Here is a 66,664-nt window from a genome sequence, read left to right on the forward strand (position 1 = left end):
TTAATTATTGTATCTTGAGAGACAAACGTCGGTAACTGTTTGGTACTATACAGGGCGTCAATTTTCTTAAGGAAAGAGGAATACCTCGATTAAAAATTTTCTTCTTCTTATCCTCCGTTTTTTTTTTCTTTTTAGTCTATCTGATTTCTTAGTCAAAGACATTCTGATTTCTTAAAATCAGAAGTGTGTTGATTTTTAAGTAATAAATCAGTAAACACAGAAGGACAACAATTCTTCTTTCCGATCTTAAATCGATAGAGAGATTCGACTACGAATCATCTGTTTTGGATAACAGACATTATCGGTTAGAAATACGAAAGATATTGAGTTGTTCTATTCCTTAGTTTTTCTCCATTAATTTGGAAAGAAGGTGTTTTTGATAAATTTACAAATAAAATCAAAGTAGTAACCAGTTTCACCAGTGATCCGGTTAGAGACTCGTTGAGTCAACTCGTTGAATCGGTACACCGAAAACAACACTTTCCACATGAAGGAATTTGATCTTTAGGTTAGCAACCCACCTGATTTCCAAGAGAATAGATATAATTTCGCTTTCTTCAGCATTCCTCGAAGTGATGGTAGAAGTCTTTGCATTTATAAATGTTAGGGTTAATCCCACACACACCCCCTGCCGCTTCCACAACGAATGTGGGATTAACCTAACAATAAATTGAGCTCTGTGATTATTAATGATATACAACTAATTCCCGCAGGTTTATTGATATCAATAGACGAAGCATCAGTATGAATTTTTACATACCGATTAGTAGGCGGAGAGCATTCACTCTCTCTCTTCCTCTTTCTCTCTATAGAAAAAATATTGTTTACCTTGTTGTGCCTCTGTTCATAAATCTTCAAATCTCAAATCATCAAGGGAACCAGAAGAATAAGATGGTGGGGAATGACTTATTCATCACCGTTCCGAGTATCTTGAAATGTCCGATCTCTTTAGGCGTGATGATATCTTCTGTTAGTCTCTGTAATGGAGTTTCTTATGATCAATCTAGTATTCAAAAATGGCTTGAGCCTTGATGGTGGTAATAATATAATACATTTTTTGTTTTCCAGCAACCATGGAAGTTTGACAGAGCAAAGATTTTGATTTTGATCTAAAATTCATAGTTTTAGGGGCAAACAATTAGGATTTTAGATACTCCATGATTTTTACCAAATTTCCTTCAGATGTATTGTCTTGATTTTGAATAGAGGGAGCTTAGAATGGAAAATCCCGTCCAGCAGATTTTAGAAACTCTAGCTTTTCAACTTCAGATGTCACATAAATTACTAGAGGTGATTTTAAGTTGTATAGAAGGAAGAACATCACTAAAAGTAAGATGATATGGTGAAGGACCGAACAGTAAGCGCCCGACTTTGACCCTGGCCTGTGCAAATGTGGACACCCAGCGACAGGTGTCAGAACACAATTGGTTAGGTTTACTGTAGGTCTAAAAGTTTGCCCTCTTATATCATTTTTTCTTTTTTTTTTGCATTAGTAAGCGTCTTAAAGGGCCCGACCCGTGAACAAGGGCAGCTACCTAAAAAGCAACAAAAAAACAACTAAGAAACAAAAACACTATACAATTCAACTTCAACTCTTTCTTAGTCTAACAACAACATTTTTGTCGTCTCCGACTATAGCAATCAGCTCAGCTGGTAGCCTTTGTAAATCAATTTCCTGCTCATCAGGCGGCCCACTCTTAGCAAGGAAGTCAGCTGCCATGTTCACCTCTCGAACCACATGCTTAATAGTGCATTCTTGAAAACATGTCCAAAGTGCTTTAATCTTCAGCCACATATATCACACTAGCCAAGGGGGCTGACTATCAAAATTAGAGAGGAGAGAGCAAACTGCTTTCGAGTTACTAGCAATCAGCACTCGACCATAGTTTGCCTTGGCTGCTAACCTAAGGCCTAACAACTCCTTGGAGTTCATGAAGCAAAATAGAACTTCTAGACGCTGGAATCAGCCAAACTATGGTATAGGATTGTGATATAGGATTGCCCTCCTATATCATTTCTCTTATTTCACTTTATCTGTCCAATTATCACCCAATTGTGATTTTTTTTTTTCTTCTGAGAACCCAATTGTGATGTTAGCAGAGTGAGAAATTAGTTGAACATTAGGAGGTGTATAGTTCTATCATGTAAAATCTATTTTATCATTATTTTAGTTCAACCACACACTGGAAATTTGTCTTCCACGAGGAGACCGATCAATCTCTTACGTGAGTTTCACGTGTTCATAACTGCTCAAATTATAACAACAACTAAATTAAGAAACAAATTTATTCTATTACAAAGCACAAACGATGTTCTAATTTCCTCAACTAAAAAAAAAAAACCAGTTCTAATAACGATTCAAAGATTAAACACTAGCTTAAAATAAATTTAACATCAACTTAAAATGATAAGTAGTGCAATTTAAGCGACCCATTAATGCTATTTTTGGGTTTTCCTATATTAACGGATCAATATCATTGCAGATCGAGAAGCTCTTTCAACCATCAGTAACTTATCAGCACTCTTTCTTGTATGAATTCCATTAACTGTTGATGTATGTATGGTCATGATCTCCAAGCATGTGCATTGTTGTAGCAAGTGCTCAAGCATCCCAAATTCATTTTCTTCCCCTCTGTATTGCTCTACTATAACCTCTTTCAGACTTGTCTTCAAGCATCGAATGGGAAATATACTACTATTCCTCCATAATGCTTTTGGCCTTAAAGGAGTTTCTAAATCACACTAAATAACAAAAAGGAAATTTCGGTACTCCATTAGAAAATATCACACGAAATAAGAGAAGAAACGACAAATATAACCAAACATTTACGATATCTATATATGTATATTACTAACAAGACTAGAGAGATTTGATAAAAGTTTCTTATCCATGCATTAATACCCGCCGATTTTTTTTCATCCTCAAACGACATCAGAATATCCATGCATTAATACCAGCCCCTTTTGTAATACTAGGGCAACATGACTTAAAAATGCGGAATCAAACATTCTCAAAAAGCAATTAACTCTAGGTTAGAGATCAACCCGTAGCCTGGCCAAAAACCTTTTCGACATAATTAGCTAAAAGTTTCATTACCGTTTAAAACGCGTGAAACAAACATATACAAATAAATTAATAGAACAATGTAGTGGTAGTGGTAGGAGTAGTACTCACATATAAGGTTTGGATACGTTCGGTTTGAATTGAAAGTTTCTCCAAAGACGGACAACTCCTGAGAAGAAACACGATACCTTCGACTTCATGTGTATGTAGGTCTGTTTTTAAGATCAGATGCTTAACTCCGGAAAGGGGAGGTTTGAGACTGATTGGTTCCTCCCCATTTGGTACAACCTATAGAAAGTTCAGAGATTAAAAACATCGATCGAGTACTCATTCATATAAGGGTATTGGTTACTTCTACGAAAATTAATTATTTGAAACATAAGATAAAAAAAGGATACTCCATAGCTAGGCATTCAGAAGGTAATATATACCTGAGTGACGAAATTGCATACTGTTAAAACCTTAGTAGACTCAAGTGCTCGGAGAGTATTGCACACCTCTTCTCCTCCAAAGCCAAAGTCTTCGTCTGTAAGGTGTCCGAATTGAAGTTCGGCTTTCTCCAAATTAGTGAACTTTTCCAACCCAAATGGTGAATAGTATCCACGGAACGTAAAGTATTTCAGAGATTCAACAAACACATTCATTCCATATTCAAGTGGAGTACAATCATCTATCTCCAAACTTGTTAAATTTTGACAATTATTATACCCAATATTCAATTCATTAATATTCCTACATTTCTTGAGTACAAGAATCTCAAGAAATGGGCAACTTGAAATCAACTTTTGAAATGATGAAGATGGTAATGAAATCCAACCCAAGTAAAGTTTCTTGATAGTAGAAAGATTTTGAAACGACGAGATTACGACATTACAAGCAAACAGTTTGAGTGATTCAAAATGTTCGTATTGATAAACAAAATTCGGAAGATCGAACTTCGAAAACTTAGGATCATTTGGTTCAGGAGAATCCCATGTTTCTTTAGAAAAATCTAAAGATAACTCTTTCACCTTAGAATCAATAGCATATTTTATCCATTTTTCAACTTCTAACTCAAAGTCTTGAGGATCTGAAAATGAGAGATGAAATTTTTGTAAATCTTTTTTGTTTCTTTGCAAGAGTAAATTATTGATGGAATCAACAAAACATTGTCTCTGGGTTTTCTTGTTTTGGGTTGTTGGTATTGATGAAGATGAAGATCCATCAGTACTTTGATCAGTAATTGTTTCAGAGGAACAATTAACAACCAGAGAAAATTCATCAACTTCAATACGATTTTCATAAGAAGCCATGGTTGATTTCAAGAAACTAGTGAGAAAATGAGAGAAAATGTGTATATATTTATAGAAGAGAAAGAAACCCTAGAAATATGATCAGTACTGATTCCAAGAGACGTTTGTAATGGTTACAACTCATGAGGGGGGGAATAAAAAGGGAAAAACAAAGGAATCGTTGTGTCTTTTTGAAGGTATCGGTTAGATTCTGGTGCCTATGTAAGGATCTGACAAGATAAGTGAGTGTAAGAGTCAACTGGGTGCCAAGTCATTTTCTCTTAAAATCAGCCATAAAAAAATAGCTACATTTGTAATGGTTAAAGAATAACTCATGCAATAATAAATTGGGTGCTTCTAAAGGCACCAAGCCAAAAGGGTGTTAGCATCCATCTCTAAAGGCACCAGGCCCAACTGCTCATTTCTCTGTTAGCACCGTTCAACTATGTAGGCACCAGTCAAAGCCAGCTTAACCCTAACACCTCCATCCGTTTATCACAAAATCAAACAAAATCTATCGGACGGACTGAACCAGTCCGAGCCTTAAGAGAACCAAACAGATCCGTTGATCCGGGACTTAAGAGGACCAAACGGATCAGCTGATCCGGGACTTAAGAGGACCAAACGGATCAGCTGATCCGGGACCTAGGAGGACCAAACGGATCAGCTGATCCGGGACCTAGGAGTACCAAACGGATCAGCTGATCCGGGACATAAGAGGGCCAAACGGATCAGCTGATCCGGGGCTTAAAAAACATCCCAATCCTCACTCTCTTTCTCGTGAACTCGACCATGGCCAACTCCTATGCTACTTCTCGCAAGGTTTTCTTCATCTTTCTATCTCTAAAAACCCTTATTCTCATCTCTCTCTCTACCTTTCTGAATCTTGCAATCTTTCTTCTACATTTACAAAGGGGATATAGAAGGAATGAAGATGAACATGAGAAGGAAGCGGAGAGAAGATGAGTTTATTTTGTGGATGAAATTTGGTGAAGAAGGAAGAGAGAGTGGACCCATTCTTTTCAATTTTGTGTATTTACTAACAGGAATATAAAGTAAATAAGAAAAAATGAATTTTTTTTACTTACACTATCTAGATGAGCACACATGATTTTTGTTTTGGAAAAAAAATGAATTGGTATTCTTTTTATTTTGGAAGAAGAAGATGGAAGAAGCAAATGAAGGTGAATGTCACCCACATTAAAAACCGGTGCTTATAGAGAACTCGGGTCAATGGCTATTGACCCGAGTCAATAAAATTTCCGGATGCTAACAGCCTTTCGGCCGGTGCCTTTAGAAGCACCCTAATAAATTATAAGATCTTTTGAAGTGCCTTTGTATGGATTTGACAAGATCTTAGTAATCAAGAGCCAAGTCATTTTCTCTTAAAGTGAGATTTATTTTCTAAGATTCCCTTTTCAATACCCAATTTTCATATATTCAGAATCAGTGGCATTTTATTTAAGCCTGTCAACTTTAAGAAATGATTGTTTCATTTCCCTTTTTGAATTAGGAAAATAGTAGACTTCCCGACCACTCTCCCGGGTGAATCCCGGCCGGGTGAGGTGGCAGATCCGGATTTAGAGAGAAAGTTTTCACTTTCTCTCTCTAAATCTGGACCGGCCACCTCAGCCGGCCGGGATTCACCCGGGAAAGTGGCCGAGAAGTCTATCATGACTGTTTGAATTAACCTTTCATGCCTATTTTCAAAGGGTGGTGAGGTCTCATTCGTTCAGGCAAACAATTTCATACTTGTTGAAGATGATGAAAGAGAATGCTTCTCGTTTGTCATATTTAACAAATCCCAATGATAAAAAAGAAACGAGAATGTGACTTTTGTCATTCCTGATTAATAAGAGGTCAAAGGCAACCAATTCTTGTGAATTAGAAAAGTGACGACTTTTAGTGAGAACAGATATATTTTTTTCAATGCCTTGTTCTAACGTGTCATATTAATTCCTTTTTTTAGGACCTCCACAAATCATGCTTCTACTTCTTTTCACGGATTTAATCAATTTGGTAACCTAAAATTGTGCCTTATTGAGAACCCTTTGAGCATATGATAGGTTTAGATTTGTCTTAATTACAAAATCCATGTATATATTTTGTTAATTCTTCAAATCTATTTCTGAGTGGAGTTTCCTTTTCTGTGTATTGTGATAATCTCTACCATATTTTTGGAGGGAACACCGAGTTTTTGTTACGCAAGATTAGTAATTAGTAGTTGTCTTAATTGTGTACTGCAAAATAAATGTCGGCTCTGCTAAATACGTAAATATAGTACACACTTTATAGTCTTTTTATAACGTTGAGATAAAGATAATTGAAGAGTCTTCTTTGATTCTGGACAAGTCATCATTGCTTGATTTATCTTACACGAGTCATACCATATAGTTTATCACTTAAGAAAAAGAATGGCTAAGGGCGACCCTTTAGAAAAACAAAATATAAAACTTGGAGTACAACTTTTTAAATGGAAGCAGTGACTTTTACAAAAAAAAAAATTAGGGAATTTTTTTTTTAATCTTCCTCATTTCTTCCCATCTCCGACCACCACCTCCATTTTTTTCCCGCTCTCTCTCCATCTCTCAGACTGAACCCCTGGGCTTCAACTAGAGGGAGGGAGATCCAAGAGAAATAGAGAGATCCGAGTGCCAGAGGTGGTCGGAGGTGCCAAGATGAGGTGGTCAGAAGAGATGAGAGAGAAATCTGAAAAAAAATATACATATAAAGGTTGGTAATGGGTAGTTTATTGACGTCTCTTACGACGCCAAAAATATGGTGGTGGGAGATTTGAGGAGAACAAATCAAAAGGTTTATAAAGAAAAATTCATCAAAAAATTTGTCCCACATAAACTATTTTTGTTTCTCCATAGTGGTGGCCGATCGTAATCTACACTTGACATCTAAAATATTTTAAACTTTCTTTAATGTCTCGTTGAAGGTATGCTTTAGATTATTCTTTTTTAAATGATAAGCGGTGTACGGGCAGACTAGTTACAATAAGTCAAAATACCAAAAAATAAACAAGCAAAAACAAATTCACTCAGTAGTAACTACATTAGCCACACCCTTTCCTCATTCTCATTGTCTCTCGAGTATCCATAAGAACTATATTCTTCAATTCTTCTGGCAAGTTACAAACGTCCAGATGGGTTTCACCAACTCCTAACTTCAATTTTGAAAGATAGTCGGCTGCTTGGTTCGCTTCTCTGTATACATGTATTACTCGAAAGCTTCTGAATCTTTCCTTCAATTTCTTACCTTTCGTCCACAATCTCCTTGCTTTCCACGGTAATACATGGCCGGCCTTCGTAAGCAAGGTCACGGTGTTTATTAAATCAAGTCTAATGTCAATACGGAGAACTTCTAAGTTGGCTATAATTCGTAACCCCAATTCGACTCCCTGTAGTTCGTGAATGAATATGGTTTGTGGCTCTACTTGTGTCGAGGTTGATCCTAGGATGTCTCCTCTCGAATTGCGAAGTATAGGACCAAAACCCGCACCATCAGCATTAAGAGCCCCATCAGAGTTAAGTTCCATCGGTTCAGTACCGACACTTACTTTCATGTACACCATCAACATTTATTCTCAATTGTATCTTTAATTAGGACGATTACTCCTTCACGCTTTAGATCTTTCTTTGCACTTGGCACTCAAAAATTTAGTATCTCATTGTCCAATTGAAAAATGTTGTTAATCACTAAATCAAGGTATTCAATCATTTATATCAGTTGAATGAATAAATGAGCTCTCATGTAGTGGTGGCCAACGGGTCGTATCGGCACAAAAACGGAACGACACAACCCGTTTATAAGGCAACACGCACGGCACGGAACGTCGCGTGCCGTGTCGTGTCGACCCGTCACGGGTCAAGCGGGCCGTGGCGAGTCTAGGATTTTAAGCTCCCGGGCCCGTCAACCATGGCTTGTTAGGAATGAAAACACGACACGCCACGGCCCGTGACGTTCCTAACCCGCCACGGCACGCTAACCCGTTAGAAACGGGTACTTAATTTACAAAATATTATTGTTATTTTGTTGAAAGTAGTTGTTAATTGATCAAATTTAATAGTTAATTAAGTAATAAAATAAACATAGATTCTAAAGTTTAAACAAAGATCACGACGTTTGACTTGAAAATTATTTAGTGCTTTCGTTTGTTACGTTTGGCAACAACTGGCCCATTAACTACGACCTGGCACGGAAACGGATGGGACCGCCACGGAAACGACATGGCAACGGTTGGGTCGTTGCCATGGGCGTTTCTGTGTCAAGACCTTGTAGTCTACGCACGGCACGACACGGCTCAAAGTTGTGCCTGTCGTGGTCGTGGCGTGTCTAACACACCACGACTGTCAAACGGGTTGTGCCGCCACGACACGGCCCGTTGGCCACCACTACTCTCATGTCTCATAAGATGTCCTTAAGGGTCAAATAGAAACTCTTCCCAGATATCTGCCGGATATAATTATTAGAGGGTTTAACTAAATGTCAAAATAATATTAAAAATGAGTAGAAATAAACAAAACATTTCATAATTATTATTCATGTCAAAAAATATACAAATACTAAAAAAGTCTTTTGTCATTTTTGTTACTAAATTTTTTTTAAATTTAAATCTAACTTTTTCTTGTGACGTCGGATTTTTATGGAATTAATGTTAAATAATTTGATTTACGATGGATAACCACCACAGTTTGTAACTCTCACCGCCATAAGTTCTCATCATTACTTTGTATTCAAGCACTATTATTGGGTGACTCTCTATTGGTTATGTAACTCATCAAGAGGCCTATATAAAGAGGTTCTTTGCTAGTGAGTAAGATGTATCTAAGTACCAAAGTAGAGAAACTCTCTACAAACATAAGAATACAAATCTAGTTTCACTATGACTTGGTTTATATTTCCATTATCTTACTTCTTCTCTCTTTTATTTTTGACAACACGTTATCAACACGAATTGCTCTATGATTAAAGGAAAGAAGAAATTATCCACCTCCTTGAGCAAAATATAAACAAATAAAATATTTCTTATTATTCATATTTGTCTTTAACTATTGATTTTGTTGTATATTCAAATTTTCTTATTATTTCTATTTGTCTTTAACCATTGATTTTATGTTTGTTGAGACATAATATACTATATCAAAATGATATAAGAATTAATTAGATGATAATGATGAAAGGTTAGTATTGCAAAAGGTATTTGGATATTTCTTTGTTGTATATACAAATTTTTCTTATTTTTCCTATTTGGCTTTGACCATTGATTTTATGTTTGTTGAGACATGATATACAATATCAAAATGATATAAGAATTCACTAGATGATAATGATGAAAGGATTTGTATTGCAAACTAATATGAATATCAATGCAATCTATTCAATAGTAAAGCCAAGGTAAGTTATGCCTCAAAAATAAATTGGTATTACTCTCAATAATAAGGATTTGTTAATGAAGATTTTTCCTAAGAGGGAATTTAACCATCAGAGTTTGGTTAAGATCAAATTAAAGAATCTATTTGTATATGACACTACTAAACCTGAATTTGATGTATATACTTCTTAAAATCTAGACAATCTAAAATAATCACTAGAGTAAACAATCTCCAAGGATGAAGTAGTTAGTTCTTGAATTTTCAGTAGGAGCTACAATTTCAGTTTATAATGTCTCTCTCTCTCTCTCTCTCTCTCTCTCTCTCTCTCTCTCTCTCTCTCTCTCTCTCTCTCTTCCTCTCTAAAAGAGCAACAATAATGACTCAGTGTATCAATCTTTACCTACTCCAAATTCAAGAATCCGAAAACTAGTCTTTTTTCCTCAGCCATTGAATTCGGGTATAGAGTAAAACCCTATTTAAATTAGAATATTTATAAGTAAAACCTTAATCAAATTCAAGAATCATATCATGATCATCCGACAATCTTCCTGATAAATCACTATTCCTCCCTATTGATGAAAAACTACAAGAATCAAATCTTTCCTTTCTTCAACTCTTACTCCCACCATTCTGTAATTACCGTTTCGTTGATTTCCCAGAGATGATGATAAATCCTAACAACAAGCCCTAAGTCATCCTTCTTCAATCCGTTTTCTCTCTCTGGCCAGTTTTTCTCATTTTCTTCTCTCTCAATCGAGCTTCAACCTTGCAAAGGTTTGCCCTTACCCGACTTTCTCTCCCTGCTTTACTCTGAGATGGGAGACAAAAAAAGGGCTGAAGTTGAACATTCAAGGACATAAATTGAATAAACCATATTTTATTGTCTCTTTCCAAGGGATAACGGAGATGATTTTTGGTCTGAGCTGGCGTGTCACGTTAGAATCGGGATCGAGTCGGGCGTTAGGTCGGGCCAAGAAGCAACTCTCTTTTAGTGAAGACATTCAATTTTTTTCAATTATTTATTCTAATATGTCATTGATTTAATTTTTTCTAACTTTCTCAAATCATATTATGACTTTTTATCACAGAAACAATCCATTTCGAAATCCTTAACTTATAAAAAATAGTTGTCTTAAGTGTCGTTAGGGTATATGATATGTTTAGATTTGCATTTATTTACAAAATCATTGTATATGTTTTGGTAATTATATTGGTAGTCGGATCTATTTCCAAATGACTTTCCTTTTTGTGTATAGTTTGATACTTAAATTTACACCATATGTTCGGAGGAAGGTACTAGTTTTTGTTGCGTATAGTTAATAATTTTCTTTAATTGTGTAAACCAAATTGTTAGAGATTTGATAAATACTTAAACATAGTAAAGTTCTTTGTAGTCGTTATATAGAGTTGATCGAGATAAAGAGAACTGAAGAGTCAACATCGAATTCGGGATAAGTCGTCATAATCTTTCTTTCATCATTGCATGTTTTATTTTGAATGGCATATCATATTTCTGACCAGTTGGGACAAATAAACTTGGCCGCGACTTTGGAACATAAATAAAAATCTTTGGGACATAAAGACTTCGGTCAACTATATTTGACTTAGGGTGCATATTCGGTTTGAGTCAAAAAAAATTAATTTTAATATTTTTGTCCCTAATATTCATCTCCTTTATCTCTTCCCCTCTCTCTTGCTTATTCTCTCATAATCGTTCTCTCATCCTCTTCCTTGAGAAAACGATTCTTAGGCCTCATTAAACCACATGATTATGACTGAAACTCTTTTAAATGGGATGAGAGTGTCATGATTTGGTCTTCTTCTTCAAATCAAGATTTCTCCTCCAACTACCCAAATATTTCATCTGATACCCACCACCTCCAACCATCCCCACCCCCTCCTTCCTCCTTGTTATCGAACACCTAGTGACCACAACAACAACTATTAATACTGAAAGAGGTGTGGGGGACACCATCGTAGACCCCTTGTGGATTGGAAGTATTGTTTCTCGTTGATTATAATATTGAAATTCTGAAAGATGGAGAAGTCACACGACATAGTTAGGAGATAAAATTCTCCCTGTAATGCGAAAGGAGGATATAGCCTGTTGTAAAAAACCTCAATTGATCTTGTCATAAGCCTTTTACATGTCAATTTTTAAAGCAAATGAACTTTTTCTAACTCTGGAGAGTTTTATTGAGTGTAAACATTCTTATACATTGGTCAGACCCGTGTCTGAGGGGGGGGGGGGGGGGGGGGCAGGGCGTCCGCCCTGGGCCCCCACCTCAGAGAGGCCAACTTATGAAAATCAGGCTCAAGTTATGTATAATTTGCATTGTACATATTAACATGATTAGTTAGCTAGCTATGCTGGTAGAGTTTATATGTTTTCAAACTATAGACCCAGACTCGAATTTCACTGCCTTATTTTCATTTTTTTCCCTTTTTTATTTACAGTTTTGTGAGGACTGAGGATGATAGGATTGTTGTTAAATCAAATCCTTATTATGCTCTATTACACATTCTATTTTAACCATTTTGATGTTTAGGTGCATTTCTTCGTTTGATCAACCCGTGATCATGTTTTGATAAGTCGCAAATTGATTATTAAATATAATTTCAAAATCCAAACATTCCATAAAAATTTAAACAGATCCACTTGTTCACAATTGATTTTTGTTTCTTAATTTCTATTTCCTACATTTAGAATCATCTAATGTAAATCATTTCGCATTTGGTTCAATTTTTTGTTCGTAAATTTTTATTTTGTGCGAAAAGCCCATAATCAAATGTGGTCCAGGGCCCTCAAATTCTCTGCCACAACTCTGACAATGGTAATGTTGTTTATGATTTGTCGACCCGGAATAAACGCACTTTGATTCAAGTCTATGCTGGGTTACCTATTTTAAGTATACATATTCGTGGAAAACGACTATGTTGGGTAGGGTTGGTATTTGGTTAACTATTAACACTACACGTTAGAAGAATGAAATATTAGAAAGAACAAAGTAATAGATTTCCACGATAATACTAGAACAACATAAACTTAAAAAAGATTATTTTTCAAATGACCCCTAGTTTATGACCAGTTTACGCTCTGTCGTTACCGTTACAGTGTTGTTAAAGTCCATTTTTATATTTCAAAGTTACTTTTCTTTTAATTTTTTTCACATCAGATTTTTTTTCTCTCTCTCTCATCATCTCTTTCACTTTTTGGTCGTAGGTAAAGGGACATGGTTAAATAATATTGAGACCTTCTCAAAAATCAACTTTTTCATATTTTAGGTCCCTTTACTAATTTGGTAAAGGGACATTGCTTTTAAAGATTAAAATAAATAAATATTTATAGGGATTCAAAATTAAATATAAAAATAGCAATAAAAAATATATCAAAATTTTTTTGTCTCCTTGTTCATCTTTCTTAAACCTTACAAACTCCACCATAAAACCCTACTGTTACCTTTTTAACAACATACAATCACCACTAATAACCACTATAACCTTGTTTATTCGTATTTAAGGCGTTTAATATGTCTCAAGACATAAACGATCCTTTATTAACGAAATATGATGTTTCATGGATGGAAGATAATGCTTCATTAATGGACAATGGTGTCTCATTAATACAAGATGGTTTTTTTCAGTCTAACAAATTAATACAATCAATAAGTGACAATGTTGGTGAACACGTAAGAAAAATACTTATTTGATATTTAATTAAAGAAAATTGAGTTCTTAGGTTATCTCTTCGTTGACATAGTTTCGAGCACCTTTTTAATTGGTGAAGATGATAAATTTCGGCCATAATGGTCAAAATTAATGACAAATTTCATTACCAGAAAAGTGTCAAAATTACGATACCAAAATATCTAACAAATTTCAACCACTGTGGTCGAAATTCTGTTAGTTGGTCGATTGTTTTTCTTTTGCAAAGATTGTAATTATTCGTTTGTTTTGTTTTATATAGCCAAATATCTATGATGACGGTAAAGTTTCGAAAATGTGAAAGAAGACTAGGAAAGATTCGTTTTGAGGAACTCAGCTTCTCACCTGTTTTGGAGGAAGAGGGAACTCGGTCTTCACAGAAGATGAAGAAAGAGATTTAAGGTTTTAGATATTGTTGGTTCTAAAACTTTTGATTAAAGACTTATTTTTATTTAAAAAGGTTTTTTAAATAAATATGAAATATTTTGTAGACTTGTTTGTAAGTTAATGTCTACTTACTAAAAGTGTCAATATCTCTTTACAATTCATGTCGCAATACACCTCAGTAAGGTCCCTTTACCAAAAACCCACTTTTAACCCGTAGATCTTGCACACTTGCATCTCTCTAAAAAGTTTCATATATTTTTCTTTTTTTCTCTCTCTCTAAATATTACAATTGAAGTATTAGACAACCCCTTGCTTTATATCTCCACATTAAAAAATAAGTAGTTTTCAATACAAAAAAAATCTAAGTAGCTTTTATGCTTGTTACTAACCTCTAATCAAATTAACTTCTCTCGTATTATCACTCTACCATTATCACCACTCAAATACTTTTCAGTTATTTTAACTCTCAAAGGTGATATTTTTTTTACTCCCTCCGTCCCAAAATGATTTACCTATTTTGAAAATCCAACTTTTTATGAGAACATAATTAATTATAGTTTGACTTTCAAAAATAACATAATTTTTTCAATTCTACCCTCATTAACATTTTCATCATCCAATGAAAAAGTTTAATTTATTTTTAAATGAAGTTGTCATTAAATTTAAAGTAATGGGTATTGTCGGAAAGAGCCAAAGGTTGTATTGTTTATTTTTAGAAATGGGACACTAAAATGGAACAACCCAGAAAAAAGAAATTATGATGTGTTTAGATGACGGAATCATGAATCCGCAGATTCATGAGTCATAGGAATTCATGAATCCAAGTAATATTTTTTGGTTTGTTTGGCAACCAAAATGATTTTCGGGAAAAAAATGATTTCCGGAAAACAAAATGATTTTTGAAAAAATAATGATTTCTGAAAAATGTAATATTTTTAAAATAACTATTTCGTAGAAAGAATTTTTTTTATTTTTAGTTTGAAATTTAGATTTATTAATCCAAAATCCTAACAAATCCTAGGGGATAGGGTGGAATTTTGGTCTAATACAAATTTTGGAATTAGCAATCCTTAGGATTGAAGAGTCCTAGGATTCTTGGTAGCCAAACAGACCAAGGATTCATGATTCCTACCAAATCCCACTTTTGATAGGAATCCTACTTAGGAATCCTGCAACCAAACACACCATTAGGTCATTCAGTTTGGGGCAGAGGGTGTATCATTTACCACTTTTCAGCTATTTTAACTCTCATGCGGTAATAAATTATAGTAACTCTTGATATAACAACGAATCCTTGTGCTTTTGTAAGGCATGGGTTAGATTCTTGTGCTTAAATATGAATTTAACAAAATGAGTGTAATTGGCTAAAAGAAGAAAGACAAAATGAGTGTAATAGTCAACTCCCACACCGTTTTCTTTCTTTTAAACGAGCCATCAAAATTTATTTTCAAATAAAAAATAATTAACTTTTTATATAGGTTGAGAGTCAATTTTAACGAATGAATTTCTCATTTCGCTTACCACTCTTTTGAAAATTATCCTTTCTAGCACGCTCCATTCTAAAGGGAAATTGGTGTGAGGACATGTATCCCTTTCAATGCTTCTTCTACAGAATTCAATTAATTTTGAGCTCTATATCCTATACAAGGAAATAATTGTGTCTTAACATGTACCTTTAGAGCAAATGATAGGTCTAGATTTCTCTTTAATTACAAAATTTGTGTATAGATTCTGGTGATTATATTGTCGAGTTTATTTCCGAGGATTTTCTTTTTGTGTTTTGTTTGATACTTAATCTTTGCCGTACCTTTTTTAAGAAAGTACTAGTTTTTGTTGCTTAACAATGGTAATTAGTAAATTTTTTAATGAATTTTTAAGCTTATAGCCCAAAAAACGGACCCTAATAGGACTTTTAGTCCTCTCTAATCCAATAAAGGGTTTGAAAACCAAAATAATATCTTAAATGGATATCCAGTCCATTTGTATTCATCTAGAGAGAAAACACAAATCTCTATAATACATATTATTTCATAATCCCGTATCTAACCTTCTTTATATAATGTAACTGATTTGCATCAAAATCGTAACATATCTCTTTTCCTTTTTTATCTCCCTCATTCTCTCTCCAATCACGTTTCTATTCAAAGTAAGGTTAGCTTCATTATATTCAGTAACGAAAATTCTTTATTTTCTCTCTCTTAAACCCGCTTCAGTTGTTAAACCTCCATTAATCTCTGAAATCTTCCTTCATCTTCATTAGATTGATGTGCAAACATTCATATCATATATATCAGGTTTTACACTGAAATTCTTTATTAACACCATTGTTAAAATCTAATAATGCTTGTCATGTTAAAGTATCAGCTAACGTTGATCTATTATTGAAATCATTGTATCATTTGATTTTGTTTATAAATGGTTGTAATCACTGTATTATCGAATCATCATATCATATTTCATTAGATTTAGTTTTCCTATTGATTATAAATCGTTTTAATTATTTACAAACCAGATTTTGATATCTTTCTAAAATCGAAACATCATTCATTCTCTTTTTCATACAGAAGATTTCAGATCTGTAATTTAGGCTTTTTATTTTCTGATATTAGGTTTTTGACTTTCTGACATTTCTTCATATCAGAACTTTGCATCCGTATAATTTTTTATCCAGATATTATTCCGTACGGTTTCTCTTAACAGAATGTACATTATACGTAATTCGTATTAAATTTTTCATACTTTAAAGTACATTACGCCAATTTCGGCCGTACATACTTTAACAGCCTTATTTAAAAAGAATGTTTAATTATTCATAAAGTACGTATAATTGCGTAATTTCTGAAACAGTACATGTTATTTATAGCAAATTACACATATTTGTGTTATATTACAGTGTCAATGTGATTCAAATTAAAATACTGTTTATCTCCAACACATGTTAAAGTTTATCAAACATTATGGATAATTTATTCATTGTTTAATGTCGTTTATGATAAATTATAAATTTTTCTAATTACTAATGTATATGTTTTTTTTCTTGTAGTAAACCAGCACTGATGGAATTTCCTACAGAATCATCACATAAACTATAGAAGTATAAATTACGATGAAGAACGATGAAGAAGATTGTTTTTGTGATCCTGTTTGGACAACGGAGTCTTATGTGAAGACTTACAAGGAACATATAAGCCCTGCCCCTAATTTTGATGGACCACGTACATTTAATGAAGAGTAAAAAACACTACCATGTTTGATTCGCCGTAGACCTCGAAGACCAAAGACAGTAAGGATCGAGAGCTCGGGCAACATTCCAACGAAGTTTGTTTTTAAGTTACCTATTCTACTATGTTTTTTTCATTTACAATAAAACACAGATTATTGTTTAATAAAATTTCATCTTAGTCGTACAAAGGTTGTGTTATTTACTATCCACTATACATAATTTATGATAAATCACATACTTTATAACAAAAAACATGATTTCAGATTTACATTTCCTAACATGTTACCATAATTTATGGTACATAATGGACATGTACGCGTAAAAAATAAGTAATTTATGTCAGAAAATAATTTAAGTATTCAATGGTACATAATGGACATGACACAAATACATATGATAAATTACGTTGTATACATGACAAATGATGATTTCTTCGTCATAAACAACACATAATTTACGAACTTGTTTCATAATTTGTATTCGATGTGTGTTTATGTATGAGTAAAAACGAAAGTTAAGTGAGAGAAAGGTTGATATATATGTTTTGAATATTAACCCCCAAATCACGCTAATTGATCTCAGAAAATATACTTTTTCCAAATCTGAAAGTTAAGTGAGAGAAAGTGATATATAGATTTGGTTTCAAAATCTAAAAGGATGAGAAAGAAAATCTGTTTTGGAAAATATCCGTTTTCCAGATCTGTTTTGGAAAATTTGTTTTGGAAAATATCCTTGATCTGTTACTTCCTATTAAAACCTCCAAATCACGTTCAAATCTTGCCTTTCCAGATTCTTTCCGCCCCCAAATTAAAAATCCGTGAAATATGAAGGTGGGACATTGACGGGACTCTGTTTTAGAAAGTGAGAGTTTTTATGTCCATATGGTAAAAGGACTAAAAATCCATTATTTTGGGAAGATCGGGTCCTAAACCCTTTTTGAACATTATTTTGGACTATATACCCATTGATCTTTTTTTAATTGTGTACTACAAAATAAATGTATTTTGATAAGTACTTAAACATAGTAAAGCGTTATACAACGTTGGGATGAAGATAATTAAGAAGTGATCATCATCGAATTCGGGATAAGTTATAATCTTTCAGTCATCATTGCATTATTTATTTCGAATAATATACCCTATTTTGATCAATTGGAAAAGAGAATCTACATTGACACTTAAAACCTAGAATTTTTAGAGTTTTTTCTTTAGGGTCCCATTCAAGATACGTCGAAGAGTTGTTTTCTTGACGCTTTAAGATTTAGAGTTTGAAGGTCCCATTGAAAATGGTGTTAATGGTTAAATTTATAAAGGTATTCAATCATTAATAATTCAACCGAAATTTTTAAATGGCTTTTATTTAGCCCATAGGTACATATGAACGTAATTTCTTTTTTTTTTTGTTCATAATAAACCACGTAATACAAATTGATGATTAAAAAATAGTCACCAGTTAACTGAGGTCAATAACTCAAGAAAAGTCTGAAATCCTAATGGATCAACCTATATTAAGTCAATAGGGAAATTGAATCTGTGAGATATTTGAAACTCAATCCTAAAACTGAGGGGTTGGTACGATTGTCTAGGCGCCTTAAGCCCTGCCTCAGCTCAAACACAACCAGCAGGTCTGCCCTACGATTTGAGAGAAGATTAGAGAGTCCGTGTAAGTGGGGCCGATATCTTAATCCTGAAACATAGGAAGTAGAAGCATGTCTGATGCTTGCCGACCTAATTTCAAATCCTATCAAAGATCCCAATTGATGAGGATCTTAAGTATTTATTAATATTAAACTTGAGCTTTAAAAGTTCCCCTAGGAGGAAACTTCTCCTAAAGGATCTACAAACTCGAAAACAAAATCTATCCTAAACACTAAGTATTCTTGAACAAGGTAACTTCTAAATATCAAATATACGGGATAATAATAAAGAGGAATTCTAATATCTTAAAGACTACGAAATAGTAGTTTCAATTCAGCACGATGGGTTTCAACCGCCTCATTAACACCGCTTATCTACAGTCGGTCAAAACACTATAAAAGGTAATCAAATCGCCTTAAACAAAGTACGAACTCAACAATACAACAACTCTAAAAACTCGGGTTCATTCAATATTGAATTACTTAAATGCAAGGACAACTTGACTCTCTTGAAAGTCAGAGATATTTTTGAATCCCTAGCAGGTTTCGCCTCGTAGATCGTTAATAGTAAAGCGGAATCCAATGTAACAGTCTCAATTTCTTAACTGATTTTAGAGAGACAAATTCTGACAGTGGCAAAAATTCTAACCTGCGTTAGTTACAAAAATGCTATTTAGTTTGAAAAATAGAACCGGCAATAGGCCAATGTGGCTAGCTTCAATTGGTTAGGCTCCGCCGGAAAGAAATGACTTGACCAAGTGAAACGATCCGCGTTACCATCCAGCCCATGATCATGGCTAGTTTTCGGGCCATTTGATTTCGCCAGTTTGAGTGGCCTCGGACCGACAAGATGTACTGACCGAACCCAATCGATGGTGACAAGGACAAACCGAGTGTGTGTATTTAGTCAAATCTCCACGTCATCTGATGTTTTGATTAGTATGGAATTCCTCATCATTTCTACGAGATTTTCTACCAAAAACTCAAAACCCCAAATCTTCTCCCTAACTCCATTAAACCAGAGTCTTTCTCTCTCTAGCTTTCTCTCTCTAAGAAGAAAACCGAAGACCTCCCTCTCTCTCTCTCTCTTCAAATTTGTATTCTCAGATGGCATTATCGGCTGGTATTACTTGCAGAAACCCTACTTCTAATTCTCAAAAACCATACTTATCCTCATTCAATCGCATCAGAGTACCTTCAAATCTCGACCTATTGCCTATGAATTCTTCTGGAATTAGAGATTCTTCAATTTCATGTGCTATAACTAAAGATTCAGTACTTGAAGCAGAGAAGAAAGAGAAAATGTCGACTATTTTGCAGAGACCCGATTCGTTTGGTCGGTTTGGTAAATTTGGGGGAAAATACGTTCCAGAAACCCTAATGTATGCTCTTACTGAGCTTGAATCAGCTTTCAGGGTTCTCTCCAAGGACGATGATTTTCAGGTTTGTTCAAATATATGTAGGAATTTCATTTTGATTGACGTATTTAATTGTTTTTTAAGAACTTATGTTCCTCAAAATTGAAGAAGATATCAGATTTGGGTGAAAAATTGAAAATCATATTCACAAGTTTTTGATCAATTTATTGGTAAATGCTTATGGGAGTCCAGTTAGCCACCAAATAAATCTTTTAGCTGTTTATTTAGGTTAGTTAGTTAATGATGAATTTTAACAAAATTGGGGTCTAAATCCTTCATTGTGTAACTATCTTAGTCTGGGTTAGTCTCAAAAGGCCCTAAAACTTACACCTTTAGAAAAGGGTGAATTTTGCCTGATGTATAACCAATTTGGTTTCTCTTTGGGGATAAATATATTTTTTTATTTCTTGTTTTTCATCTCTGTTGTGAATTTGTATATTTGCAGAGAGAATTAGCTGGAATATTGAAAGACTATGTTGGTAGGGAGAGCCCTCTCTACTATGCGGAGCGCCTGACAGAGCACTATAAGTCTGCAAATGGGGAAGGCCCAGATATATACCTAAAAAGAGAGGATCTTAATCATACTGGTGCTCACAAGATAAATAATGCAGTAGCTCAAGCTTTGCTTGCAAAGCGTTTGGGGAAAAAGCGGATTATAGCTGAGACTGGAGCTGGTCAACATGGAGTTGCTACTGCTACTGTTTGTGCTAGGTTTGGTTTAGAATGCATTATTTACATGGGTGCTCAAGATATGGAGAGACAGTCCCTTAACGTTTTCAGAATGCGACTACTTGGAGCAGAGGTATTTTTCTTTTCTTCCGATGATCCATCGATATTGTCCTCTCTTGTCACTTGGGGCTGAGCCCAATGAGGGACGAGGTTTATTTTGGCAAATGCTCCAAGATGCCACTTAAATGGCGTTGACACTTACTAAGCTTGCGCTTGCACCAACAGCCCAGTCTAGGGTCGCACTCGCAGTATCTTCAACGCTTACTTTTATAGTATCTAATCAAGTACAGCACACTTTGTATGATGAAATATATATGATGGGTTTTTCTCTTTCAGGTCAGAGCAGTACATTCCGGCACAGCCACACTGAAGGATGCAACATCAGAAGCTATAAGAGACTGGGTGACTAATGTGGAGTCAACCCACTATATTTTGGGATCAGTTGCAGGACCACATCCATATCCTATGATGGTAAGGGATTTCCATGCAGTTATAGGCAAAGAAACAAGAAAACAGGCACTAGAGAAATGGGGTGGGAAACCTGATGTACTAGTTGCTTGTGTTGGTGGAGGTTCAAATGCAATGGGACTCTTCCATGAATTTGTTGATGACAAAGAAGTAAGATTGATTGGTGTTGAGGCTGCTGGTTTTGGGGTAGATAGTGGTAAGCATGCTGCTACTTTAACCAAAGGCGAGGTAGGGGTGTTGCATGGAGCTATGAGCTATTTATTGCAGGATGACGATGGACAAATTATTGAGCCTCATTCTATAAGCGCTGGGTAAGAACAGAAACACTATATATATATATATATATATATATATATATATATATATATATATATATATATATATATATATTACCTTCTAACCGAAGATGTGTTCTCCTCGGTATATCATGGCTCTGCTTTATAAGTACGTAAGATTAACATCTTTCTTTTTCTCCTTTGTGTTACATATAGCTTGGATTATCCTGGTGTTGGACCTGAACACAGCTTTCTGAAAGATCTAGGGCGAGCAGAGTACTATAGCATCACGGACGAAGAAGCACTGGAAGGTATACATGCTGTTAACATAAACTCTTTTTTTTTTTTCAAATTGCCAACATTTCTTTCTTATGGTTTGTATAAATGGTGATTGATGATAATGAGAATATCAAATAACTTCTGTCTTGTCTGTATTAATATTTGAATACTTCGTCTCGGTTGATTTAACTTATCATGGGATGTTGATTTTGTGTATATGCAGCGTTTAAGAGAGTATCTAGACTTGAGGGCATAATCCCGGCTCTTGAGACATCTCATGCTCTAGCTTACTTGGATAAACTCTGTCCAACTCTTCCAAATGGAACTAAAGTCGTCCTCAATTTTAGCGGCAGAGGTGACAAGGACGTCCATACTGCCATTAAATACTTGCAGGTTTGAAAGTGTTTTTGATTCTAACCGTATCAGTTGGTTAGGACTAATACGTGTAAGGGGTTTTTATTTGATGGAAAATTGGTGTTGTATGCTTTTTGAGTCATTGACCCCCTTGTTCTGAATAAAATGCTGTAAGATTACTTGAATTTTTTATCACATAAACCCCTTATAGAGAGCTAGTTTGGGCTTCAATTTCTGCTTCTTATAGTTAGTTCTTCTGTATTATCTCACAACATACAAATCTAAAAGAACTAATTGTTTTATGCCGAAACCAGTGCGATCAAATACTAATGAAACTCTGTATAAAAAACCTTAGGTCTTCATTTATCTCCAACAATAATAAAAACATTTGCTTCTAATCTTTCAACTGACCAACATTTGGTGCACCGTTCAGGCTATGTAACAAATGGAAACTCTCTCTAGTTTCTCCCTCTACCCTTGGCAACCTTACTTCGGCCAGTCCTCCTGTCAAGTCTGCATTCTTTTATTGAGTTTTTTTTTTACTGCTTTGCCTGCAAAACCCATTTACAGAAATTTGTTGAGCTCCTCTTTGAAATGCCATACTGATATAGAGTTAGAAGATAGGCTGAGTCGAAAGAACAAGGATGAGATCCTTTGATGGATCCTGCATGTTTACTTATTATCGTTAATGAGAAGTTTACCTGTGAGTAGAAAAAGGTTCCAAGAACTGCAATAGCGGCTCCTACAGCGTTTACAGGTTGAACAGGAGTTTGGAAGATTATGATGGAAGAGACGATGACAGATATCCTCTTCATCGTGTTTCCAATACTAAATGTCAAGGGTGATATCTCATCCAAAGACATGTATGAGAACTGATTGTATAGATGGTAAAACACACTCTGGGCTGCTACCCACCTGATGATTCATAACACACGTAAAATACACAGATATAAATTTCCAAAAGAATCAACTAACCAAACAAACAACATTCTGAAAATTGATCTAAACTCGAACGGAGAGTTCCAATGTACGGAAATCATAAGATTAAGACTCATAAATTCATGAACTTTCGGTTTAAAAGGAGCAAAGCCGACATGTTGTATGAGTATAACATTGCTTGTGGGAGAGTCTGCAGACTGAACTATATGTGGTTAAAAGGGTTTTTCGAAAAGAAAACAATAATTATGCTGGGGAATTGTTATCAAACAGGGTTGGATGGTAAAAGCAAACAAACACCAATTGCAAGAAAACAAGACAAAAAGAAGAGTAGAGAGTTCTTGTGGTTATGAGATTACCATATGAAATTAGGTCCAATCTGAGAGACAGCTTGTTCCCAACCAGCTGCCCACATCTGAGGACCCTCAACAGCAATAGCAAAAGGTGTGAGAATAAGGAGGGATAACATGGAAAGACAAGCATAGTAGTTCATCCCACCAACTGATCCTTTCATCCCTTTCTTTGAGAATATGTTTCGGAATACAAACGCCATGTTTGATATCATAGCACCCATAAACCCTAGCATCGAAAAAATAAACTCATTCAGAAAACAATCCCCACAAGAACAAATAATGTCATAACAATAATCTAAGGTGGTCGTTGTTTTTTTATTTTCAAGTTCTGGATCTGAATTTGCAACTCAAACGAGTCAGACATCGTAGGTGAGCGACAAAAACTGATTTTGGGTATCATGAAAAAAGAGCAACCGGGTTCAAATGCAAACTCTGTTTATTTGCAAGGGAAGAAGAAACAAAACCATTATTCTTACCAATCATATTGAAATTGAGCTCAGTAACAGCAGCAAGACCACAACCTCCAATAATGGGGAGAAGTGAAAGATAAACAGGAATAGGAAACATTTCTCCTAACAAAAACCTCGAAACCAAAACACTAAAAGCTGGTTCTCCACTTTTGATTATATGTGTAAAAGAAACTGCAACTTTTGACATACTCACTGTTGCCGCTACATGCCCTATTGTATGAGCAATAGCAACCTAAAAAAAAATCAAAACCCAAATCGCATAATCAAGCAATTACTAACTCAGAAACCAAATATTCAACAAAAATCATAAAAGAACCGGAAGTTTTCTCACCGGAAAGAGGGTTTTCCAGAATTGAAGATCAGTTTTTGGTGCTTCGGCAATTCGAGTAGCCCAAGAAACCAACATCATCAAAGACCCAGTTGCGAGCGAAAGAGTAGATGTCAACCATGGATAAGGAAAAGCATTAAGAACTTTCTTATTATAGATATTGAAGACGACATTCAAAATCCACCAAGTAGCAAAATAGATACTAATCTTAATCTTCTGAGTTGCTTCTGTTCTTGTTTTTTGATCTATAAGAAGAGTATCAATTGGTTGAGATCGATCCGCTTCATAAGCATTACACACAACATTTGGTACATTTTTACGTTTCGATTCTACAGTTTCAGACACATGAAGAGGTTTTCGCGATGAAAGAACAGAGTTAGTAGAGATTTTTGCAGTGGGCATGGCTTGAAGCAATAATGATAGTTGAGGTCTTGAAACCCTAGATGAGTTTTTGTGTTGCCGAACAAGATTGGTAGCTGAAAGTGCCGAAGGTGAATTTTTTACTGAAGAAATCATCTTCTTTTATTGCACAAGAACACAAAAAAGTGAACAGGGGAACTAATTGAGAAAAGATGTTCTTCGACAAGTGGCTAAATTTTTGAACGTTACACTAGAAGATCTGAAATCAAACAAACATCTGAAGGGAGAATTATCAATGAAGGTGATTTAAACGTGAATCAGTGAAGAATTTCAAAAATTAAAGACAAAATGAAATGATTGAGAACTACCCAGAAGTCAGAAAGATGATGTTATTCGATTGATTTAATCAACCAGTAAAAAACCCTAGAAACCTCACAATCTACTGGTTTTCTTTTGGGGTAGTAATCTAGAAAGTAAAGATAAAATTCAGAAACAATGAAATTTGGGATTTGAAGAGAAATATTGAGTGAGGGTAAGATGAGATTCCTCTGTTTTTTTACTTGGTTAATGAGAAATGGAGATTTTTAAATGGGAGAAAAATGTGGAATAAAGAAATAATTGAGAGAATTATTAGAGAGTACTTTTTCTTCTATGTATGTGAAGAGGAAACTGATCTTCATCTCTTGTTGTTGTTCTTGCTCCATTTTATAAGCCAAATACTCTGTTTAAAGAGCTGCCAGCTGAACTAACTCTGGGTTTCTGTAACGTTTGTTATTATTTTATACCCTTTCTACCCTTTAGCCTAATTATGACATATGTTGAAATAAACTATTCATTAAGAGATCATAACGTTATTACAATATTTATCTATTAAAATACAAGGAATATTGATCCACTTCTTATTTCTATTCTTCTTTCTGGCCCATTTGGCTAGCTCGTCTGCATGAGTTATTTCCCATTTGGTGTTCTAACTTTTGACCGAAAATGCATGAAAAGCCCACAAAATGGACCCAAATAGGAAATTAAACCCGTCCAAAAATTATAATGTAAAAAATCGATTTTTAACACTTTTAAACTGTTGACAACATATATAACTATATTGTTAGCAAGACAGTCATATTTTTGTCTACTTCCCTTTGTACCCTTCTATGTTGACACATATAAATATGTTGTTATAAAATGTTGACAACATATACAATTGTGTTGTTATAAACTGTTGACAACATTTGAAATAATGTCCTGATTTGTTATAAAATGTTGAAAACATATATAGTTGTACTGACTTGTTATAAAATGTCGACAACGTACATAATTATGTTGTTAACAACATATACAATGCACTAGACAAAATATTATTTTTCAGTTAATAAGTTTGTCCAATACAAACGATAGTAAGCATAACATTTTAATTTTTGCAAAAGACAAATTAAAAAATGCATTAGCTCAATGTTTCTGTCAAAAACAAAAAAAAATGCAGAAATTATTTTTTTCTTTTGATGACAAATCGAAAAATGCTTTAACCAAAATGTGAAACATTTTTGCAATTTTGAGCAAATGTAAAAGACAAAATGTGAAACATTTTTGCAATTTTGAGCAAAGACGAATTCGTTCTGAAATTAACAAAATTGTTGAGAGCAAACTAAGATTTGTTCAGAAATGTTTTTCACAGATTTCGTGAGTAAAATTGTACTTTCACAAAATGAATTTTTTGTAAATACTATTTAGACTTGGGCCTTGTTTTCCATCGAGATTTTGGGTTTTTAAATTATCCTCCCATTTTGGCGTGACCTCGTAGTTTGGGTTAAATATCCATATGACTCTTGTTTTGTAATTTCAATGTATTGAGTCACTTCGATTTGTTAAAGTACCCTTATTTAAAAAAAATTTGTTTTCTTTCTATCTTTTCGGTTCTTGCTCTCACCTCTTCATCTTCTTCCTTTCTCCCTTCTTCATCCTCTACAACCAGGTGATCACTATTGACTGGTTATTCTTTATTCCATCTTCTCTCACTCCTCTCTCCATCTCCCCCTTTCATTCCTTTTTTTCCTCTCTATCTCGTTCTATCTCCTCTCTCTAGGTCGCTCTTCCTTTACTTTTTCTTTTTTCTCTCTCTCACCCTCTCTTTTTTGTTTGACAGAGGAGGGAGAACCCCTTCGTCGAAATTTTATTCTGGTTTAGCCAGATGATGAAGGTCTAGTAAAACAAGACGAACTTCGTACAATTAGACTTTAGCGACTATATAAACTAAAATCCTAGGGATATCTATCCGTAGAATTTTGACGAATCTCTTGTGTAACTTGTTTTTTTTATCATAATGGAAATCATCGCACCGTTGTTCGCCGTGGATTAGGTCTCACCAACCGAACCGCGTAAATCTCTTTATGGTCTGTGTGATTGTTTATTTCCTACTGTCTTGGTTTCATTGATTTCGTCGCAACAATATTTCCAAAAATCTACTCAGTAACTCAAATGATCTTTTGATCGTACCGTCACAAGTTGCATTTTCTCCATGCGACTCTAACTCGGACGTCTCGTTTGGCAGAGGTGTTCCGTTGTCGTCATTCCAACGGATCCCTGATTTTCTATAAATAGTTTTCGTTTTCGCTCTTTAAGCCTATGTTACACCTTCAAGCTAACCCTTAGACACTTTGTTCTCTTCTCTGAATCTTTTAAATTCTTGACTCCGATCTTAACTCTCGGACACTTTGTGCATCCACCGTTATGTATTTTTCACTGTACACAATTCTTTTGTTTACTGATAGAAATGTGATTGACATGTTTTACTTTTGATTTTCAAAATGTGACACTTTGCATAAAAGTGGATGTAGTCATTATACCAAACACAAATACCCTTGTATACCACATTTTTCTAATCGTGTCGGGTCATGTGATAGTGTGTGTCTGACCTTGACTCATGTGTGCATGACGTTAACACATCAGTAACACGATGTATTTTACATTTGCCCGTGTGAGGTGTGACATTTTCACGCTTGAAGATAACTCAACCACTTGAATCTGACTTTTTGGTCTCCAACCTGAATTTTTTGCACCACTTTCACAATATGGTAGTCCTTTATAACTTAATCTTCATTTTCGCTTGTTTTTAGGTCCCTTTGTATGTTTTTTGGCCAATGCTATAATGAAATTCTTTTTATTTCTCTTTTTTTTCCAGTTTTTTGTGTTTCATTGACTGCTACGGACTACTTTTGTACCTTTCAAGAACGAATGACCTTAAATCGAAAATGAGTTGATAGTGCACAAGGGTTTCGTGGGAATAAGCCATTCAATTAAGAGCAAATCATTTTGAGTCTGACTTGTCTTAGTAATAGGTAAAATAGTCATTTCAGAGTATTTCACATATTGATCTCTTAATTCAAATTTATTTTATTATATTTGGCTCAACTAGACCTACAATCAATTCAAGTTAACCACTCATAGAAGTCATTCTAAAATCTAAATCAATTTAGTACGTTGAATTCAGTTTTGACTTAGACAACACCAGTGAATAATAATAGAGGTAGTAGGAAGAAGTTAAAAATGTAAACTTGATGGGTTTAGGGAAAATTGAGATAGTTCTTGAATTCAATTATTCAAAGAAGGCTCCAAAAGCGTACTAGAATTTCATACGTACAAATTTCATACGTACAAATTTACATTCACAGTGATTGGTGGCCGTCCAATGGTCCAATGCTCCACCAGCTGTGTCCAAGCATCTTTTTCTCATATAACCAATTCATGGTTTTCTAGTTCCATTACTCTCATTAGGATTGTCTTTTCCTAATGTCTAATTAATGTCTAATTAGAGATGTTTCTTTTGGACACGTGTGAACTGGGGACAAAAAAAATTAACATACCTTTGTTGGAAATGCGCCGATATTAAATTGCTGAAGGCGGAATGTGTCGACTGTCGACGTTGGAGTTCAGTCGTTGGAGCCGGAATTTTCATCATCTTCATCTTCTTCCACCATTTCATATCTCGCTTCATCTTACTGTTTTAATTTTCTCTCTTACTCTCCCTCTTCCTTTAAGACTGTTTGAAACCTAATTTCGTGGAAATAAAAGATCTTTCACGGAAAGTTTCCATGAAACCTATTTGGTGAAATTAAGAATTAGCGAAATAATAACTCGGTAAGACCGAGGTCCATCCACATGTATTGTATATGTAAACCAAGAAACCGAAACATAAATGAGAGGTGGCTGATGATTAAAAGTAAACTAGTAAAGTGCAACAGGAAAAGTAAATTAAGAGAGGTGTCCAGGGTTCTGAGTTCCATCAAATGCAAATCGATATTTTTTTCCCTACCGCTTTGTTTTGGATCAAGGCCAGCGTTGCTTATAGAACCAAAACATCAATTGGTTGTTTGGCTTAGTTCCCCCCCTTCTCGAAACGGACGAAAAAAAAGAACGGACATCTGAATTTATGAACAAGAGAATCCGTGATAAATATACCTTCATTAGTACAAGCAAAGAACAAAAACATGTCAGCTCGAAGTACCAGAACATCAACCATCCATTTAATGGCAAAAACATGAAAACTCGTCCTGATGATCCTGATTATATTGAAACCCATGACATTGACAGGACAAAAGCTTTCCTCTCCGCCAACTTAATTCCGTATATTTTCCTCAGTTTCATATCTTTACTGCACTTTTTATCAATATGAACCGATACAAGTTTGCAGAAGCCATCTTACACTTCAGAATCTTCGAACTTATCTCCATTCTTTTGTCAGAATCTTCTGCTTCAATAATTACTCTCTCCAAATTCTTGCCATTTCCTAACAGAAGCTTCACGAACTTGAACTCATTTCCACTGCCTCGAAAGCACCTAAAATGAACTACCTTGAGGCGATCAAGAAGATGCTCTGAAGATAATTTCTTTAACGCTTTATTTGCTTCTTCCTTGTCTACGCCATATTGGTACTTCAAAGATGGCTACAAAATAATCAGTTAATAACTATGAATGCACAGGATGGTTCATAAATGAAGTAACAGATTCAAGAGAGGTAATTGTAAGTATTGTTTCATTACCTTAACATGAATGACGAGGGATTCTAGATTAGGCGATCTCAGAATTAAGCAGGCTATAACTATGAAATGCTTTTCTTTGCTACCAGAAGTGACACTCAATTTGGTGAGATTATACAAAATCGGAATTTGCGCATTCCAAATTGGTCCATTCGAAAGTTGCTACGGTAACAAACAAGACAAAACAATCCAATGAGTAATCAAACACAAACCCATGTTAACCAAATGAATGAAAAAGTAAAAGATCATTTGAAAGCCGATATGACGATATCCCTACACTTCAACAGGAAATATAAAAAAAGAAGTGCATACCTCAAGAGTAGTGTCGGATAATGTTAGAGATCTTGCAGTAGAAACCCCTTTTAGAAGCTTACCAACACGATAAAAACAATCTTTGTAGTCCATACAAGAATATCTATTTCCTATTTTGACATGAATATATGCAGCAATCATAGAGGAAAGATTCTCAAGAAAGCAGTCTACTGTAGAGTTGTTTTCATACTTCAATGAAATGAGATTTGGGATGGAGATATTGAGGTTGAATTGGTAAGGAATAACACAGTCGTACATAGTCAAGTTTCTAAGTGTGGGATGAGAAATGCAACAGACTTTAGGTTGAAAAACTTGACAGTTTTCAATAATCAAGTTTTCAAGGACTGGACAACCAGAAAGAAGTTTCAGAAATGGATCATCTTTATTTTCAGGGAACATAACTGAATGAAGATGGAGGGTTTTCAAACTAGTAAAGCAAATGGAAGCAGGGAGCTCAAGCTGAGAAGAGTGTAAATTTAATCGAAAGGAAACAAGTGAATTACAAAAGAAAAGGTAATCAGCTAACACCATGTAATACGGTCCCCTGATATCAAGATATATTTCTTGCACATTCTTCTCCATGGCAACACTGATCCATGTATTAATATGATAAAAATCACAATCGAAACAAGCAAGGCGAAATCTCTCTATATTCGACAAGTCATGAAATTCAAGTACTTTGTTTACAAAATTCACAAATCCAATCTTCCCTTCTGAGTATGTATTTTGCGCTTTAAGTTGCATGAAAAGAGTATAATCGAAGTCTAGAGAAAGCATTGAGGTATGTAGGGATCTCCATCTTCTTGATAAAACTCTTGTCTGCATAACTTGTTGCATCGGAAGGAAGGATAAGATGTGCGAAAGAATTTCATCCGGTAAATCATTAATTGGACCCGGAGAAATCTCACTAAAATTAGATACCTTTTGGCGTTTAACCATTGATTCAATTGCTTTGGTGTTATTCCTTAAAGAGTAGTATCTGAAAAAGAAGGTATAAGCGATTAGAAAAAAGTAACGATGATGCTCAACTATTATGTAGCGCCCCGAGTCTTGATCTCAAGCATTCCACCTTGAAATAAAAATATTTCAGACCTTCCAAGCGAAACTACAAGCAAGATTGCCGCCAAAACATATGCTTCCCACTAGTTCAGCTCCTGAAAAAATTAACTAGTTGATTAAAACCCAAGGACAGATTTCCACAACCCTAAGACCTTAAAAGGTAAATCTAAATTGAGTCACATGAGGATGATATGCAAGAAAATACCATACATAGACAAAAGAAAACCTCCTCAAATATGTTATTGAACAACTAAACTTGTTATTAGAAATATCAGCGATGAACGATCCCTATGGTTATTGACAACTTACAAGATAAGGTTCCTTGTATTGTGATTTATGAGTTTGATCAAGTAAGGTTCAGGTGGTAAAATAAGATCAAGGTATTCTCCTGTAGTGTCTATTAGACTACTACATGTGTTCTTAGAAGATTTTGGACATACCCATGGCCCTATTAAACCACATGAAAATTTTTTTTTTTGAGAATATTCATTACAAACACAAGTATGATTACAATTTTAGTCCGAAAATAATAAACAGAAAAATGTGGACCAAATAGTAATTGAAATTAACTTCAAGGGGCAACTTCAAAATCCAACTTCATAGGTTTGAGTTGTCGTGAGCAAGGTTATGCGCTTCCCAATTGCATTGACGAGGACAGTGGACGAGCTCCACGTGTTTCAATCTAAGTCTTCCACGGACGTTTAGGATTGTGTTTTGTAGCCGCCAAGGGATGTCATCCGGACCGTCCATCACCAGATTAATAGAAACCCTAGAATCGGTTTCAAGTATAAAGCTATCTAGACACAGCTTCTCTCCTAAGTCCAACCCTAGATTAACACCCATCAGTTCACTATGGAGGGGCGAAATAGGATGATACTCTGCTACTAATGAATCAATGGTGAAACCTTCGTGGTTTCTTGCTATAGCTGCTGCCGCTTCTCTCGAATCCTGGTAAGACCCGTCGACATTGATCTTGATGACTCCACTAGGTGGAGGAAACCAGAGAGGAGGCTGCAAATCAGAGTTAGTAGAGATAGTAGAAGGAAGAGGGAAGACAAACCTGAGATTATTTTGAAGATTCCACCAGATCCGGTCTACATCAATAGGTTTACCATTAAAGATAAACTGATTCCTAGCATTCCACCATCCCCACAAAAGATATGTATACATCCACCAATCTTTTTGTGTGTAAACCTTATCAGTTAATAGTTTATTCAGGTTAGTGATTGGATCTACTCCCATATTTTGCAGGAAAGGGACTCTTGTATGTTGAAGGAGTTGTAGAAGTTTTGGACAGTAGCCGAATAAGTGTTCAATAGTCTCGATTTGAAGACCATCACATAGGCGACATTCCTGAGGTACATCATTTCTTCTTATCCCTATATTAGATAAAGTAGCAAGACCATTGTGTAGAAGTTTCCAAATGAATAATGTAACCTTAGGTTCGATTAATTTTTGGTTCCATAGCTTCTTCCATGGAAAAGCTACAATAGTGGCTGTTAGGTCAGGAAGAGGACTAATAACCTTATAATAGGATTTGGTGGTAAATCGACCATGTTTAGATGGTTTCCAGATAAGCTTATCACTTGGGTTCTCATATTGGTTCAGTTCTATCTTCATAATGGCATTCACTGTGTTCAAGTCAAAGTGTTGGTTTAGGAGATTCTGATTCCAGGTTCTAGAATCATTGTTAAATAAATGTGATACTTTAGAGATATGATCAGGAAGGTTGAGTATCAAATTAGGTTTGTGACCTGGTATATCTGGAATCCAAGGGTCATTGGTAATTTGAATTGAGTTTCCATTCCCAATTGACCAAATGATGTTGGCTTGGATAGTGGCTTTAGTGGACTGAATTGATTTCCAAATGGTGGATGAGGACTTTGGAGTAGGACAAGTCCAAAAATCTGAGTTTTTAAAATACTTACCCTTAAGTAGTTGGACCCATACCTCATTTGGATTATTGATCAACCTCCATAACACCTTTGCGAGTAATGACTCATTCACCTGTTCAAGACTTCGAATACCAAGTCCACCATGTTGTTTGGGACTTTTAAGAATTTCCCACTTTATAAAGTGCATTCTTCTTGACTCATGATCTTTACCCCACCAAAAATCACGTTCCTGGCGTTCAAGAGAATTGATAACCTGTTTAGGCATTTTTTGAAAACTCATAGGATATGTACAATATGAACTTAGTATTGATTTAATGAGGACTGTCTTCCCTGCTTGAGTAATCAATTTGTCTTTCCATCCTGTCATGGCAGTAGAGAACTTGTCAATTAGCCACTGATGACTGTTAATTCTGTTTCCAGGTTTTAAAATCAGAGCACCGAGGTATTTTGCTTTATCCGACATTAGAGGGGCATTTAAAGTATGGACAATATTACTCAGGACACAGCTTCAATATTACTCAGGACACAGCTTCAATAAGGTCTTAAATTTTCATGTGGTATGAAACCACATGAAAATTTAAGACCTTATTGAAGCTGTGTCCTGAGTAATATCTTAGCCCTGAACCCAAGCTATGGAAATAAGGCATAAACAATCGCGCCAATGCTACTAAACCTTAAAAGGATTAGTTTTACTTTTGCACCATCATGGAGACACATGAAGTTATTAACAACTACGAATTACCGATACATAATAACACCTATTGTTTGGTTATTGAGTTACCATACTTAAGACCAAACTCAATGAATATATTGTCAGACAAAAATCAATTATATAATCAAGAAAAAGGTTCATTCTGCCTCGAACACGAGGCTGTCTAGAGTTGATCCACATCTAACTATCAACCAAATTTTTATTTAACGGCTGGTTTGGACTATAATCTTATACTCAGCTAAAATCATCACTAAACATCCCCAGATCATCACTACCAAACATTTATGAAAATGTTTGATCTATAACCGTAAAAATCGGAAATGGGAACTAGTCAGCCAACCAGGGCCAGGCGGGATGTCAATGGAACAGGTCGGATGTTATCGGGTCTGTTTCGGGCCTAGGAGGCTAATGGTGTCGATTTACTCGGTCTTTGGAGTGGATGCAGTGCGCGAAGCCTAGGCGCTGATTTTTAAAACATAATGTTTGATCGATCTAAACATTTATTCCAATCTGATTGAGGATTAGTGGTTCAGCGGAGTAAAAAATTAGATAACTTCTTAAATCAATATCAGAACTATACAAATTTTTAGGATTGAAACTTAAACGACCCATTCCAAAAATATGCACAAATCATGTCTATACTAACATTATTAGTATATCAAAAGAAATACAGAAGTAATTGGGAGAAAAAGAAACTACCTTATAGCACAAATCTGCATCCCGTTGTTTCTCTTTCTATAATCTAAGCCCTTATCTCACAAAATCCCTGTGTGTTTCTTTTTTCTTTCTCCGAAACCCCAACGACAACAAATACACAATTTTATTTCTTCTTCTTGTCATAAACCCTTTCTCTGCCACAATTTCTCTCACAGTTTCTCTCTACAGCAAGATACGGCACTGGACTGGTTAGGGTTTGCAGATCAGGGATTCTTACCACGGCTCGCTGTAAATGCAGTTGGATCGATATGGGGACGAACGATTTAGGAGAATGTGATCGAAGATAAGTGGGAGGAAAAGAAATATAATCAGCGGAGCGAAGGATCAGTTGCGCCAAACTAGCCCTTCAAGGCTTCAATCAATTTTGGTCCTGAGAAACAAAGAAAAAGCGCTGCCAAGAAGGGAAAAGAAGCGCCTATAAAGGCACCCCAAATTAATAGTATTTGAAGACGGTTTGATGCGACATGATCATGTCGCATCAAACCGTCTTCAAATACTATTAATTTGGGGTGCCTTTATAGGCGCTTCTTTTCCCTTCTTGGCAGCGCTTTTTCTTTGTTTCTCAGGACCAAAATTGATTGAAGCCTTGAAGGGCTAGTTTGGCGCAACTGATCCTTCGCTCCGCTGATTATATTTCTTTTCCTCCCACTTATCTTCGATCACATTCTCCTAAATCGTTCGTCCCCATATCGATCCAACTGCATTTACAGCGAGCCGTGGTAAGAATCCCTGATCTGCAAACCCTAACCAGTCCAGTGCCGTATCTTGCTGTAGAGAGAAACTGTGAGAGAAATTGTGGCAGAGAAAGGGTTTATGACAAGAAGAAGAAATAAAATTGTGTATTTGTTGTCGTTGGGGTTTCGGAGAAAGAAAAAAGAAACACACAGGGATTTTGTGAGATAAGGGCTTAGATTATAGAAAGAGAAACAACGGGATGCAGATTTGTGCTATAAGGTAGTTTCTTTTTCTCCCAATTACTTCTGTATTTCTTTTGATATACTAATAATGTTAGTATAGACATGATTTGTGCATATTTTTGGAATGGGTCGTTTAAGTTTCAATCCTAAAAATTTGTATAGTTCTGATATTGATTTAAGAAGTTATCTAATTTTTTACTCCGCTGAACCACTAATCCTCAATCAGATTGGAATAAATGTTTAGATCGATCAAACATTATGTTTTAAAAATCAGCGCCTAGGCTTCGCGCACTGCATCCACTCCAAAGACCGAGTAAATCGACACCATTAGCCTCCTAGGCCCGAAACAGACCCGATAACATCCGACCTGTTCCATTGACATCCCGCCTGGCCCTGGTTGGCTGACTAGTTCCCATTTCCGATTTTTACGGTTATAGATCAAACATTTTCATAAATGTTTGGTAGTGATGATCTGGGGATGTTTAGTGATGATTTTAGCTGAGTATAAGATTATAGTCCAAACCAGCCGTTAAATAAAAATTTGGTTGATAGTTAGATGTGGATCAACTCTAGACAGCCTCGTGTTCGAGGCAGAATGAACCTTTTTCTTGATTATATAATTGATTTTTGTCTGACAATATATTCATTGAGTTTGGTCTTAAGTATGGTAACTCAATAACCAAACAATAGGTGTTATTATGTATCGGTAATTCGTAGTTGTTAATAACTTCATGTGTCTCCATGATGGTGCAAAAGTAAAACTAATCCTTTTAAGGTTTAGTAGCATTGGCGCGATTGTTTATGCCTTATTTCCATAGCTTGGGTTCAGGGCTAAGATATTACTCAGGACACAGCTTCAATAAGGTCTTAAATTTTCATGTGGTTTAATAGGGCCATGGGTATGTCCAAAATCTTCTAAGAACACATGTAGTAGTCTAATAGACACTACAGGAGAATACCTTGATCTTATTTTACCACCTGAACCTTACTTGATCAAACTCATAAATCACAATACAAGGAACCTTATCTTGTAAGTTGTCAATAACCATAGGGATCGTTCATCGCTGATATTTCTAATAACAAGTTTAGTTGTTCAATAACATATTTGAGGAGGTTTTCTTTTGTCTATGTATGGTATTTTCTTGCATATCATCCTCATGTGACTCAATTTAGATTTACCTTTTAAGGTCTTAGGGTTGTGGAAATCTGTCCTTGGGTTTTAATCAACTAGTTAATTTTTTCAGGAGCTGAACTAGTGGGAAGCATATGTTTTGGCGGCAATCTTGCTTGTAGTTTCGCTTGGAAGGTCTGAAATATTTTTATTTCAAGGTGGAATGCTTGAGATCAAGACTCGGGGCGCTACATAATAGTTGAGCATCATCGTTACTTTTTTCTAATCGCTTATACCTTCTTTTTCAGATACTACTCTTTAAGGAATAACACCAGATAGTTTGAAGAAACTTTTCTGTCTAATTTAAGATGATTTAGAAAGAGAGATTAAGCAACCCTAGATTTTCCGTCTGGTACGGTGGTACCCTCTCTCTCTAACGTGGGATGAAAGCTAATGGAAGGATGACTTGATGTTCTGCTTTGATAAAAATTTAATCTGGACCCTTCATTTTTAATGGCCGAGATCTAGTCAATTTTTCAAACGTACTATGTCACGTCATTCCGTGAAACAAATTCGTCAAAAAATTTCGGAAACATATCATTTCCGAATATTTTATGGCGCGTTTGGTTCACGATAAAATCAGCTAGGAAAATAAATTTCGTGGCAAAATCTATTTCTCGTTCCAGCTGCCCTCTCTCGCGCTCAACCCTTCCCTCTCGCGCTCAACTAAACTTTCCTGGGAGAACTATCTCAATAAAACCTGGAATCGTCTGATTTCTTTCTTCCAACGCTGGAACGAAGGACAAAGGGACAATCACAGGTACTCTCTCTCTCTAAGTTAAGTATTAGGGTTTTGATCGAACTCCTAAATGTAGACATACTCTCTTACTAAAATGTTAAAGTTTTTGGTCTGATCCAATAATTTTCGAAGATTAGATTTATTTTGAGGATATCAGTACTTGACTAGGAAACATTATGAAGTTTAATTAGACATTTCAATGAAGTTTAATTAGACATTTCAATTTCGCAGCCGATCATCCCCTATATGATCGATCTAAACAGCAAGTGATGAACTCCGATTCACTTTCATTGTAATCTTCTTCATATAAATTCTTGCAAAAACGAATTGTTTATTGATTGTTATCAGGAACTCTTGCTGAATGCTTAATTCCTGCTGCTTCATTGTCTATTATTTGTTACTTAAAACATGGAGTTGATGATGTTCTTGACAGTTACTCCTTGACCTGAGACACTCTTCTTATCATTTCGAATTTGGTAGATTGAGATTTCTTGAGATCCAATATGGATACATCTAGACATGTCTTTATGGTGGATCTCCTCGAAAGAAATGCAGCAAAAAGGCATGGTGTTATTACATGTATGGCTGCTGGAAATGACGTAATTGTACTGGGAACAAGCAAAGGATGGGTTATTCGACACGATTTTGGAGCGGGGGACTCTTTCGGTTTGTTCTTCTATCAATATTTTCAAAGGGTTTACTTTCTCTATTTTATCTAATGCAGTTTGTTTGATTATAATTGTTTTCATCACCTAATCTATACATTTGGAGGCATAAAACTCGCACATCTTGCCTGCGCCCTTTGATACGTATATTTTGAAATGAGGCATAAGACCTATCGGCTTTTTAAACTTGAATCAGGAAGGTGTGTTGACCTTCCGACAATGCATATCTGTGGAGAAGACAACTAAATTTTCCCTGTTTTTTTTTCAATCGCAGATCTTGATCTTTCCTCTGGTAAAACTGGAGAGCAATCTGTGCACAGAATCTTTGTTGATCCAGGAGGCAGCCACTGCATAGCTGTAGTTTTCAGTGGTGGAGACGTCGAAACATACTATACACATGCCAAATGGAGCAAGCCTCGGATTATAAACAAATTGAAAGGTCTTGTCGTAAATGCCGTTGCTTGGAACAGACAGCAGATAACAGAAGGTGATTATGTATAAGTGGTGCTTTACTTGTTCTTATGTAGTTCAAGTTTGAACAACCTACTTATTCTTATGTATCGTTTGAATTGTCCAAGCTCAGCTTCTACACGAGAAATTATTCTTGGAACAGATAACGGTCAACTATATGAAATTGCTGTTGATGAGAAGGATAAAAAGGAGAAGTATATAAATTTCTTATATGAACTATCAGAACTTCCTGAAGCATTCATGGATTTGCAGGTACTAATGAAGTTTAGGGTGATCAGTTTTTTTCTCATCTGTCAGTCTTAGCCTCTTGAAGCCCAAAGCATGTCATGTGTAGTACTTGCAAGGTGCCAACTCGCTCCGAAGTGAGAATTATAGGAAGACTGAATTCCTCGTCATGTTTTTCGTAATAGCTTTGATTTCCTCAAATTTGAGTTGTATATTCTTTTCGATCATCTCTCACTACTTGTTTTTTTCTTATTGTCGAGTAACCTTACATCTCAAGGTGCTCGGAGAAGGTAAGTCTGCTATTGTAGAAATATGAGGAATTTCAATACAAAAATGTTAATGAAGAAACAAGATTAGGTTACATTGGGCCCTTTAGTCTTTCATTGGGTTAAAAGTGTGGGTTCTTATTGCTTTACATTAGTTCTTACCATTTCTACTTGAACTGTCTTTGTTGCTGGTCTCATATTCTGCTTATCTTCAGATGGAGATATCTTCCCTTGGTAATGCAACTAGATACTATGTGATGGCTGTCACTCCTACACGACTTTACTCTTTCACCGGCATGGGATCATTGGAAGTAAGTGTAGTGCTTTTGCAAGTATTAAAGTTCCTGTAAATTCGATAATATATGAGAAGAGGTTTTGTATGTTAATTACTTGTCCATTATGAAATATATTTTGGTCCTTCTTCACAAATTTGGGTTTTCCGACGTTCTATGATATTCTTTTGATGATTTAAAACTTCATTAATCAATGGCATGCATATCCATTGTTTAAATTCTTTTTTATATTGTTCATAAATGTTCCTCACTCACATTGCTAACTCCATAAACGTTTAGTCATCTCCTTCTTTTCAAGAAATTTTTGTTTTTGCTTAGTATTATTTTTATTGACTTTTGTGATTTGGTAGACTGTTTTTGCAAGTTACTCAGATAAAGCAGTGCATTTTATGGAACTTCCAGGAGAAATACCAAATAGGTGAGTTGTATATTGAAGTTATGAACTATTTGTGCCAGAAACTTTCTACGCGCGACCATTTTTTGAAATACATCCATCTGTTATACTTGCAGCGAATTGCATTTCCTTATCAAGCAACGTAGAGCTGTACATTTTGCCTGGCTCTCTGGGGCAGGAATCTACCATGGTGACCTAAATTTTGGAGCACAACATAGGTAAATCATCATTACTAATTGTTTTTTCTTGATACCCTTGCGGAAGTCTGTAGGGTGCTAGGTACTTCATATTGACACGTTTAATGCATGTACTCTTGCTTTCCTCAAGATTCCATTGGTAATTTTGTTATTCTCTTGAGTAGTTCGCCCAATGGAGATGCAAATTTTGTGGAGAACAAGGCATTGTTGGCCTACTCAAAATTAAGCGAAGGCGGGGAAGCTGTAAAACCTAGATCACTTGCTGTATCAGAATTCCATTATCTGCTTCTGATTGGAGATAAAGTCAAGGTGTGAGCAAAACACTATTTGTTTTTTATATTCTGCTGGTTAGTAAATTAAATGAATGGTTTATGAACAAAGAAGTTCAAACAAGTTCAAACAAGTTGATTGATTTATTGCTCGAGATGTTTAAGAGATATTTACATTTTACAGTTAAGTTGTTACACACTTACACTACACCACGCCAAAGAAAGGTTCATTTGCCGGAACTCAAATTTTCTTGCATAAACTAATCCTCTTAGGGCATAAGAAATATATATATTTTATAAATAGATGGATTGTTTCCATTGGCCCAGGTGCTTGAAAGAGATGTTGTTCTAAGAACAAAGATTAACCGCTTGATGCTCTTTACTTCGAAATTGACTAGATTTTAAAAGTTATTAAGTTTCTGCTAGATTAAGATCTGCTTTATGCATACTATTGAAACCACACTTCCTAGTCACGATCCTTTGTCTGGCAGCAGGTAATCTTTTTCTTGAACACACTTTTTATTAGTCATTGACTTGAAAGTTGAAAGGTTCAACAGAATTAGCTTCAAAAGAGATAATTGGATTGCAGGTTGTTAACCGAATTAGCGAACATATTGTGGAGGAACTGCAGTTTGATCACGCAACAGAATCAGTTTCAAAAGGGATAATTGGATTGTGCAGTGATGCAACTGCTGGTTTGTTCTATGCTTATGATCAGAACTCGATATTCCAGGTGCATGACTGGTGGTGACTTCTTGATTTTCTCTTTCGTTCTACATTAAAGTTTCAGGCTTCTGAGCTAAGGAGTAATGCAGGTATCTGTGCACGATGAAGGCCGAGATATGTGGCAGGTGTATCTGGACATGAAGGACTATGCTGCAGCTTTAGCAAATTGCAGGGACCCCTTCCAGAGAGACCAAGTATATCTGGTTCAGGTCGGACAATAAAAACCCATTTGCATATATTTGTTTCAGAAATCTCTTCATCAAAATCTCATTACCCATTATTTAAATGTATAATGCTCATTATGAACTCCAATTCTTTTGCAGGCAGAAACTGCTTTCTCAGCAAAAGATTTTTACAGAGCGGCGTCGTTTTATTCGAAGGTAAGATATTTTTTCTTTAGCTAGGTTTAGGATTAGAAAATTATCATTTGAGCTACGTCTTCGGTCAGTCAACTCTAGTAATCTGATTGTCTTGAATTGAGGTTAAAATATGAAACTTTGATGAACGCATTAGCAGATTCTCTAGTTATCAGGTTACTTTCAAGATAGCGTAAGTTGTTCATCATGTTTGGTAGTAAGAAAAGTTATATTACTTGGGATTTAAGCATCTAAATTAAAATCCTTTTATACTTCGCGGACGGTTTTAGACTGTTTAGTAACTGACATAAATTCTTCCTGCAGATTAACTACTTATTATCATTTGAGGAGATAACTTTGAAGTTTATAAGTATCAGCGAGCAGGTAGATGTTTGCTCTCTTATGTGCTTTAATAGCTGACTTCTGAATCTTGGGGTTAATCTTGAAAATTGATTGGGTTTTTACGGAATCTGGACCTGATTTCTTATTGTTTATATTCCATGTATTTGCACTTGAAAGTTGAAACTTTTGTCAAATGCACTATTAGTTTCATTTTTAAGGTATGTCTTGCTGTTTGCAAGTGTAAGAGAACAAAAGTGAGCTCGTTAGACGCATTGCCTAATGCATGCTTAAGTTTTTTCCTTGCAGGATGCTCTGAGGACCTTCTTGTTGCGGAAACTTGACAATCTGAAAAAGGATGATAAATGCCAAATAACTATGATTTCCACATGGGCTACTGAACTGTACTTGGACAAGGTTGTGACCAAATCTATTCTCTTTTTAAGACTGAGATTTCTGAATTAGTATATTGCACTCTGGCATCTAGGTCCAGTAAACAGCACGGCCCACTAGTTTTTACTTTTTGTTTGACGCTCAAATCTGCGTACCTGAGTGGTCCCTAGTAACAAACATACTAGTATACTCTATCCTGCTGCTTCTACCACGTTAGTTGGAAGATTGTGGACTTTTATTGAATTGTATGAGCTAATGAATATCAAATTACGAAGATGGATTGCTTACTCGCAAACATTTTTTTTGTCATTATTATTTATGAGGTCAGCAAAAGATATGCTTTATTCCATAACATGCTTCCTCTATTTCCTATATCTTTTCATAAATAATCATGATGCTTTTTGTGCATATCACATAGGATCTTTTTCCTTGGTTGCCTGCCCCATAGGTGATACTTTTATTACCAGGCACCTTGGTGTATGAGTGTGTCTTGGAAATGCCTTTGACCACATAGGCCGTGTCGTATACTCGGATACGCATGTTGGGCCTTTGGATACTCTTGTGGGAAACTCAGTCACTTCGATGGGTATAATAGTGTAAGATTTAGTACATCTTGTGTGTATAATAGTTGCAGCCTACATGCAGACGTGTTAAGAGCAAAAATCTTTTGTATACTACTAGGATCTAATAACAGTAGTCGATCTAGAAGTAAAAGAAAATATAAACATCATAAGACAAGAAAATGTATATTCTCATGTCGATGGTTCTCCCGTGGTGCAAGATACTGATGATAGTTGGACTGACATACAAGGGCCAGAGGTTATCGTTGACTCACAAACTGATTAATTTCCATAATAAGGAACAATGATAAGTACACACATAGTTCGTACTTCTTACCTCTATTTGAAAACTTAGGTTGCTTTGGAGGATGTTGTCTTTCAAAGTTTGTTAATTCCGAATTTTATGTTTCTAACTTTGTAGATCAACCGATTGTTGTTGGAGGACGACACAGCTTCAGATAACCACAACTCAGAATACCAATCCATCATACAGGAGTTTCGTGCTTTTCTTGGAGATAGCAAGGATGTGCTGGATGAGGCAACAACAATGAGTCTATTAGAAAGGTAATACATGGTTTAGTGATCAAATCTGCATATTTTTTCGTTGTATTTATTGAATTATGATATTTTTTTGTTCATGCAGCTGTTTTGTTCATGCTGTCTGTTTATACACTTAGTTATGTTATTCATATATTTTAGAGATTAGTTGCGGTCCATGAACGTTTTAGCAGTTTGGGTTGAACCTTTTTCATGGACTTTGGATTACCTTAGTAAATATCATGTTCATTGTTTGCCTTAGTAAACATTGGGGAAACATTTAATTTACGATCTACCGTGCTCATTTACATTTGAGATTTGGTAGTCCATCAGTTTGCTTCTCCACTCCTTTTAGGGTTGCCGTGGGCTATTTGAGAACACTTCAGACCTACAAGGTCCGTTTTAATCTTCAGATTATACGACTTCAAGCCATCATCTTATCTTACTACATATTTGTTTTATTAGCATATTTTCTTTGTCAAGTTTTCTTCTATTTAGCATTCGTTGAGTTACATAAGAATGGTTCACTTTCAACATGCTTCTTTTTTTGGCATTATATGCATATATATACATCAGTACATATCTAAACAATCATTTGCTTATAGTTCGAAACTCTTGCAGCTATGGTAGAGTTGATGAACTAGTCTATTTTGCTAGCCTAAAGGAGCACTATGAGATTGTGGTTCACCATTACATTCAGGTATTTAATCTATCTGCATAGGACTGTAAGCACACCAATTTTATAAATTAATCATTGAAGACTAGCTGAACGTTTGGTCATAGACTATCAAGTTCCATCCAAATCTATATTCTATAATGGCTCTGAATGCTTCCCTGAAATTACCTCCTAGTCCACATCAGATGATGTTGGAGGTGATATCTTCTTGCATTTTGTTGATGGTAATGGTACTCGACTACTCGTAACAAGTAAAATGTGGAATGCTGTCTTTTGTGCAATTCTCTTAAGAACCACATAATCTGGTTGAAAATCTCCGTGGGCTATTTTTCTCTTCACTTTTTTTTTTTTTTTTTTTTTTTTTTTTTTTTTTTAAATTTTTTATTTTCATTAGACTGTAATCTGTATTAGCTTGCTTAGTTATTCTTATTTCTCATTGCCTTAGGGTAATCACTCTGCTTATCACACTTCTAGCTACTTTAAAATGAAAAATATGATTTGGTCAGATTTAAATTTTGGGTTGTCGGTCATCTCTGAAGTCCATTGTTAGTTTTTTCGAGTACATAATAGCTTGCTTAGTTTTTCTTACTGCTGATAGTCTTTAGGAATAGCATGACTGGCGTAAAGAGATGACATTTGAAACTGAAACTATCTCTTGGTTTTCTTAACATGTATGCATATCTTAACTGAAAGTGAGCTCTTAATTGATTTATATAACCTGGTTTTCTGAGTATATAGCATATCATTTGTAAATAATGGTTATGTGATACTAGAGCACATCATCGAGCTTTTTGTTTCTTATTAACCACAGACCAGAATGTTATTTAAACCTATTACCCAGTGGCCACACTATGGAAGCTTAGTAAAAGTGAACCCCAGTTGGGGAATGAATTTCTTGCATTTCAAATTTCTAGAATTGGATGTTAGGCTCTACCATGTATACTTGTATCCGTAAGTGGATATCATTTCTCTTGCTTGTGCATGTCATAAGGTGAAAGGAATGTGTTACTTGTACTGTATTAGTAGTTGATATTTCACTAGTATATATCATATTAGCATCATTGTAAATAATGATGACAGTAAAAGATGTTAGAGATTAGAGTACTTAATATTGGTCAATTGTGGAGAGAATGTGTAGATTTGATGTGAAACAGTTTTTAATAATATCAACTGATACCTTATTTCACTCTGAATTTCGTTAAGCAAGGAGAAGCAAAGAAAGCATTGGAAGTTCTTCAGAAACCTGCGGTTCCTGTAGAGTTGCAGGTATTATTAACATGCAAGATTCTCTTTTTCAATTGATTTTTTTCTATCTATGCCTTTGCTCGTTTTCTTCCTCTTATTCTTTGCCCTCATTGGTTACTCTTCGTCTTCTTGGTTTCATTTCAAGCAACTTGAATCATATAGTTTGCATTAAGGAATTGATTCACACTTATGTTGACTTTTGTCATCACTGCAGTACAAATTCGCGCCCGACCTAATCATGCTTGATGCATATGAAACTGTCGAATCATGGATGATTACAAGCAACCTTAACCCGAGGAGATTGATTCCTGCAATGATGCGTTATTCAAGTGAACCTCATGCAAAGTAATGAGTACTACATTTGCTTATATATTCCGTAGTCCGTACTATGTCTTTTGAAGGAGCTGAGGAGATTGCCTCGCATCCCATTATATACTGGTCTGGAGAAAAATGTATAGATTGGCGCTCTTAGATTTCTGGTGTTATCTTCAAACTTGTCATACTTTCCTAACTAACAAAATTGTCTGATAAGAAGCCTTTGCACCAACCTTACTTAAGGTCTGACATTAGCCTTTAAATTGGTGAACTTCCTTTACTTGGCTATGTGTCTTCATAAATCTTTTAGATCACCATTTTTTTTAGGTAAAAGTATATTTCCTGGGTCTTTTTCCAATGACATTGTGTTAACTGAGCTTCCAACTATTTGCATGTTTATTATTTTTGGCTTTGCAACTGTTTATAGTAGTAAGCTGTAACTTTGCCTGAACATCCCTCTCCCGATATCTGTGTTAAACAATAGTCTTCTATTTAACTGATTCTCTCAATAATTTTGCCTGCAGAAATGAAACACACGAAGTCATCAAATATCTAGAATACTGTGTCCACCGTTTGCTTAATGAGGATACTGGGGTGCACAATTTATTGCTCTCGTTGTATGCTAAGCAGGTTGAGTGTGGACATCTTAATTACTTTTTTTCCCTTTGAAATAACTACTGTAAGATCTAACTTATTTTAGTACATTTCATGCTGGCACAAGCATTTGTATATTATGTATTAACTCGCACAAATTTCTTTCTGCTTTATCTACATGCTTCATCTACTTAGGTTTAGGTTTAGGTAGGTGTAAGTTTGGTGACATAATGTCTTCTTCCTGAGAGCCTTGTTCAGGCTGTATAGCTAGTCATGATATGTTTGAGGTTTCTGCTTTTACAGAAGTAGTGTACGTTTTGGCTTCACTTCTACCTTGTTATGCTGTAATACTAACAATCTTATGATTTTAAAAAATAATAAGCAGGAGGATGACAGTGCACTTTTACGTTTCCTACAATGCAAGTTTGGCAAAGGACAAGCTAATGGTCCTGATTTCTTCTATGATCCCAAGTACGCGTTGCGCCTTTGCCTTAAGGAAAAAAGGATGCGTGCCTGCATCCACATATACAGCATGATGTCGATGCATGAAGAAGCTGTTGCCCTTGCTCTTCAGGTGAAAATAATATTATTTTACTGCCTTCCCATGCATTTTGAGCAGAACAGGACTATCATTATCAAATATCCCTGTACTTGTAATGGGATATTATACAATTTTAACAACAGTTGCAAACTTGAAGCAACCTTGCATTAGTTGTCTGCATTGGGACAGAGATGGCGAGGCAAGATTTTATCTCCATTATTGTGAAATCAGTCCATTGATGTTCTTATCCCAGAGAAGCATTAAACTACCTGGTCTTTGTTCATAGGTTTATTGTTCATTAAATTTGTAAAATACACATTATTTCATAATAGTACTAGTTCCGTTGAAATTGTTGGACTAGTCCTGCCACAAAGGGATTCTCTACGCTCTGGCGTGGGGTCCATGTGTAGCATGCTCCTTATTCTTTATTTCTAACCATTGTTGGTTTTGGTGCACTAGGTAGACCCAGAGCTAGCCATGGCTGAAGCAGATAAAGTTGAAGATGATGAAGATTTGAGGAAGAAGCTATGGCTTATGGTTGCAAAGCATGTCATTAAGCAGGAGAAGGGAACTAAAAGAGAGAATATACGCAAGGCAATAGCATTTCTTAAAGAAACAGATGGCCTCTTAAAGATTGAGGACATATTACCATTCTTTCCTGACTTTGCTTTGATTGATGATTTCAAGGTAAAGTTACACAAACTTACTTCTAAGCATAAAATGAGCAATCGGTTTTCATTCTTGCAGTTTCTAACGCCTAGTTATGCCAAGCAAATGGTAATTTTCTTCTTCAAAGACTCAACAACCAATGAACTTCTACTCCTACCAACTGTGCTTCTCTCTTGAATCTGGATGTTAGGTCCACCACAGGCTTTCAAGTACCAATACGAGTACAGCAACCATACTTCGACTTCACTTCACTTAGCTCTACCCTGCCTGAGTCATTAGGGTTAGACATGCCAACCAACAGAAGTCATCAGTCATCTCTAGGGCATCACTTAATTACATTACATACCCGATACGCGAAATTTCAAGCCAGCCTCTAAATAATTGTGTTGACATTTCGTACCTCTATTTTATTGCATGATCAGCTCTAATGAGCATTATCATCTGCAATTTCTGTTTCAGTTCCATGATTTTTCTCCAGTATTTAGTTCCTCTGGTACGTCAGATACATTTACGTAATTGTGTTATCTGTTGCGACCTATTAATTTTAGGCATTACATTTTTTTAACAATGTTTTAGGAAGCAATTTGTTCATCACTAGAGGACTACAACAAACAAATTGAACAACTGAAGCAGGAGATGAATGATGCAACTCATGGTGCAGACAACATAAGAAACGATATTAGTGCTCTTGCTCAAAGATATTCTGTTATTGAAAGTGACGAGGGGTGTGGGGTAACAATCTTCCTCAATTATCTTCTTCAGCTAGATTCAAATAAGGTTGAAATTACCCACTTGGAGATTCACAAACTAATATCTTTTTGTTATCAGGTATGTAAAAGACAAATATTAACTGTAGGAGGGGTGCAACGGACTGCAAGAGGTTACACATCAGCTGGAGCAATGGCTCCTTTTTACGTCTTCCCTTGTGGACATTCGTTCCATGCGGAATGTCTGATTGCCCATGTTACCAAGTGTAGTAACGAAAAACAAGTAAGTTTTGAGTTTTCATTAACATTATTTCACATAGCTGTGCTTGAGTATTAGAAAGTTGGCAAATGCTGGTGTATTTTCTTGTGCAAGTTTTTTATTTATTCATTTTTAATTGATTAACGTTATTCTTTTTCATAGAAGTAACGATGTTGTGTGAGACTAGATTAGACAGTTGGTTTAATCTTCTTTTCCTACGATGTTTCAGGCAGAGGACATATTGGAGCTGCAGAAGCAGCTCAGCCTGCTAGGTGGTGAAGCCGCAAAAGATTCACATGACACGGTTACCGAGGAGGATTCTATTACCAGTATGACCCCAGAAGATGAGGTTAACCTATCAATTTTCTTCTAAACATCACTTTTTCTTTTATCAGAACATGTTACTTCATTATGCGGTTTATTAATCGGTACTTCTGAAGTAAACTCACAAATGCAATATTTCTTTTCGAATGGCAGCTCCGTTCGAAGCTGGATGATGCCATTGCTAGTGAATGTCCATTTTGTGGTGATCTAATGATCCGAGAGATTTCCTTGCCGTTTATCCTTCCTGGGGAGCCGAACTTAAATTCGTGGGAAATAAATCCATCACAATACCTTTCAGGTCAGAGGAGCCTCTCCTTAGCTATATAAGCTCCTTTCCTTCTTCTATTTCGCTCTTGGTTTCTTGTATGTGTGTGGTGTGCGGTTTTCCTTTCCATTTTCTTCTCCATCTTCTTATTTATGTTGTAATATACAACTTGCATTCTTTTGGTTGTACTATTAGCCGTAGATTTTGTTTATGAGGTTTGTATTGAAACTGAAACCCAGAAAACTATGGAATCAAAATTTGCATAATCAATTTCTGAATATGACGTAGATATATGTTCTTAATCCCCAAGTAGTTAAAAGTGAAGTATCTTAGATAAGGGTTTCAGAACTACCACGAGTTTGATTCTTAATCCCCAAGTAGTTAAAAGTGAAGTATCTTAGATAAGGGTTTCAGAACTACCACGAGTTTGACTACACAATGTTCTTGATGAACTAGAAGAATTAAGATGCTCCATCATGAGTTGTCCAGAAAACTAAGTCATCTTGAAAACTCAACTGAACGAAGAAATTGCTCGAAACAATAAGTAATTGATGTGAAGTGTTGATTAATATTTTGTCACTTATCCAGTTTAGGAACGAGGATGACGTTAGTCGTGGGCCATAATCACATTAAATAGATACTAACTAGTTTTAACTGTAAATCTTACTATGAAAATCAGGAAAAGATACAGATATCAGGTATAGTAAGTAACCTCTATTTGATCTTCCAAACTCGACAAATTGTCTTTTACGCTAATTAAGAAAGAAAACAGAAAAAATCGAAACCAGTACTTCTCAAAGCAATTATTATTCAGAAATAGCCCATGCCTATCGACCATAGGCATGGCATGGGAAAAGTTCGATTGTGACAGATATGAACGAATACCCTAACCAAATAAATTCTCTAAATATATACTAAGAATTGTCTCTTAATACTTTTTCTCCATGACCAAATCAGTATAGCTTAGTTATGAGAGTATGGGTCGGAAACATAACTTTTATTACACAATTAAAAACCCTAACAACCAAACGTACAACGAACAATTGTTGGATGATATAATTGAAAACGGCCGCTTTTTAAATATTCAACTTTGCTAACTGCATTACTTCTGATTCTTCGAGGTTTCGACGTCTGTCTTGTCGTTAAAACCATCTTTTTCAAAAGCATTTACAGCAGTTTCAATCTACCTCTGCCATGAAAGTTGAAGTGATTTAATTCCATCTTCCTACTTCATGAACACTGTCAGAACTGCTAAGGAATCCATGCATATACGCATTTTAAGTCTTTCATGTTTTCTTCATATTAAGATATGAACCGATGGAATCTTATCCATGTACTCAAATTGTTTGTTATAATTGTGTTTGGTTTCTTATCTATTTACCCAACATGTGCACATTGTCGCATTCTTTTGCCATTTTTGTTTTGGGCTTTAAATTTACGTTTCTTTGGTTGTTCTGTTGAATGTGAGCTATTTTAAAATGGGAACAGTAAGATGACGCTCACGGGAATAAAAACGAGGTCTAAGTTGTCAACATCAGAAACCACCCACGATACAGGCACACGAATAAATACGTACATACCTGTATATATATATATATATATATATATATATATATATATATATATATATGTATGAAAGACTTGATCCATGAGTTGATTAGTTGCTTTTGGTCTGTATTGATGATATAAACTATTGTTGAAATTCCTGTGTAGTGTCAAATTTAGCTCAACTGTTTGGACTTGCAGACATTGTATTTTCTTTGAAGTTATAATGTTTCTGGTTGAAGTAGGAAAAATTAATAGTAGACAAATGTGGAGAGAGAAAGCTAGAGAGAGAGAGAGAGAGAGAAACAATGGGTTGATGTTGAAATCTACCAGTCTTGAACCTTTTCCATTAATTAGGTACAGCTAAAGTATAGATCTTCATTTAATTGGGCAACAATTGCAAGCCACAAGAAGTAGATTGGGAGATGGTTTTAATTGTATATTGAATCATGTTATCAAGAAATAAACCATTGAATTTCTTTGTCAAAGTTAGTTGTTAAGTCACCCAATAACAACACCTACATTTTGTCCGAATTTGATTTGTCTTATTTAGATTTCGGGTATTTTTTTATGTGAAATCAAATTTATTTGATGTCCTACATTTTATCCGAATTTGATTTTTTATTTTAGATTTCGGGTACTATAGTTATTTTATGTCTAACTCAAAATTTATTTGATGTCCGATTCAATACATTAAAAATGAGACGAATTTTATCCATTCAGATGAATCAAATATGCTAGTGAAACAAAGAAAAAAGATTCTAAAATCAAGTTTAGTCAAACGATCCGTATCTGAACGAAATAATAAGTAGAAACTACCTTAACAAAACAAGTACTATCTGTCTTAATTATCAACCTTTTCTGTTAATAACTCTTTCGTATTGGCAAGCTATATATGTTTGTAAGACCACAAAGTTATAAGTTTGTTTACTTTATGGCTTTCGGAAATCAGATTCCTGTGATAGTTTGAGTTTTCGACGTCCCGTAGTAGTCATGGGAGTACTGGGAGGCACGCAATAGAGTCACTTTCTAAGTGATTATATCAGTTCTTACCACCAATGTCTCCGTGTGCTAGAAATTAGTCTCTTAGTCGGTCAATCACTCATCTATTAGTTTTATTAGTGGTTTGATAGGGAATTAGACAATCATCTCTCAATCAACTTAATATCAGTATTAGGAGTGATAGACAAGGTACTAACAGTCGTATCTTGGTAAATTGACTTGTCTAGTACTCGGGTTAGTAGGAGTTTGCTAGATAATCACCTTCTAATTGGTCGAATTATAGTAGTGTGGGCCCACGGGGAGTGATTAATCAAATTCTTCCTCTTTGCAGTTTTCTCGCCCTCTGTAAATTATTTTTTCCATTCATTACATGACATGAATATATGTTACTGAATTGAGAAATAACAATGTTTTATGAAGCTTTACCAATGCATGACCCCTGGCTGGATTCGCTACTCAAAAATGTCAAAAATCCCGCTCTGGCCGGTCAAACTAAAAACTAGTTATCTTGAGAAGAACGCGGCATCGTGTGCAATCGGCAAAACCCCCATTGCAAACAAGATACAACCCATTTCTAAATGCTTGCTTTCTTGTGAATTGGGTGGTATGTCGGTTCAATACAATATCCTTTTGTTGATGGGGATAGGAAGCTCTTAATCTCTAAGTCCGACTTATGTCACATGTAAAATCACTATCTAGGAAGATGCTACTTGTAGTAGGACTTGTGACTCAATTTTTTTACTTTGGTTCGATCTACACTCTTTATTTCAAATAATTGATATTTTCAAAAAAAAAAAAAAATCGAAAAATAGCTGATGGGAGTGTGTGGTCAGGAAAATACCGTATCATATTGTAAGTCACAAATTGAGTCACGTCTAATGTTCCGTTTCGCCAATAGAAACAAAGCGAAATAGCTGTTAGGTTAGAAGAAAAGAATAAAATAAGAGTTGATTAGAAGCCACCTTAAATATCTTTTGAAAATCTATTGGAATTGAGTGAAGATTAATGTAAAAGACTAGAAAGAAAGAGAAGAAGCTAAAGAGATCAACAAGTTTCTCAAATATACCACACACATAATTTCATAATCATATATTGTACATTATAGTACTTTCTTCAAGTGTCAAATTTGGTGTGACAATAGTAAAAAAAAAAACCTAACTACAAAGTCTGTAACTTTCATTTTCATTCTAAATAAATAGCCATTAAATACCACAAGCCAAGCAAATATCTTATATCATCTCTCTTACTCCTTTTTAAAACCCCTCTATCTTCCTCCCTCTCCCTATCTCCATAACAAACCTTACTAACTAGCTATCTACCTCTTCACCTCTTCCCAATTGACAAAAATGGGTTTTCTTCATCCTCCTCCTCTTCATCAACAACATAGTTTCCCACCCATTTCTAAATGTTGCACGAAAAATCGTTCCGAACAATCCGTAGCTGCAGACCTAGATGGAACCCTTTTAATTTCAAGAAGTGCTTTCCCATATTTCATGCTTATTGCCATTGAGGCTGGTAGTATTTTAAGAGGACTACTTCTTCTAGCTTCTGTCCCATTTGTTTACTTCTCATATATTTTCATTTCTGAATCTTTAGCTATCAAAATTTTCATATTCATTACTTTTTATGGTCTAAAAGTTAGAGATGTTGAAATTGTTGCTAGATCTGTTCTACCCAAATTTTATTCTGAAGATGTTCATCCTGAAAGTTGGAAAGTTTTTAATTCTTTTGGTAAAAGATATATTGTTACTGCAAACCCTAGAATTATGGTTGAACCCTTTGTTAAGAATTTCTTGGGTGTTGATAAAGTTCTTGGTACTGAACTTCAAGTATCATCAAAATCAGGAAAATTAAGTGGGTTTGTTCAAAAACCTGGTGTTCTTGTTGGTATTCATAAAAGGGAAGCTTTAGAAAGAGAAACTTGTGATAATTTGCCTGATTTGGGTATGGGTGATAGAGAAACTGATCATGATTTCATGTCAATTTGCAAGGTTTGATTCTCTTCATTTTCTTTCATTTATTGCTATTTTGGGTAGTTTGATTTTAGTTTTTTTTTTCTAGGTGGAATAATAAGTTTTGTTGCTGAGAGTTAGTTGAAAATTTAACTCTCATCCAATCGAATTCTGACACGTGTAATTATGTGAAGTCCTTTTTAAACTAACTCCCGGAAAATTTAGTCCAAGCTTTTTTGTGTGATTACCAACCAACCCATATTCTGTCTTTTTCATTTAATTGTATGAAAAATCGAATTGTTCTTTGCTTTTTGTAGATCTCAAAAACAAGGTTTTTCTATGATAATTATCTTTTTAGGGTTTATGGATTTTTTTCTTGACCTTGCTAAACTAAAAAACCAAAATAGAAAATGAGAAAAAGTTCGAAATTTTTGATGTAGTGTGACTGATATTTATGTAGTTGAGTCATTTTAGTTTACTGAAACCGTATTTATTAATATTTGTAACGTTGGTTAAGCTTTTCTTTTTTGTTTTTGTTATTGAGGAAGCAAGTCCATAGATTCGATTGAAATGTGACTTGACTTATAAATTTTGATATATCTTTTCTTTGTCATGAATTAAGGTTGACCATTAATTCATTCACAAACTTCTAAGTACTATTAGATTTTAGGAAATCTCATTTATTACCTACATATTATTGGAAATTTTTCCACCTATCTCTCTTCAAGTTTTCTTTCAACTTTTATAGTAACTCACTAACTCTATAGTGGGAGCCCCTTAAATGAAACTCCTACCATGGATGAAGTCTTATTATTGTAGGTCGCCACGCGGCGAGCTCCATTAATGGAGATTGACGATGTGGGGTTAGCGGTCCTCGTAGTAGAGTGGTAGGGACATATGGTAGTTAATACTATAACTAACATAGATGTAGTGGTTTTTAGGTGAACTATAGTTATAACTAATTTGTGTTCGAAACGAAAATTTTTATTATTTCTTCAAAGAAAACATTTCATGTGGTCTTAAGGGTGTGGGGCGACTTCCGATAGTACCATAAATGTGTGTTTTCTGCTTTTGTTTATTTATTTATTAAACAATCGATTTATTTTATAGGAGAGACTAGATATGAATGAAAAAGTTTTAAAAATTTGAATGATTATGTCATTTCCTTTGCAGGAAGGTTATATGGTACCTAGGACCAAATGTGAACCGGTTCCAAGGAACAAGCTTCTAAGCCCAGTTATATTTCATGAAGGAAGATTGGTACAAAGACCAACTCCACTAGGTGCACTCTTGACCTTCTTATGGATGCCAATTGGTTTCATCCTTTCCCTCCTTAGGGTTTATATCAACATTCCTTTGCCCGAACGAATCGTCCGATACAATTACAAAATTCTCGGTATAAAATTAATCGTCAAAGGAAATCCTCCGCCTCCTCCAAAGAAAGGGCAAAATGGAGTCCTCTTCGTTTGCAATCATAGAACCATTTTGGACCCAGTAGTCACAGCGGTGGCTCTAGGACGAAAAATCAGTTGTGTGACCTATAGTATTAGTAAATTTTCCGAATTAATTTCTCCGATTAAAGCTGTAGCTTTGACAAGAGAAAGAGAGAAAGATGCTGCGAATATCAAACGGTTGCTCGAAGAAGGTGATTTAGTGATTTGTCCAGAAGGAACAACGTGTAGGGAACCATTTCTTCTAAGGTTTAGTGCACTCTTTGCTGAGCTCACAGATAGAATTGTCCCCGTTGCGATTAATACTAAACAAACCGTGTTTTATGGTACATCGGCTCGAGGGTTTAAGCTAATGGATCCTTACTTTGTGTTCATGAACCCAATGCCAACTTATGAGATCACATTCTTGAATCAATTGCCTATGGAGCTTACTTGCAAAGGTGGAAAATCTCCCATAGAAGTTGCAAACTACATTCAAAGGGTTCTGGCAGGAACACTTGGATTTGAATGTACAAATTTGACAAGGAAAGATAAGTACGAGATGCTTGCTGGAACCGACGGGCTTGTCCGGTCAAAGAAATAAGATATAAAGATCGATTTTAATATATAGTGACTCAAATATTTGTAATAATAACGATAATAATTATAGATATTTGATGATGGTGGTAATTTTATTATTTATGATAGTAAATTACTCAACTTTATAGTTTTGCTTGAGTTGGGCTGCGAATCTGGTGTATAGTTACAAAATCTATATATGAAGAATATTGCCTTATAATTTGATTATAGTTTCTTTATCCCGGTAGGAAATTGGCAATTTTTGGTTTCAATCTTATACATGTAAGAAATAGAAAATGACCATATAGAACTATTTTAAAACGTATCAGCGGGCGTTGCTTTTAGTGTTATACTTCAAAATACCAACTATTACTTGTATGTGCATCAACTTATTACTTATGAACATAATTGAAATTTATCAATTCTTCATTAGTAGTTTGATATGCATATCTAACTATCGCTTCCAAAATTTCCCGCTTCTTCCCTGTACAAACATTTTACAAACTACCAAACTATGGAGTGAAATGATGAAAAATATTGGGCATGTGTAATGTGTTTGGAACTTAGATGCCACTCCTAGGGTAAAGATATTGTTGTACAGCATTGGACAGGGGATACAGATGGATCAAATTGAATCATATCACAGTAATGGGTCAAAGAGATGGAGAAGTTGAAGAATACCATGGTTTGAGTTCAATATGGAAAGAAAGAATGGTTTTAGACTTACTTGGGAACCACCAAAAAGTGTACTTTTAGACCTAATTTACATTTCAAATTTTATTTTATTTTATTATTTTTTATTTTGGAAGACGACTACGATCTACGTACGTCGTCAGGGCCGTGCCTGAGAATTTCGGGGTACTTTTAGACCTAATTTACATTTCAAATTTTATTTTATTTTATTATTTTTTATTTTGGAAGACGACTACGATCTACGTACGTCGTCAGGGCCGTGCCTGAGAATTTCGGGGCCCCGTGCAAAATTTAATTGTAGGCTTTTCGAACCAAAAAAAAAAATACAAACAAAAATCGAACAAAATGCAAGATAATTTACTATTCGATAGATGAATCCAAATGCATTTTGAAGAAAATAATCGCTGGAAAAATAATCTATCTTTTGATATCAATTTTATAAGAGATTTAGTCTAAAAATCCACTATCACTTGTGATTTGGAAACGAAAAATATTTATTTTCGATCTTAAATTATATTTATAACTACATTTAATATAATGAAATTCTAAATTTTCATAGAATGTTGGATCTTATTACACTGTTGGAATTTATTAAAGAAAAATTGAGATTTCTTAAACTCACATTAGATAATACAATGAAAAGGGTGTAGCTGAGCAAAACTAAAGGTTGATTTAACAATATGACTCTTAACATGGTAAAGCCACAAAAGAAAAAATTAAACATGATTTATGGCCATGGGACTCGAACACACATCCTTTGAGTGACAACTCGTGGCGCCTACCAGCTGAGCTGGTATACGGTTTGTGTGTTGGCACAGTCTTCACCTCTAATATATCAACTTCACTTGAGCTTTTTTTAGCAAGTAGGCCCCTTGGTGGTGGGGGGCCCAGTGCGGGCGCCCTGCCCGCACCCCCCACCACACGGCCCTGTACGTCATGATATTAGGCAGTTGATGCATCATAGATGTGATAAGCTCGATAACTGCTCACTCAAACATTAACAACACTGGGCCTATAGCCCAACAAAGACAATGGCCTGAAGCCCAACAACTTTATTAATACGTACATAATCCCAATTCAAATAACCAAAGATTTCACCTTCTTTGGGATTCGAACCTGAGACAGATTTCTGAAGTTTAAGTCGACACCTTGGAACCACTTGAACTACCAACTGTTGACTTCAAATTTTATTTTGGAGTTAGAGTCTTCATTGATTTATGGATGTCGAGCAAGGGAGCGAGGGGTCCAAATCCCCACTTGTATTAGACAATGTAAACCTCTAACATGATGGAGGTATAGATAGGGTGGTTTGCTCCCTGCTCTAACACACTCCCCACTCCACATCACTGTTTCGAGTCCCATCTCCATCCAAGTTTAGTTTCATTTTTGAAGTAATTCCGTAGTGGCCCCTTACAAGGTATGCCCCTATTTTTGAACCACATTTTATTTTAACCGTTTTTTTTCGTTACTTTAAGTTTTCTGTAAGTTCCATACTATGTTCTAATAATGTCTTTGTCTCCAAATTTCCGATGCTCACATGCATTACAAACTTTTAACGGTTAATTTTTTTAAAATTATTTTTTTTGTTTAAACTATTAACGAAATCAGTGAAAAAGACCTAAAATCAGCCATTACTTCGTTTTCAAATTTTCTCTTTGAAGCATTCTTACATTACTCCACAAATTGTTTCAAAATCGTCTTTGAATTTATGTACCCATAAAAAAAAATATTGATACCCTCACTACGTTGAGTGCTAGACATGCCAGCCCAAAAGTATGGCTTTACATAACATGGAACCCATCGATGACTATCTAAGTATAACCCTCTCAACCATTCATGTTCATGCAAGTTATAAGTTTCAATCATTGCACACAAATTGTTCTTAAAATCTAACTCATTTTGTGTCCCATATACCAATTTTTGTAAAGTAGTACGTATTTTTTCATAGTGAGTTTGACTACCTAGCTTTTGAGGTGTCTTTTTCATAATATGCCACAAACTCAAACGATGTCTAGTATTGGGGAATACTTCTACAATCGCATTTGTCATTGCTTGATCTTGATCTGTAATTATACCTTTAGGGGCTACATTGTCCATGCATTCAAGAAAAGCTTGAAATAGCCAAACAAATGACTGAGTATCTTCACGAGAGATCAAACCAAAACCAAGGAGTGTTGATTGACTATGGTGATTAACACCTACAAATGGTGCAAATGTCATCTCATATCTATTTATCAAGTAAGTGGTGTCAAATGTGACAACTTCACCAAATGTTGTGTAGGTTTTTCTACTGAAACCATCTGCCAATAACACTTTTGACAAACGATTATCTTTATCCAATTCAATTTTGAAGAAGAACCCGTTATTTTGTTCATTCATTTTCAAAAAATAACTATTTAATTCTTCAACATCTCCTTTTCCTAATCGCAATCTTCTTGATTCATTTAAGTGATTACGACAATCATTTTCTGTAAAAGGTACTTTTTCATATCTCCCGGCATCAATGACTAGTCTATTAAAGTTCTTATTTGCCCTTATACCTGCTTTATCACATAACTCAAGTTCTCTCCTGACAGGTTTACTTATGAGCCTATTACGCCGAAAGAGTCGGGACCTGGACTAATGTCATGGTTGTGATCGAGGTGAACCTTTGAAATCATCCATTGTCCATCTAATTCAAGTTTCGCAAATATCCTAACCAAACAACCAGCCCGACAACTTGGTCTGGGTCTCAAAAATTTACTCTGAGAAGCATTTTGCTTGCCCTCGAACACACAAATGTTACATAACGGGCATTTCCATCTAAGTCTGTATCCTTTGTTCTTTTCCTAACTGGAAAAACTTTTTTTCTTAGCGTAGTTTTTGAAAAACTCGAACATATCTTTGTATGTACTAAATTCCATGTCTACTTTAGGCTCAACCAATTCTTCTCTATTTGTAGCAGGTTGCCCTACATTTTGTTCACTGAGCGACTCTCCTTCAGCTACAAAAAATTTATTAGGAAAAACCAATTATAACCGATAATTTTACGAACAACTACAATGGTTAAAACTTAAAAGGAAAATCTTGTTTACTTACCTCCAGATTCAGAGGTCTGTCTTTGGGCTTCGCATCCGATAGATAAGTCTGTTTTCGTTTCACATCCATAATCACTCCCAAACTCCGAATAGTTCAAGTTGGTTTGACCTTCGATCTTCAATTTTCAAGGCACTTTTTGAGAGGCTAACTTCTAGAAAACAAACTCAAAAATCAGAATCTTAAAGAGGTTTACAACTCATAAATAAAAACAACTAAGCATATATTCACTCTATTAACACATCTTAGCCACAAATCAATTGAAAATTAACAAACTGAAGCAGATTTATCTCTTAAAAAAACTCAAAGAAATCCTAAAGAGGTTATAGTCACAAATCAATACAAATTAACGAAACCCTAGAATATTCAAATTATCTTTTTCATGAAAAAATTTCGAGTTTTTGTCAGTCAGAATCACCTCAAACACAAAGTGGGGTTTTGTTGAGGATTGAGATAAAGCCGACGAGAGGGCAAGATGTCTCCGGCGCGATGGATAAAGCGAAAGGGCGACAAAATTCTGGTTGAAAAACCTAGAGAGAGAAATTCCTAACGGAAATTGAAATTGGGTTGAAATTTTTAGGAGTTAAATCTTGACGGTTCATTTTCTCAAAGCTCCAGATTCGCGGGTCAAATATTCAACAAATCCACGTCACCTTGCTAACTGGATATGTCATTGGGTAAGTCACCCGACTTGTCAATGTAGCATTTCGAAACTATTAACGAATAAATCTCTAACATGTTGGAGGTATTGCTAGGGTGGTTTGCTCCCTACTCTAACACACTCGACACTCCACATCCCTGGTTTGAGTCTCATCTCCCTCCAAGTTAAGTTTCTTTTTAGTTTTTGAATTAATTTCGTAATGGCCCCTTAGAATATGTATTTCTCACTTTGATCCCAACATATGCCCCTATTTTTTAACCACATTCTATTTTAACCATTTTTTTTATTACTTTTAAAGTTTTTCTGTAAGTTCCATACTATTTTCTAATAATCTTCAAATTTTTTAGAAAATTTTGTTGTTTAAATACGAAATTTTCACGTAGATTTTATTTCTTCTAACGTGAAGTTTTAGAATCACTTGTTTTGGACCGAAAAGTTATATATATATATATATATATATATATATATGTAAATAATGGTTGAAAAGAATTATATAAACAAAAAATTGGTTTTGAAATACTTATGAGTGCATATACATCGGAAATGAAAATTTTGCTCTTTTAATAATTTTCGGCTAGTCCGGGGTAACTTAAAATCCTAGCTCCCCCCTTGGATGTAAGAGATACTAACAACTTTTTATTGAACATAACATTGCAACCTCCGAATTAAGTAAGAGATACTTAAGTGATAAAAATTGAATATGAAATAATTTTAATCAATATAAGGAAATAAGAAGAGGTAAACCAGCCGTGGGCATTTGAACATCCAATACCTATCTTATTAAAATTTTATTTCAACAAAACATAAATACTAAAATTTTATTATCTCCTTGTCATTGAAACCAACTACTAATTCAGAAATCCAAAATATTACTTCATTTTTTAACCTCATTAAAAATGACTATATTACTGAACAGCTAAAATTTAGAATTTTTTTTTGTATAGATTCAAAAGTTATTACATCATTCATAAAGATCCTTATTTATACCCTAATTTAATGAAACTATATTTCTACTTCCATGACATTGATACATTATGAATTGTACACGCTCAATAATTAATTACTATCTCAAAGACATCTACGAGTAGGTATCCAACCACTACACTAACTTGATATTTATGTATCAGAAAATTGCTAAAAAGAATTGTTATTTAACTCTTGGATAATCAATTAAGAATATTACGATACATTTTGCAAAACATTAGGGTTAATCTCATCCAAATTTGTTCATGTAGTCTTTAGAAATGATAATTGGATTTTGTTCGCGAAATCGGTCAGATTTTTATCCAGTGGATCGAACAAGAGTTATCTATCTCTATGTGTGTAATTTGATTGTATTAAAAAAAAGTTTAGCTTATCAATAAAAAAGAGACAAATTTTTTTGAGTTAATCCTAGTTTCTAGCTTCAATGGAATTTGTTGGTTAATCTTGGAAGTCAATTTGTAAATTGTATTTGAGTCAGGTTGAGACTATGTTTGAAATGATGAATTAAAATGAGGTCAGAGATATTAAAGGGAATATTTTGTATTAGGCAAAAATAAGATTTTGTTCTTTTCAATTTGTTATAGTTCTTTACCCGGAGATAAAATGAGTTCGTACATTTTGAAAAAGGAAATTAGTTTTTTTTAGTGTTCTCCAATATCTAAAAGATGTAATGAAAACTATTTGGAGAAACATTTTGAAAGATAGTGTACAAAAGAAACCTTGAGTTAAGGTGAAAAATGATTAAAAAGTAATTGTACTCCAAATAACTTTAGTAATAATAAGAATAAAAATAATATCAGAAAACTTCAAAGAATTAGTGTTAATTCAAAAACTTTGCCTGTTGAGTCTATATAAAAAGAAACTTGTTAAAGAAAACTAAAATTACGAAGAATTGCTAACTAAAGGAGACACGAAACTTATACGTATGCCTTTTGAAGATTAGAGAATGAGAGGTCTCAGTCTTTTTTTTGGAACGATTCTCATTCTATATATACAAGGAAAGAATGCTAAGGCCACAACAAACCAAGAAGAAGCAAACTTACATGAAGCCATTGAAAGTAGAAGGTATAATCCGATGCCAAATGATAAAATAATGAAGAATTAGTTATTTAGTTGTGAAATACTAATTGTGTGAAGAGTGGAGGCTTAACAAATGTATTCTTTCTGTATCTAAAAAAAAAGAAACGTATTCTTTCTCGACTGTTCTACATATTTATTATAGTAATTGATATAATAAGCTAAATTCAAAATTTGATAAGATGTGCTTGTAGGTCTAAAAACGGCACCCCAAATAAGTGAAAACTTATTCACTAGAATTGGAATTGAAGATAAGTGTGAAAAAAGTTAACACTCTGATGAACTGAAAAGTAGAATAGAGAGCCGTTTGAGAACTTTCGATGAAGTAGGAGCCATTTGGGAATAACCCAAAGTTTTATTATTTTAAGATCTAGCCCAATATCTGTCATCAATGGTGCCCTAAGACTAAGAGTGTGCTGAGATTCTTGTCCTTAATATGGGACTGAACCCCCGAGCTGAAAAATAGTGATGATTTATGATAATTGACTGCTTGACCAGAAAATGCCACATATGTGTCCATGATCTCCATAACAGCAGCTAGGTTTTTGTCAGTGGCTTCTCCCACGATGATTAAATCATCAACAAACAGTAAGTGGGAAACTCTAGGGGCATATTTATTAACTCTATATCCATAAAAAAAAACTTCATTTTCACATTTTTCCATAAGAATTGAAAACGATTGTGAAACCATAATGAATAGATAAGGGACAAGGGACAACCTTGTCTTAGTCCCCTAGAAGACTTGAATTGACCGTGTTGCTGGCCATTCACAATAATACTAAAAGGAGTTGTTACGCATACCATGATCAGATTTATTATGTTACTTGGGATTCCAAATACTTGTAGAACTTGTTGTAGAAACACCCAGTTGATTCTATCGTACGCTTTAGCCATGTCCATTTTGAGAACAAAGGCACCTTTCTTGGCCTTAGATAGGTGCATTGAATGAAGACATTCTTGGATGATAACAATATTATATGTAATCTGACGGTTGGGTACAAAAGCATTCTGTTGCCAATTTATCCTTTCATCTAGCATAGGGCGTAACCTTTTTGCTATTAGCTTCGTGATGAATTTATATAATATGTTACACAAAGCGATCGGGCGAAAATTTAGAAGCCATCGTGGGATGCTCAGTCTTGGGAATCAAAACTAGGTTCGTCTGATTCAAAGCTGGTTCAAATGAGCCCTGAGAAAAAACTTGTTGAATAAAACTGATAAGGTCATGTTTAGTAGTATCCCAACCATTTTGATAAAAAAAATGCTAGGGATACCATCCGGGGAGGGCTGGCCCTGACTTTTTAGAGGCCCGAAGCAGACTTAGTAAATGTGGCCCCGCATAGAAGTACAATTTTCCAACCCTCTTTACGCTATTTTCTTTTTCAAAAAAGAATCCATAACATGTAAATATTGCACGAGTTTTGCACAAAGAAAGGTTTGTGAAGTTTTTAGCAAGATTTAAACGCATGTTATTTTACACAAATTCAAAAATAGTAGCATGAGTTTGCACACATGACTTGAAACTTTCGAAAGTATTCACATGTACTTTTAATTAAGACGAACAAGAAATTTGACCTAATTTCTAATATACATATGACATATCATGTACATACATATATAATACGGATTAAGTATTGTTAGTATCTAAAGTAAATCCATTAATTTGCATCAAAATTCTTACATAATCTTTTTTAACTATGAAAATGATACCCCAATTCTCTAAAAAAAGGGTATTTGAAGGTTCGTATTCTTTATTAATGAAATTGAGGGAGACCAAAAGATACTCCAAATCTTTCAAATTGATTTCATGATACCCCAAATCTTTCACCTTGAGATTTTCGACGAGAGTTTCTTCTTGAGTTTTCGAGAATATGTGGGATGGAGGGAGAACAAAAGATGGATAGAAAGATGAAGGGTGAGAATATGAGAAGCGAGCGAGTGAGACTATGAAAAGCGAGCAAGTGAGTGAGAGAGGGAGAAAGAAGTATGAAGAGGTAGGGGAGTGTGTTTGTGTCTGACTCATTGACGGATGACCAAGAGGCACTTCATGGTGACAATCAGCTTTTAAATACGAAAATGACTAGGGTAAAAAGAATTGATGAGGAGGAAAATATTTTGGAGCAAAATTGACTGTAATAATAAACATGAGGGCCAAATTTCATAGTTGGTCACAACTAGGACCAAATTTTATAGTTGCTTAAACACTAGGGGCCTCATTTGAACCACAAATGAAATGGTGGGCCCCTAAGAACAACTTGCATTTAAAGTGCCAACACGTCATTTTCTTAGGCTGTTTACTGTTATGTGACCTGGGTTAGTTCATTTATCTTATAGGCACTTCCGTGATATACTACCCAACATTGAGTTTTACTAAAAATGTGGCCCTCTAAATTGGGTGGCCCAAAGCCAGGCTTTGCTCGCTTTGGGCCAGGGTCGGCCCTGCATCCGGGCCAGGGCTTTTGTTTGGACCCATGTTGAAGACAACGTCCTTGATTTCCTCCTCTGTTGGGATCCTCGATAAGGTATGCTGATCTTCGTCAGAAATATGCTTAATATAGTGTAATAACTCTGAAGGTGCTGGCAATATTGGCTCTTCATGAAATAAGTTCTGAAAGTGATCTACTAAGTGTGTAGCTATTTGCGATTCCTGTTTTAGTTGTACTCTGTCTGGAGTTATAAGTGAATGTATATGATTTTTCTGTCTTCTCATTGCTATAGCCGTATGAAAAGCTTTGGCATTACGATCCCCATTTAAGCCCAAAAGTGACTGGTTCGCTCCTCCAATTTAGTTCGTTGTAGTTCTTCATAAAATATATTTTCCTCTTGCAGTTCTGATTCTTGGTTTACATTTCTCTGTGTAAGATGTTCCTGTTGTACCATTAATAATTTGCTTCGCAGGACTTTAAGTCTTCTACCCATCTTCCCAAAAGTTTGGGTACCCCATTGGTGAAGCTCCTTTTTAACATGTTCTAGCTTAATTAATAGATTGGTTTCCCGTGTACTCGATCCATAATGATGATAGTGTCTCTTTGTAGTTATTGTGATTAAGCCAGTAGGATTCAAATTTGGTTAAGTTGGGTCGACGGGAGTTGCCAACCTCTGTTTTTAATAATACCGGGCAGTGATCGTTGTTATAACGTGGTAGGTGAAAAACCCCAGCATTCTGAAAATAATCTAACCAAGTAGCATCTGTCAGAACTCTATCCAACCGTTCTCGTGTGAGATTGCGATGAGACCTATTATTGGTCCAAGTGAAAGCCGGACCATTAAATCCTAAATCAATAAGACCAGAACCATTAATAACATCCGAGAATTGATTCATAAAAGGGGTGTGGTTGGAGCCTCCCCATTTCTCTGTCCGATTGCCTAACGCGTTCATATCTCCAATACAAAGATAGGGGACTAATAGTGACTGTAAATCACATTTGAGTTGGAGCCAAAAACTGGCCCTATCACAGACCCTCGGTGGTCCATAAATGTTGAACAAAACCCACGAGAAGGAGTCATAGGTAACCTGTGCTTTAATAAGATTAGGATAACTAGTAATTACATGAATGTTGATGTGATGACACCAAAATAAAGCAAGCCCTCCACTCCGACCATTAGCAGGGACAATAAACTTCGAGATTAAACCGAATTTGTCAAGATTAAGAACTGAGGACGACAAAGGTAATCTAGTTCCAGATAAGAATAAAATATCAGGTCTAACAGACCGGAGGAACTGATGAAGAGTGGAAATTGTCGAGGAGTTCCCCAATCCTCGACAATTCCATGAGAGAACTAACATCGACCTTGCGACTCTTTGGGAGCAGCCGCCACGACCCTGGGTTGATTTTCGTCTGAAATGTGAACACCTTTCGAGAGTTTGCTTTGGGGGTTATTGTCCAACAGTTGTTTGGCATGTCTCTTCAAGTTCCTATGAGTGTGATCCGACATGGTTTCTGTTTCAACATCGACCGTGGTTGTACCCCAGACTCAGTAGGTATAGCCTGTGAGTCCTCAGAAACTTCAGGCATCCCCCCCCCCCCCCCCCCCGGTTGTCCTTGCCTGCATTTTGGTGATGCCATTTTCCGGGTTTCTCCCAAAATTGAAGAACCTGAAATTCATCAGGATATTTCTGTCTGGATTTTTCCTCATCCATTGGCTGTTGTGATGGTGTAAGGTCCCTGTGCAAGAGGTCAAGAAGTTTCAAAACGATTAGGACAAAAGTTAATGGAATGGCCAAGATACCCACAATACAAGCAGAAACGTCAGTCTTTCAAAACGAAGGGATACTTTTATGTTGGAACCGCCTTGAACTTGAAGTTGAACTTCTTTGGGTAATGGCAATTGAATATTTACTTCAACCTTCACATGTCCATAACCAGACCATTGTGCTACATCAATTTCAGTAACGGGAATAAATCGTCCCATGTTCTTTCCCAAAAGATTAATGACCTTTGTTGTGAGATAAAACAAGGGAACTCCATGAAATTGAACATGAAACCATGCTTTGCTAAAATCATAGTCCATCACAGACTTGGTGGGCGAGCATCTTTCCATCAAAATAGTGTCTTCTCGTATAATCCATGGTGCACGATCTAAAATGATATCCACTTCGCCTGTCGTCTCCATTTGAACGAGAAAGATGTTATGAGAGACCTCTTTGAAGGTATATATAGGGATGGGGTAGGTTCCATACTCCTTTGAGTTTACGTTGTAGCAGTTCGACATTAAAGTGTTTGTAGCTTAACACCTTGATCATACAACAATTCCTTATGTTATTACAATTTGTCTCCTCCGAAGTAGTGATCGCCACCACCGGCGTCGGATCATCAGTTGAGAGAGATGAGAGTTGTTGCAAAAAATCATCGGTAGTAGCAATGGTAGAAACTGAATTCAAGCCCTGTAGGCCAACAAAAGGTCCTAAAGACCAACAAAATTAAAAAATAACTGCCTGAATTGGTAGTTTCTAGTCAATAATTAACTAAAAACGGTTGAGTAACCACTATCTCAGCCACTAAATAGTATCTCAGCCACTAAATAGTAACCACTAACTCCTCGTAATCGGATTCAATCTCATGAATTCTTGATTCAAAAGTTTAATAACAAGCTATCGGGGTGGAAAAAGAAATTAACTTCACAGGCAGGCAGAACTACAATTATCAAAACAACACTTAGCCCTCTTTGTACTTACTTCTTCGGCCTCTCTCTT

The 66,664-nt window shown here is 35.2% G+C and overlaps 6 protein-coding genes across 17 annotated transcripts; 3 read left to right on the forward strand and 3 right to left on the reverse strand.

Annotated features, from left to right (window-relative positions):
• Positions 1-2,247: 2,247 nt before the first annotated feature.
• Positions 2,248-4,422, reverse strand: LOC147549574 (putative F-box/LRR-repeat protein At5g54820). Its single transcript, XM_086669746.1, has 3 exons — positions 3,496-4,422; positions 3,176-3,352; positions 2,248-2,742 (listed from the first exon to the last, which is right to left on the reverse strand). The coding sequence occupies exons 1-3, from the start codon at positions 4,354-4,356 to the stop codon at positions 2,461-2,463; spliced, it is 1,320 nt and encodes a 439-aa protein (XP_086525872.1). The 5' UTR covers positions 4,357-4,422; the 3' UTR covers positions 2,248-2,460.
• Positions 4,423-19,596: 15,174 nt separating this feature from the next.
• LOC147549575 (tryptophan synthase beta chain 1) lies at positions 19,597-22,421 on the forward strand. The gene is made up of 5 exons (XM_086669615.1): positions 19,597-20,110; positions 20,531-20,887; positions 21,151-21,593; positions 21,774-21,868; positions 22,060-22,421. Exons 1-5 carry the CDS (start codon positions 19,775-19,777, stop codon positions 22,233-22,235), a joined length of 1,407 nt encoding a protein of 468 aa, XP_086525741.1. The 5' UTR covers positions 19,597-19,774; the 3' UTR covers positions 22,236-22,421.
• A 111-nt stretch (positions 22,422-22,532) lies between these two features.
• Positions 22,533-25,390, reverse strand: LOC147549576 (glucose-6-phosphate/phosphate translocator 2, chloroplastic-like). The gene is made up of 5 exons (XM_086669616.1): positions 24,281-25,390; positions 23,956-24,181; positions 23,486-23,705; positions 22,892-23,105; positions 22,533-22,741 (listed from the first exon to the last, which is right to left on the reverse strand). The coding sequence occupies exons 1-5, from the start codon at positions 24,791-24,793 to the stop codon at positions 22,730-22,732; spliced, it is 1,185 nt and encodes a 394-aa protein (XP_086525742.1). The 5' UTR covers positions 24,794-25,390; the 3' UTR covers positions 22,533-22,729.
• Positions 25,391-29,031: 3,641 nt separating this feature from the next.
• Positions 29,032-34,831, reverse strand: LOC147549577 (F-box/LRR-repeat protein At3g26922-like). 2 transcript variants are annotated; one of them, XM_086670786.1, is made up of 5 exons: positions 34,342-34,831; positions 31,069-31,130; positions 29,977-30,955; positions 29,668-29,826; positions 29,032-29,571 (listed from the first exon to the last, which is right to left on the reverse strand). In XM_086670786.1, exons 3-5 carry the CDS (start codon positions 30,913-30,915, stop codon positions 29,269-29,271), a joined length of 1,401 nt encoding a protein of 466 aa, XP_086526912.1. In that variant the 5' UTR covers positions 30,916-30,955; positions 31,069-31,130; positions 34,342-34,831; the 3' UTR covers positions 29,032-29,268. The 2 variants fall into 2 exon arrangements, with proteins under 2 accessions (XP_086526912.1, XP_086526911.1); XM_086670785.1 differs by having other exon boundaries at positions 31,046-31,130; positions 34,342-34,823.
• On the forward strand, positions 32,315-48,759 carry LOC147549578 (vacuolar sorting protein 18-like). 11 transcript variants are annotated; one of them, XM_086670783.1, is made up of 27 exons: positions 32,315-32,393; positions 33,351-33,372; positions 36,521-36,582; positions 36,696-37,207; positions 37,667-37,852; positions 38,126-38,338; positions 38,435-38,574; positions 39,029-39,124; positions 39,457-39,524; positions 39,617-39,718; positions 39,862-40,006; positions 40,556-40,699; positions 40,782-40,901; positions 41,016-41,072; positions 41,373-41,432; positions 41,697-41,804; positions 42,762-42,904; positions 43,499-43,577; positions 44,757-44,819; positions 45,013-45,143; positions 45,638-45,743; positions 46,093-46,281; positions 46,708-46,935; positions 47,494-47,649; positions 47,746-47,907; positions 48,113-48,232; positions 48,361-48,759. In XM_086670783.1, exons 5-27 carry the CDS (start codon positions 37,690-37,692, stop codon positions 48,532-48,534), a joined length of 2,967 nt encoding a protein of 988 aa, XP_086526909.1. In that variant the 5' UTR covers positions 32,315-32,393; positions 33,351-33,372; positions 36,521-36,582; positions 36,696-37,207; positions 37,667-37,689; the 3' UTR covers positions 48,535-48,759. The 11 variants fall into 11 exon arrangements, with proteins under 11 accessions (XP_086526909.1, XP_086526899.1, XP_086526904.1 ...); XM_086670779.1 differs by lacking the exons at positions 32,315-32,393; positions 33,351-33,372 and adding an exon at positions 34,879-35,313 and having other exon boundaries at positions 36,521-36,605; XM_086670780.1 differs by lacking the exons at positions 32,315-32,393; positions 33,351-33,372 and adding an exon at positions 34,879-35,313.
• A 1,881-nt stretch (positions 48,760-50,640) lies between these two features.
• LOC147549579 (glycerol-3-phosphate 2-O-acyltransferase 6-like) lies at positions 50,641-55,197 on the forward strand. Its single transcript, XM_086670784.1, has 2 exons — positions 50,641-53,010; positions 54,145-55,197. The coding sequence occupies exons 1-2, from the start codon at positions 52,366-52,368 to the stop codon at positions 55,003-55,005; spliced, it is 1,506 nt and encodes a 501-aa protein (XP_086526910.1). The 5' UTR covers positions 50,641-52,365; the 3' UTR covers positions 55,006-55,197.
• Positions 55,198-66,664: the final 11,467 nt, after the last annotated feature.

The sequence above is a fragment of the Eschscholzia californica genome, unplaced genomic scaffold (genome assembly GCF_041429995.1).
Source record: "Eschscholzia californica isolate CP2 unplaced genomic scaffold, dmEscCali1.0.p SCAF_3, whole genome shotgun sequence".
NCBI lineage: Eukaryota > Viridiplantae > Streptophyta > Magnoliopsida > Ranunculales > Papaveraceae > Eschscholzia > Eschscholzia californica.

What these genes read in the sequence shown, in the direction of transcription:
- LOC147549574 (XM_086669746.1), bottom strand. Translation starts at nt 4,356, where the DNA reads ATGGCTTCTTATGAAAATCGTATTGAAGTTGATGAATTTTCTCTGGTT. An exon ending in TATGCAATTTCGTCACTCAG is followed by an intron (nt 3,353 to 3,495) that starts GTATATATTACC and finishes AACTTTCTATAG; the next exon opens with GTTGTACCAAATGGGGAGGA. An exon ending in AACGTATCCAAACCTTATAT is followed by an intron (nt 2,743 to 3,175) that starts GTGAGTACTACT and finishes TTTGTTATTTAG; the next exon opens with TGTGATTTAGAAACTCCTTT.
- LOC147549579 (XM_086670784.1), top strand. Translation starts at nt 52,366, where the DNA reads ATGGGTTTTCTTCATCCTCCTCCTCTTCATCAACAACATAGTTTCCCA. An exon ending in ATTTCATGTCAATTTGCAAG is followed by an intron (nt 53,011 to 54,144) that starts GTTTGATTCTCT and finishes TTTCCTTTGCAG; the next exon opens with GAAGGTTATATGGTACCTAG.
- LOC147549576 (XM_086669616.1), bottom strand. Translation starts at nt 24,793, where the DNA reads ATGATTTCTTCAGTAAAAAATTCACCTTCGGCACTTTCAGCTACCAAT. An exon ending in TCTGGAAAACCCTCTTTCCG is followed by an intron (nt 24,182 to 24,280) that starts GTGAGAAAACTT and finishes ATTTTTTTTTAG; the next exon opens with GTTGCTATTGCTCATACAAT. An exon ending in GCTCAATTTCAATATGATTG is followed by an intron (nt 23,706 to 23,955) that starts GTAAGAATAATG and finishes TTTCGATGCTAG; the next exon opens with GGTTTATGGGTGCTATGATA.
- LOC147549575 (XM_086669615.1), top strand. Translation starts at nt 19,775, where the DNA reads ATGGCATTATCGGCTGGTATTACTTGCAGAAACCCTACTTCTAATTCT. An exon ending in TGCGACTACTTGGAGCAGAG is followed by an intron (nt 20,888 to 21,150) that starts GTATTTTTCTTT and finishes TTTCTCTTTCAG; the next exon opens with GTCAGAGCAGTACATTCCGG. An exon ending in GGACGAAGAAGCACTGGAAG is followed by an intron (nt 21,869 to 22,059) that starts GTATACATGCTG and finishes GTGTATATGCAG; the next exon opens with CGTTTAAGAGAGTATCTAGA.
- LOC147549578 (XM_086670783.1), top strand. Translation starts at nt 37,690, where the DNA reads ATGGATACATCTAGACATGTCTTTATGGTGGATCTCCTCGAAAGAAAT. An exon ending in TGGAGCGGGGGACTCTTTCG is followed by an intron (nt 37,853 to 38,125) that starts GTTTGTTCTTCT and finishes TTTCAATCGCAG; the next exon opens with ATCTTGATCTTTCCTCTGGT. An exon ending in AAGCATTCATGGATTTGCAG is followed by an intron (nt 38,575 to 39,028) that starts GTACTAATGAAG and finishes GCTTATCTTCAG; the next exon opens with ATGGAGATATCTTCCCTTGG.
- LOC147549577 (XM_086670786.1), bottom strand. Translation starts at nt 30,915, where the DNA reads ATGGTTAAACGCCAAAAGGTATCTAATTTTAGTGAGATTTCTCCGGGT. An exon ending in TATCCGACACTACTCTTGAG is followed by an intron (nt 29,827 to 29,976) that starts GTATGCACTTCT and finishes TTGTTACCGTAG; the next exon opens with CAACTTTCGAATGGACCAAT. An exon ending in CCCTCGTCATTCATGTTAAG is followed by an intron (nt 29,572 to 29,667) that starts GTAATGAAACAA and finishes ATTATTTTGTAG; the next exon opens with CCATCTTTGAAGTACCAATA.